General features: G+C 38.1%; 3 protein-coding genes and 1 pseudogene across 4 annotated transcripts; 2 read left to right on the top strand and 2 right to left on the bottom strand.

Moving 5' to 3' along the window:
• Positions 1–24,785: 24,785 nt before the first annotated feature.
• On the top strand, positions 24,786–25,340 carry LOC147497697 (uncharacterized). The gene has a single exon (XM_086562980.1). The coding sequence runs from the start codon at positions 24,786–24,788 to the stop codon at positions 25,338–25,340; it is 555 nt and encodes a 184-aa protein (XP_086419106.1).
• Positions 25,341–26,959: 1,619 nt separating this feature from the next.
• Positions 26,960–28,142, top strand: LOC147497698 (uncharacterized). Its single transcript, XM_086562981.1, has 2 exons — positions 26,960–27,448; positions 27,705–28,142. Exons 1-2 carry the CDS (start codon positions 26,960–26,962, stop codon positions 28,140–28,142), a joined length of 927 nt encoding a protein of 308 aa, XP_086419107.1.
• A 32,440-nt stretch (positions 28,143–60,582) lies between these two features.
• Positions 60,583–62,292, bottom strand: LOC147497699 (G-type lectin S-receptor-like serine/threonine-protein kinase At5g35370 pseudogene; annotated as a pseudogene). The gene has a single exon (XR_015195215.1). The product of XR_015195215.1 is annotated as a G-type lectin S-receptor-like serine/threonine-protein kinase At5g35370 pseudogene (transcript).
• A 5,062-nt stretch (positions 62,293–67,354) lies between these two features.
• Positions 67,355–70,481, bottom strand: LOC147497700 (protein CORTICAL MICROTUBULE DISORDERING 4-like). Its single transcript, XM_086560047.1, has 5 exons — positions 70,290–70,481; positions 69,351–70,152; positions 68,769–68,951; positions 68,585–68,676; positions 67,355–68,467 (listed from the first exon to the last, which is right to left on the bottom strand). The coding sequence occupies exons 2-5, from the start codon at positions 70,134–70,136 to the stop codon at positions 67,741–67,743; spliced, it is 1,788 nt and encodes a 595-aa protein (XP_086416173.1). The 5' UTR covers positions 70,137–70,152; positions 70,290–70,481; the 3' UTR covers positions 67,355–67,740.
• Positions 70,482–72,089: the final 1,608 nt, after the last annotated feature.

Genomic DNA, 72,089 nt, shown 5'->3' on the forward strand with positions numbered 1-72,089 from the left:
CATATCAAAATTACGCTCGAATAGTTGCAAAACGATCCGGCACAACGCTAAAAACTGGAATTTTTCTGGTCCAGAAGTCGTATGGCGCCTGGCCAACTAGAAGGCACGGGCGCTTCTTTGTATTTTGAATTCTAGTAACTTAGCTGCTGGTCGCTGACCCATGGCGGCGCCTCGAGCAAATTTTTCGACAGAAGTGGTAGGCGCGAGTTGCCAACTAGGCGCTGGCCATTCGAAGAGTTTGATTTTGTGAAAATGGAGACAAAACGGGAATCGTGGGTGTGAAGGGTGAGTGATGGGGTTTAGGTGTAGTGTGAGTTGTGAGGGTAGATTGTATCAAGTTTATATAGGTTTAAAGTTGCTAGAATGGATCGGAAAGTTGCCAAAACTAATTACGGCAGTTTCGAAAATCCTAAAATTTCCAAACTCAAAACGGAAACAACTCATATCCCGGATTCTCGGGATTCAAACCCAAGATTCTTATTTGGATTTTATGATTGAATGTACCTATTTAATCTAGATTTCATCCTACAATGATTCTCAATCATAGATAGGCCTAAACTCCATATTTTCACCTTACTCCGCAAGAAATTCTAACACTAGGGTTTTATAAAAATACAGCTTGAAATGATAAAACCACCCCTTAAACAAGTTGGGAAGGTGGGATCAATATGAAACAAGCACACATAATGAAAATAACCCTTATATTATAATTTTCATTCGAGGTCCTTTCACTTACAAAATTCAAATTACGAGAATAAAATTACATTACAATAAAACAACAAAAATAAATAAAACAACAACTTATAAAACAAAAAATAACTACGACTATCACTCCTCATCCTTCTAAACACCTCGCCATTGGCGGCCGAGGGCACACGATCTCTAGTGGTGGCTTGGGCCCGAAGGTGGGCCAGCTAGCCGCCCTTCGGCCGACGACGCCATGTCTCATAGGTGTCCTCCTGAGGCGAGAGTCCCCGATGAGGTGGGAAGCGTGATAGCATATCCACTCTAAACCGGCGCCGGGCTTCCATCTCAGCCCGCTCGTTCCCATCTCTCATCCCTCTCTGGGTGCGGATCTCAAAGTTGTGATGAATAGTTGCCTGTCGAGTCCGGAGGTCTCAGGCAGATAGTGTTTAGTGAACGATGCCCCTATGAATCATAGCCATGCATTCCGCGATCGACCAACACCTCCGGAAGGCATCTCGTGATCAAAGCAAGTCACGCCCTCCTCATCCTCCTCATTCTTCATTCCCAGCCCCACCATCCATTCTTCTTCTTCCTCTCTATCCTCCCAGCCCTCCTCCAAACTTGTTGGACACACTCCCTTATAGATCTGGCGGGTTCCGTGTAGGGTAATGTATGTCCTATCTCGCCCGGAGTCGCTTTCATCTTCAAAGATGATCTTGGTGATTAACACAGGAAGAGGTGCCAAAGACCTACCGATCCCCTAATCATGCTCAAAAAACTCCAAGATGCGAAATCATACTTCTGCTCCTAGAGTATCCATAAGATGTGGAGGCAGTTCAGCCGATGTCGCCGACCTTGTCCTTCCCAGACATTCCGACCAATCCAATCGAAAGTAGCCAGTTGGTTGGTCCGAGGATGCTCGGCGAACACAATGGGAGTTTGATTATAGTTCCCATCTATAACTGCCACGCTTCATCAATGGCTCTACCCCATTAAATTGGGATCTCCTATAAAGTGGCATCAGATGGATTCTAGGCGAATGCCTAGAATCTCAGCCAACAACCCAAGAGTCAACTCCTTCCTCTTCTTCTTCACCAACACAAAATCCTAATCCCTTCCAACTCCCTGGTGTCAGAAACGTCCGACTAAGTCTTCGTGGTAATAGGCTTCGGTCGAAAGTACCAGACTATTCCAGCCTTTACTAGCCATTTCGTCACCGTGAAAACGGCGAAATGGTCCGCCTAGGAAAAGCTTGCTCGTAAAATTCAGCGTTGTTGAGCCATTAGAAGTTTGAAATGGTTTGTGGGTTAAATATGATGGTGGTGGTGGTTTAGAGGGACACCTCACTAAAAGGAACGATGGTGGTGGTGGTGTGGTGGCGCGGCAGCACCAAAATATTTTATTTTTTTTATTTTTGGTGGTTTTTGTTGGGTTAAATTGGTGGAGTTTGTTTTGATTGGTGTTTGAAGTCGATTGGGGTTGGGATTTGATTTTGGCGGGGTTGTTTTAGTTTTTTTTTTTTTTTTTTTAGGTTTTAGGAAGCTTTGTTAATGGTGTTAATGGCAGTGGAAGATGAAAATGAACATGAACTGTTGAAGGGAGAATGTAAGAGCTGGCGAAAGCTCTCCATGGGCACGGGTATTGGTTGGGCCCAAGCCCAAAATCGAAATTTTGAATTTTTTATTTTTTCGTGAATTTCAAATCAAAATTGCCGCTTTATTTACCGGGTCCGATTTTTGCGAATGAGATATGAAAATGATCAGGAGAGAATTTCCAATCCAATGATCCATAAAACACTCTATTCGACATATAAGATAGATAGTGGAAAACGCCTCGAAGCGCGTGCATGACGAAGTTATGCTTAACGACTAAAATCTAAATTCATAGATTATGTCAATCCAAATCGAATATAATTAAACGGCCTAAGCAATTCTAATGGGACATAAAACATTTTAGGACAGAAACATTTAACACCCCACCCCCAAATAAATTTTTACAACGGCTTTTAGAAAATTTGTTTTAGCAAATGGGTCTTTTTAAAGTCGATTTCGAGACTTCCTAGTTTACTATGTTTATTTTTATTTAATACTTTTTATTTATTTTATAAGGAAAAACAATAAGCAATAAAGACATAATTCACCCCATAGAGAAACATGACTCAAAAATTCGAGAAAACATGCAAGAGTGGAAAACGTGAATTATGTTAAACGTGGACATAGGATCCGTACTTATAGCCACACACTCCATAGGAGGGCCCGGTTACCTTAATGGTGCACTCACCAATATATGAAAATGAAAGGAAATGCACCAAACACAAAAGTTGAGTCGCTTTATAGTCGATACTCAAGACTTTATCTAAAACATATGTATGAACATGCAGTTTATCATATATCAACAACCTAAATAGTTTGGATCATTCCATAAATAAATATCACAGAAAACATATCCAAACACAATCAAACACCAAGATTCCCATATATGACTCAACCTAGTAAAATGAAAGGGAAGTCGGATAACCCTATTACTTAACCTAGCATGCACCTTCTTTTTCATTTTTGAACGAGAGGGTGTCCTAGTGAATAAGTGTGGAAAAGTGAATGGTTGTGGAGAATATGGTGGATATGGATAAGTAAGAGAAAGAAAAAACATGGAAAAATTCGAGGATGTGGTTTTAGCACAAAACTCATTCATAGTGTAGGTAGGATTTGCTCAATTTTGAAAATGAAGGTGTCAAGTAGTTTGTCTTCTCAAGTATTTGTTTACTAGGTAGATTTAAAAACTTATGAAGCACAGAAGAAACAAAAGGATCGAGTGCAAACTCGAGATTCCTTTGAAAGGGTGGAAGGAGGGAAGTCGAGGTGGATGTTGTGGAAAGTAGTTCTTGATAGGGTGAATTATCACCTGCTCTAAGAAACTCATCGAATTGCTCATCTAGATTGGTCATATCCCTCGTTACTATGATAGTCCTCTACATCTTTGAGAAAGTCATATATCTCATCCTCATCCGTAATATGTGTATTGACTAGAGTAGGGATGGAAATATTGGAGTCTGAACTTCCAAATGAAAGAAATTTGGGCATATGATTATTAGGGAACATGTTGTTGAAATAATCTCGAGCAAAGCTCTCGATCATGCTAACCTCTCCATCCATATCTAATCGGGTAATCGCGGTGTCTTTATTTTAAAACATTGACTTCAACAGCAAGATGGCCAAAAGACATGGACATTGAACCATCGCGGCAATTAATGAGCGCATTGGCAGTTGCCAGGAAAGGACACCCTAAGGTGATCGGGACAGAGTCGTTAACGACTTCTATATCGAGGATGACAAAATCATCCAGATAGTAAAAATCCTGAACTTTTACCAGAACATTTTGATGACTCCCTTAGGATACTTAATAGACCGATCAGCTAATTGCAACGTCATTTTAGTGGGTTGCATCTCGTCTAGACCTATTTGTCTATACAAATAAAACGGGAGTAAGTTAACACTAGCCCCCAAGTCTAATAATAACGGTCGTCGTCAGATAAGAATCTCCTAAGGTGCATCAGACAAGAGGGTCGACTGTGGTCCTTGTACTTAACAATTCCATTATGTTCAGATAGAGTTGGGAATTGTTTCTAAAAAAGTCTTTTGGTATATTGGTCTTACGCCTAGTAGTACACAATTCCTTAAGAAACTTAGCATGGTGTGGTAGCTTTTAATAGCTTCGAGGAAAGGAAGGTTTATAGTTAGATTCTTGAAAACGCCCCTAATCTCCTCATAATTAGTATCCCTAGTTAACACGGCTAATTTTTGTGGAAACGGTGGTTTCGTTTATATTTAGCAATGGTATCACCCGGATGTTTAACCGTGGCTTTATGTTTCTTAGGTTGTGTTGTAACCGGTACCTCTACAACGCTGGTAGGCTCTTCAGTTTCTATTTCAAGATCTAGTAAAATAGCAGGTGTAGGGCTATGGGTGGGGTAACTATAGGCATAGTTACTTTGTTATCAACCACTCTGCCAGAACGGAGAGTGCTGATGGCCTTTAGCTCACCTACATTTTCATATTCATTACTAGTATTATCGGTTACCTCAAAGGCTCTATTTGTTGTTTTAGGATTAGGTATTTCGTGACTTAGAAACACACCTTTGGGTTGGGCTTTATCTTGAGCCAACTGTTGGGTTAAATTATTAACGGATTATAGAAGTTGTTGGTTAGATTGAGCCATGGTTTGGAAAAGTTTTTGGCTCACTTGTATGAAGGTGTCAAGACGATCCGGTTGTGTGGGTGTAGTAGTCACGGGTGGTGTGGATGGAACTATTTCGTGCGGAATTATTTATGGGTGGATTTTGATAGTTATTATTTACCGGAACGATACCTCTATTAGCATTATAATTATTATAAATACCTTGACTTTGTGCTTGACCTTGTCGAGGTTGCATTTGGTTGTTATAATTATTAAAATTACCGACGACCTCGCCCTTGTCGTGGTGGAGCTTGGTTAAAACTTTGTGTTGGCCTAACATATTGATTATTGTACCCTGGAGGTGTGACGTGTTGGTTATTTCTCCAACCGAAGTTGGGATTTTGTCTCCAAGGGGCGTTAGGTTCACTATTAATGGAACAAGCCTGTTCATAGGCAATAGGACAATTGGGAGTCGATGCTCGTGGCTCCAACAGAAACTACATGGATTTGAATTTACATTCATGACGGGGATAGGCTTTTGTTGAACAGAAATGGCCTCTACCTTTTTAGTGAGTGATTCGATTAGAGTTTTAAGCTCGGGTCGGTTTAATTTCAAACATACCACCGGCCTTAACTATATTAGAAGAACTAGCGAGCGTGGATATCATCACTAGCCCCCAATTGTTATTTCGCTTAGTTTGATCCTCTAAAATATATAAGCCTCCGAGGCTCCTTTGCTTAAGAAACTACCCCATTCATTATGTCTAGGACTTCTTTATGGTGGTGTAGAAGTCCTTTGAAAAAGGCACCTAACTAACGCGGTCTTTCGGTAAGTTATGATGCGGACACTCTATAAGGAGATCGGTGGAACGATTCCAAGCCTCTGAAAATGTTTCATGAGGATTTTGTCGAAAAGAAATGAATCTTGGAAAGCATCTCATCCGTCTTTAGGGGTGGGTAAAATGTTCCATAAACAGTGAACAAGTTTAGCCCACGAAGTCCACAAAATTAGGCGTTTGGGCAGTTAACCAAGACGCCGCCTTATCGGCTAAGGTGAAAGGGAATACCCTGAGTTTAATTTGTTCCGCACCAACCGTAGGATGGTGGAATGTTGTTAGGACTTGTTCAATCCTACGATCTGTTGATAAGGTTTTTCATGGTCTAATCCATGAAAAACGGTAACAAATTAAAATATTTGGGGATTCGAAATCCCCCATCGGGTCTACTAGAACGATGCAAGATTTGGGGCTATCGCCAAGGCTTTGTAGAAGTCGAGAGAGAGGAGTCTCTTCTTCCCCGGGCATTGGTCGTGATGTGTGTGAAATAGTAGCTAGAGGTGTAGTGGGTGGTATACTAGATAGACTTGTTTGTTGACGTTGTTGGGTAATTACGCTCGTGTTTTTGTTCGCCGCACTTTAATCTCATACAAGGCTAAAACCAAACTTAGCTAAAGACGTCAACACTCCAAACAATTCTGATATACTAGTATAAACCTCTAACAGGAGATGCGAGGTGTGGAAAAAAGGAATACCTGTTTGCGTCCTTGCTTCGCTTATGAATAGCGTCTTGTTTACGCGTGTTCAGTGTATATAACAAGTTAGAACACTGAAAAACTTGAAAAATCAAAGTTCGAGTCAAAACTGTTGAATTCCGGAAAAATTAGCAAAGGGCGCGGGTGCGCTCTTATAGGGCGCAATCCCGCTCCGTGTAATTTTCAAATTACAGTGTTTTTAGGGCGGGTCACGCTCCACATGGGGGCGGGTCGCGCTCGTGTTCCAGGCTATAGGGCGCAAGTGCGCTCCTTATAGGCGCGGTCGCGCTCAGTGTATTTTTGTCCGGAACTTTTCAACGATGAATCGGAAAACCACAGTATGAATCAAACCAGGGTGCGTGGGTGAAAATGGGACTTTAAGAAAAGTACTTACACTACGAAAACAATGCGAAAGTGAAACTAAGATGGCAGCGGCGCCATTTGATAAACGTAAAAAGAATAATTTTACTAATGAATAAAGAGATGAAACTCTAAACGTAAGTAAAACTAAACGATAGTTTACATGCCTAATTTATCAAAGATTCTACTCTCAATCCTATGAGATATAGTGGAGTTGGAAGTTCGTTCCACTCCTAGTCATTCTGCATGCTGTGTTTTCTACGTATAAGTACTCTTAACTCTTAGTCTAATGAGAGATTTACTTAAGTGGCAACTAGACTACGATGCAACTACCCACAAGATGCAACTAGTCGGTTATCAAAATAACTATGGGAATGCTACGTTGATTCGATTATAAGGAGTTAGAGGGGATTGATTCCACCTTAACTCAACTTAATCCTATTAACCATCTTAATCTTCAGTAATCAGAATTGAATGGCTTCAGCAGAACAATTGGTTCTTCCTAATCCCTAATTACACATGGCATTCCTACCAATTCATATCAGCATGTGAACGATTAAACCCATTCTCATGGTGAACTAATCGTTTCTAGAGTGGAAAGGAAATTACGGCGACTTCCACGATAATCGAATTAAGCTTTCATCAAGGCTTCTCAACCCCTCTAATGGAGGTTTAGCCGAGAATCATTATACAATCATTTCTGATTAAATTTAAACTAAACATGATATAAAGAATTGAAATTTACTAATCTAAATTAAACAATAATTAAAATCTAATTAATAACTAAGAATTGAATAACAAGTAATAAATGAAATCAGATCTAACACAAATGTAAATGACAAGAATCGAAATTAACAAACTAGCTATTTTATTAATCAATCTAATTAAGAATAATGATTCTAGAGTTTAATCTAAAACAAGAATTGGATTTGAACTAAACTTAACATAAAGAATTAAATCTAGATCTAGAAGCTATTCTAATGGCTACTTTCTATTCTAAGCTACTTTCTATCTACCATTCTCTACTAAAAAATCTACCCTTAACAAAGAGCTAAGCTTTGGTTTTTATACTTTCAGATCCAAAAATCGTGCATGGGCTTGGAGCCATGTTTTTGGGAGAATCGTGCCCAAAACCCAATTCTTTCAGTCCAAAAAGGACTCTTCAGCTGCAGTTAGCTTCAACAGACTTTTCATCCACTTCTGCTCATCTGATTGGATCAAGGCTTAGACCATTGGAAAGATCTTTCCGAGCCGGTCGTTTTGACATAAGGTAGGCCCCATTCCGAGGTCTGAGTCCAAAGATATGGCCTTCAGAAGTTCTGTTAACTTTGTGTGCTGTTTCTGCCCACGTCGACTTTTCAGCTTTTGACCGGGCTTTAGAAAGGCTTTGTCTTCTTGAATCTTGGCCTTTAATCACGGAAATCCTTAGTAACCGACCTTTGCTCCTTTATTTCGCTAAAGTGGCACATTTCTGCACATAATGAACTTTGAAACCTGAAATGCATAAAAACACGTAATCAGTGTTAACTCTTAATTATTACTCACATAATTGGTCTAATAGTATGACTGTTACAGGGTTAAAACTACAGTTTTGGGCTCTTATCATGGAGCGCCACCTGTGCCCTAAGCTTGTCAGAGAAATTCTACCGAGCGACCGCGCCTCTCTCCAAAATTTCAAACCTCGAAAGCCACCTACCTCGCAAAACTCTTGAAATTTAGTTTTCATCCGAGCGAACCGCCCATCCCAAAGCTAAAAGTGAGCGCACCCTACGCCCAAGTGCCTGGAACTCGAAATTCAATAGAGCGCAACCCGCGCCCATCTCAGGCATACCTTGAGTGCACCCTGCGCCCTGACCCCTGTGGGCACCAAAAATTTCCAGTTTTCTGAGGATTGTTCCAGGATCCTTCATAGCTATTCCACCAAGTTTATTGGGGATGACTTTCCCTCGTCTCATACCAAAACAGTCTTTTGAAGACTTATTCCAAAGTGAAGCCTATGGTGCGTGGTTTCGCGAAGTGATCATTCTAGCAGGATGGGAGCCACTATTAGTAAGTCCTGATGAACTTTATTCTCCCACAGTTACATCTTATTTTTATGATAATTGTAAGTTCTTTGATAGACCAGATGGAGAACAAGTGTTCTCTATCACCATCGGGGATGAACCAATGGAAATTTCCAGGTTCTTGATAGGCTTTGTGCTTGGACTTGCTATGCCGGCCGAAATACAAGACTCATGGGCCTATTTGGTAGATAATATGTACATGTATAACTATGATGATTTGCATGAGCATTACGGGGCAGGAATCTTTAGGATAGATGACCAAGGGGATTATAATGTCGCCCTTGGTAGCCTGTCTATGAACGTGGCCACTGTTATGTTTTGGATTATGCTAAACATTATAGGGGAATGGCGTTATTCTTCTGTGAATGACAAAACTTGTGATATTTTCCTTGTTTTAGCTGGGGGACGTATACTCTATGATATTCCCCAGACCTTAATGTCTAGTTTAGCCCGAGCCCATGCCAAGAGCATGAGTACCTTCTTATGCCTGTTTTAATTTGTCGTATAATGCTATGTTTCTTTCTCGTTTTTTGTGCCCATTTCACGGATTGGGTTGAGGTCGACATTGTGAGACCCACCAATTGTATTATACGATCGTTCCATGCAATGACTTGGCAAGGGTGGAGGATACAACCTCATCAGGTTGCGCCTTACACCCCATCCGACCAAGTGGCGCTTGATAGGTTAGCTATAGTAAACGATAAGTGGCGTGAAGCATGGCATGGCAGGGTGCGAAGGAACCTCATTTCTTCATTAAGGATGAGGAGGACAATGTTTAAATGGGAGTGCAGGTAAGTGTTAGTTTCAATTAGTGTCTGCTTATGTCCCAAGCAAATTTGTTTCTCATTAACCCCATAACGGGTGGAACTCTTATAGAGTTGCATCAGTTTTTCTTTTCTATATTAGTATATTTAACCTTATTTTGCAGATGCTCCATAATTTCCGCGTTTTCAATGGTATTTTCTACCCTAGTTATTTAAATACTTTGAGGACAAAGCATCTTTTTTTCATTTGGGGGCATAAAACACGTGTAATTAAGGCATCTGTTAGGATATAGATATGTATAATATGCACTTGTTTTCTAGCTAAAAAATTCAAAAAATTTAAAAATATAAATAAAAAGTATGCGATACACATAGGAATATTGGTATTGTTTTCTTTCTCTATGCTCTCAATAATCTAGAAGTCTCACGTAGCTGTTGCATTAGAATAGTTTTTAGAAACTTAGGCTAATATGTAGGTAATAATCCTTGCATCTATCTATAAATATGTTACATGAGTATCTATGATTGTTGGCAGTAAGTTTCTGAAATCTAGGCTAGAGTACTTATTCTACAAATCTTGTGAGAATATAGCCTAAAGCCTTATATGAGTGAACATTTGAGAAATGACACAAAGGAGAAGTAAAATCCGGATAGAGAAATCACACGTCCACTTGCTTGATTACTATACCATATCCTAAGTGAGAATTTAGGCCCTCTTTGGATCGATATAGCCAGAAATTCAAACCTATGAATTATTTTCAGCTAGTTACCCCTCTGAGCCTTTCTTTAGCCTTTCATAAACCACAAATCCTTTACCCTGTTATAAAACAAAACAAAATAAAAAAATCAACATACCCAATTCTTTGAATAAGTCTGAGAATAGAGATGAAGAATAGAAAAGAGAAGAACCTTTGAAATCAAGAATTCGTTAGTCGCTTCAGAAAAGAAAAGTAAGTTTCCATCCAAATAAAATAAAAAATAAAATAAAATAAAATAAACCGAAATAAAGAGTTAGAACTCCAAAAATATAATCAAGGAGTCAAAAGCCAAAGAAAAAAAATATATGGCTAAGGATGGAAACAAAGTGTAGAACCAAAAGTAAAGAATAAGGTTTTCTCTAGTTACATAATATGAAGACTCTTTTATCTCAGACTTGTTCTTCTTGAATATCCAATTCCTTCCTTCTTAAACCATCTCCTAATCCCCGCAACACCTAATAAAGACCTCTAGCTCAATTAGGAATAGGTTAGTGTGATAGTAAGTGGCAAATGTGTCTGATCGACTCCGGCTTCCTTGTGTGTCATTGAGTTTGTATGGTGAAGTGTGCCCACTGCACACTGGAGTAGTGAAACTTGAGTGGAAAAATCAGAGTGGTTTTTGTCTTGACATTTATGTGAGGACCTACTTAAAAACGCTATTCCGAGTTTTCAGAAACGGACCTGCTAGTTCATCTCATAGTATTACTCATTCTAAATATGGTTATTCGTAGATGATAGATTATTATGCATATATTAGCTTAGGTTTCGACTTGATTATTCTGTATTCATTTGCTAAGTGAGATATATAGATAATTGAGACATAGATAAGGAAACAATAGTTATTTCTGAGTCGTTGTAGTATAGATGAAGTTTGTGAGTACCTTCACTGGAAAACTCTCACGAGGCTATAACTCGTCCACTAAGGAATTCCTAGTGGTTTAAGGCCTTGTTACATATGGTCAATGCAATCGCACTCGGCAAAACCAGATTAGTTAGAACTCCATTTTTGGTCACTTATGCTAATTTCTCATATTTGCTTGAAGACAAGCAAATTGTTGTTTGGGGGTGGTTTGATAAGAGCCCAAAACTGTAGTTTTAACCCCTTAATAATACTACTTTTACACCAATTATGCGAGTAATAAATAAGAGTTAATGCTAATTACGTGCTTTTATGTATTTCAGGCATGGAACTCAATTATGTGTAGAAATGTGCCACTTTGGCGATGTAAAGAAGCAAAGGGTTGGTTGCTAAGAAGTTATGTGATAAAGGCCAAGATTCAACGAGACAAGGCCTTTATGAAACCCGGTCAAAAGCTGAAAAGTCAACACGGGTAGAAACAGTGCACAAGTCAGCAGAACTTCCGAAGACCATATCTTTGGACTCAGGCCTCGGATTTAGGCCTACCTTACGTCAAAACGACTGGCTCAAAAAGAGCTTTCCAATGGTCAAAGACTTGATCCAATCAGAGGAGTAAAAGTGGACGAAAATTCTACTGAAGTCAAAGCTAGCTGAAACGGGCTCTGTGAACTGAAGAAAGTGGGCTTTGGGCTCGATTTTTCGGCCCAAAACATGGCTCTTCAGCCCATGCATAAAATTGTGGATTTGGTCTCCTCCTTTACATAAAACAAGACTTAGCTCTTAAGAAAGATATAGTTAGATAGCTTAGAATAGAAAGTAGCCACTAGAATAGCTTGTAAATCTAGTTTTTTAATTTGAATTAGTTAATTAATTAGTTTCATTCCTTGTTTTAGATTAATTATTTGAATCATTATCCTTCATTAGATAAATAAAATAGTTTATTCTTGATCATTTCGATTTTTTCATTTACATTTGTTTAGATCTCATTTCAATTCTTAGTTGTTATTCATTCCTTAGTTATTTAATTTCGAATTGAATTCTTGAGTAGTTAAATTAGTAAAGTTCAAATCTTTATATTATGTCTAGTTTTAATTCAATTGGAAATGATAGTTTGATGAATCAAGGCTAAACCTCCATTAGAGGGGTTTGATGAAAACGTGATTGTGTAGTATAAAATCGTTGTAAGAATCTATTCCACTCTAGAAGGTCGTTGATTCGCCATGAGAATGGGTGGACGACCTCACATGCTAGTTATGAATTGGTAGAAATGTCATGTATAATTAGGGATTAGAACGACCAATTCTTACCGTAAGAATTGGTAGAACGTAAGAATTGGTTTACAACAAATCTATGCTAGTGTATTAAGTTTGATTCAAGGTGGAATCAAATTCCCCTAATTCTTTATCTAGATTCAACTCTTAGCATTCTGTCATTTTGTTATTCGTATCGTGTTATTTGAATTCACATCGTAGTATAAATTCTCTAAAGAAAATCTCATTGACCTTGGATAGACCATCAATTATAGAAAACTTGAATGCTAAAGGACTAGGAGTGGAACGAATCTTCTATTCCAACTCTACGTTAATAGATTCGAGAGTAGAAAACAAATATCTTTGATAAGACTAGTATAAGAAATAGTTTATAGTTTTACTTTCGTTTAGAGTTTCATCGCTTTATTCATTAGTAAAACTATCTTTTGACGGGTTATCATGAACCATTAGAACGATTAGTATGACGAGCTCAATCCAATGCCATACTTTATAGAAAATCAACTGTCAGACCCACCGCTGGTCAGAGTATGTGGGCCCACTATGCTGGCCTACAAGAATTGGTTTTCTATTATAGATGAAGTCAAGCTCTCAAGTCAACCTTGATAATTGATGATTGAATACTTTTGTGCATATGTTATTAATTGCACTTTTGTCTTGATTAGGAAATGGATAAGAAAGAAATAATTAGGATGGATGGAAATTAAATGAAGATGGATGATTTCACGTGGGTGGAAAGAAAAACAATCCCTTGATATACTTATGGTGTTAACACTTCACTCCATATCTAGTTTTTGTTTGAACTTACTCCATAGCTAGTTGCTTTTAGTTTTTAATCAATTTTTGAGTTCTTCATATTTTTAAAGCAAAAACTTTCATGTTTCTAGTTTCCTAGTTTTCTTGTAAACTTAAGTTTTGCAACATCTTCAAGTATAAAATTCTAATAAAATCTTTCTTCTAATATAATTTAGGAATTCTCTTTTTCTTTTCTCCTACTTCTGATTTTATCTCTTTGATTAATAAGTTTAGAATCATGAGCTAAAACCCTCCCTAGTGATGCCCATGTGAAGATCAGGCTCCATTTTAGGAGACTAGCTTGAATCATTGCTTAGGTAAGCAAGTTCTATTTTACATCCTGTCACAAAATGACAGTGATCGACTAAGTTTGGAGTCTGGAACTCTGGACAAGGTCGCGTGCACGGCCCAGGTGACACTAGATCAAGTCGCGCGCACGAGCATTTGGTAAACTCAGACCTTAATATTTAGATGACTAGTGTATAGTAGAACTAGGAATTGAAATGGTATTTCAGAGATGAAATATCAGTTCAATTCTTCATGCTAGTAGGATGAACTTAGAGATACATTAATCTTGCTAGGGATCGACACTCGAGTCCATTTCGGGTTTGTCTAAGAACCCAAGACGGATTAGGGAGACAACAGTGATGAAGTCTTCTAATTTATTGAGCTAATTTTGCGTGAGTAGATTTAACTCTCCACCTCTCTTTCTCTTTATCTCTCTTTCATTAAAGTAATTTAGTAGTAATTAATCTTTTGGTATCTTGAAATTCAAGTAACTCAGTAAAATAGTTTAAATCTCCCATTAAAATCCTTCTCACAAGTTCCTTAGAGAATAAGTTCCAATGATCCAAGATCAGTGTTCAGGACTTTAGGTGTGGAACGATACCCTTGTTCGGATTATATATCAACGTGCATGTGAGTGAAGTATCCTTCAAAAGTTGTATTTTAGTGTGTGTGTGTGTGTGTGTGTGTGTGATCCAAAAATCTTACATATATATAAAAGTGCAACTATCAAGGTCTATGTTCCATCCAAGACTTTGGGTCTTGTGTGAAGATCAATATTCACTTACTAATGAGGTGTTTACAAAAACCCACACCTCTTATCTCATGAGGAGGTGGTTAAGTGCTCACAATGTTAGCGGTAGAGTGGGCTGGGTAGTCACTTTGATCCCATAAAAAAGTTTAATTTTTGTTAGAGCTTTTTCAATTATGGGACATCTCCTGAGGGCATCCAAAGGACTAAAGGATATGTCCCATAAGTAAATAAATTGTAATAGTATTTAATACACATTCCTGGAGACCGTAATTTCTAGGAACCTACTCGCTCAAAGTTCCAGAAGTGCTCACCCATCTATATCTCACACAACCATCCTAAATAATCATTACTTAAATATAACAACAAAATCGTTACTTGAAGACATGAACTTCGAACACATTTCTATTACCTTCTGTCAGTACCCTCCACTCTCAACCACTTGTGGCAGACCACGTGTCCAGACTACAAGCAGGTCGTGCATACGACCTAAGGTCAGGTCATCCAAACGACCTAGGAAATGTAACCGCTGGAAGCTAGTCAACAGCATCATTAATGACAGATCATTACTTTATAACGGAAGGAGTAAAAGCAATCATCAAGACAGCGCAAAAGGGGGATTTGCGCCTATAAAAGGAGGCGTCTTCTTCATTCTCAAGGGGGGCTCACATTCTCTCCATCTCCAACTCAATCACTCAAGATGAACTATGTCTGACTTGATTCCAGTTCATCAGAGAACTGGATACATAAGCAGCTCAGAACACCGACCTGAGTTCAGTCAAACATCTTATACAAACCCTATTCTCTGAAATTGTAAAGTCGTGACTAAAATGTGCCTCTATATTGGACCAGTCTATCGGGACATTTTCTTGAGAAAAAGCATTCACACCATTTTCTCAAGCCCAAGAAACTTGGTAAAACCACCATGGAAGAACGATCGGCATTCTTCCATTCAACTATCAATGGCGACAGTTTAAAAGTCAACGTTTTTAAGAGATAAGTCTATATTCAACTATCCTTCATTTATACTAATCTTTAATCTTTGGATCAATTCGGATAATCTATGTACACTTCTATGTTGCAAGATATACTTCTTACTTACAGATCACTTTGTCAATAATCCAAGACAATTCAAGGTCGCAACTACCACCATGTCACACGTTCCTTTACGATGAATTGGTGACAATAGAGATCTAGGAAGCCAGCTTATAGATCGCTCCTTACTAGGTCAACTAAGGTGTTGGTTCAACCAATCTCAAACATAAATTTAAAGCATGCTAATATCAATAAGGAGAAGCGCACACCAGCATAACTCATCATAGAGCTATATCAAAACCTCAGCCATATCTCATGCAAAGACCTCTGCCAGGTCATCCATCAGCCTTCCATCAGCCATGTCGTCATCAGTCATGTCATCCTCAGCCAGGTTGTCCTCCTCCAATTCATCCTCAGCCAGGTTATCCTCAGCTAGGTCATCCATCGATCGGTACAAGATCATCATTTCAGTCGGATCTAAAATAGAAAAGGTGAATTTGGAAGGGAAAGCAGTTGATTTTGACCTCGAAAATGACCACCATGGAGATCTTTCTAAATTGGGGTCGCACACGTGATTCTAACAACTGTAGCCAAAGTTATGTCCAAAATACCAAAACACATCCAAACTTACTCCAATTAGCTAAAGATCACGATTACTTGCGATCTTTGCACTGATCCGCCAACTCATGATACTTTAGTACCATCAATGTGCAATATGACAACTCAGCATCATCTGACTCAGATCCTCCTACATCACTCAGCCAAGTCGTCCTCAGCCGAGTTATCCATTAGATCAGTGCATCATCAAGTCAGGTCATCCTTAGCTCAGGTCATCCTCAAATCAGCTCACCCTTAGCTCAAGTCATCCTCAAGTCAGGTAGTCCTCAAGTTAGGTCATCCTTAGACTAGCTCATTCTCATATCAGCTCATCTTCTGATTAGGTCATCCTCAAGTCAGGTCTTCCTCAAGTCAGCTCATCCTCATATCAGCTCATCCTCAGCTTAGTTTATCCTCAAGTCAGGTCATCCTCAAGTCAGGTCATCCTCAGATCAGTTCATCCTCTAATCAGGTCATCCTCAGCTCAGGTCTTCCTCAGGTCAGATCATCCTTAGATCAAATTATCCTCAAGTCAGGTCAGAGCAGGTCAACAACCTAGAAGAAGTAATTAATATTCCAACTATCAATTCAACTCGAACACAATCACTATCAGTTCAGCTTGTACATAGGTTGTCATCAGTTCACTGGAGCTTGAACAAACATCAATATTCCAGGTTGTCCCAGACTGACCACACCGCAAAGCTCGCATCGATGATGTCAATCAATCTAAAAAAGCTCGCTTGTCATGGAGTTATACCACACACAAAAAGTTTCCAGCATATCCATCATCAATTGAAATAACAAATCAAAGGGAAGCAATACTTTGTCGAATCAAGGAATCAACAATTCCAAACCGAGAAGCATCTAAGTGTTCCCGAATTAGATATAACAATTCAAAGCACGCAGTTCCCTCCTCGACAGTTCGTATATACTACAAACCAGTGAGTCACTCGAATTGCAAAATGGAAACTCACTCCCTTGCAGTTTATTGCAAGCCAATCAAGCTGGGGGCTAGCCATAGCCATCTCCGAGCTGGGACAAGTTATTCCCATCTAAACATGTCAACCAAGCTCCAACACTGGGGCTAAACAACATTAACACCCACAAAAGGCTGCTTCTACTACGAACTAGGGGCTAGCGATAAGCACGCCAGCTCAAGGCTAACTATCAATCATAGTAATTCCCCGAAAAGGCTTACTATCATCTAACTAAATTGGCATCTACGATCATAGTAACACCCCCAAAAGGCTTACTAATCAACCAAATCAAATGGCAACTATGACAACAATAGCACCCCCAAAAGGCTAGCTATCAACCAATCATCTTGATGCCCTGCTAAGGATCAAGTTCGAACCACGCACTACGATGTCAGATCACAATCAAGGACGCTCAATGGAAAACAACCATAGTGACACCCCCAAAAGGCTAGCTATCAACCATAGTGATGCCCCCAAAATGCTAGCTATCAACCATAGTGACGCCCTCAAAAGGCATATGATAAAACATAAAAATGATAATTTACCTACGAAATGAACGATGAAACTCAAAACGTAAGTAAACTAAAACTATTTTACGTGCCTAAGATTTATCAAAGATTTCTACTCTCAATCCTATGAGATATAGTGGAGTAGATGATTCGTTCCACTCCTAGTCCCTCCGCATGCTGTGCTCTCTACGTATAATTACTCTTAACTAAAGTCTAATGAGAGATTTACGAAATGGCAACTAGACTATGATGCAACTACCTACAAGATGTAACTAGTCAACTATTAGAACAACTATGGGAATGTTACGTCGATTCTATGATAAGGAATTGAGGGGGATTGATTCCACCTTAACTCGACTTAATCCTACTAATCCATTTAATCATCGTAATCCGAATTGAATCGCTTCAGAACAACTGGGTTACTCATAATCCCTAATTACACATGGCATTTCTACCAATTCATAACTAGCATGTGAACGATTACACCCATTCTCATGGTGAACTAATCATTTCTAGAGTGGAAAGGAAATTACTTAACGGCGACTATAACGATGTCGGGATCAAGCTTTCATCAAGGCTTCTCAACCCCTCAAATGGAGGTTTAGCCGAGAATCATCACGCTATCATTCCCAATGGAATTCAAACAAGACATGATATAAAGATTTGAATTTTACTTGTTTAAACTCAATTCAAACTACTCATGCAATAATTGAATTAAACTAATACGGACAAATAATTGAATCTACGAATTGAAACTAAACAATTAATGGAAAATGAAACTAGATTATGGAGAACACTATTTTATTAATCTAATGAATAATAAACTATGATTCAAATACTAAATTAATAATCTAACTAATCTAGGTCTAGCTTTCTACGTAATAAGGGAATTTAGATCTAAACAATTGTAAATGACAAGAATCGAAATTTACAAACTAGCTATTTTATTTATCAAACTAATGAAGAACAATGATTCTAAAGATTAATCTAAAACAATAATTGAAATTAAACTAAACTTAATTTTATTAAATGAAAACTAGATCTAAACAATTGTAAATAACAAGAATCGAAATTGACAAACTAGCTATTTTATTTATCAAACTAATGAAGAACAATGATTCTAAAGATTAATCTAAAACAATAATTGAAATTAAACTAAACTTAATTTTATTAAATGAAAACTAGATCTAGAATTATCTATAGTTTTAGGTCTAACTAGCTACCATTAACTATCTACCCTATCTACCATTAACAAAGAGCTAAGCTTTTGTTTTTATACTTTTAGATCCAAAAATCATGCATGGGCTTGGAGCCATGTTTTGGGCAAGAGAATCTGGCCCAAAACCCAATTCTTTCAGTCCAAAAAGGCCTCTTCAGCTATATTTGGCTTCAACAGATTTTTCATTCACTTTTGCTCCTCTAATTGGATCAAGGCTTAGACTACTGGAAAGCTCTTTCCGAGCCGGTCGTTTTGATATAAGGTAGGCCCCATTCCGAGGTCTGAGTCCAAAGATATGGCCTTCGGAAGTTCTGCGTTGACTTTGTATGTTGTTTCTGCCCGCGTCGACTTTTCAGCTTTTGACCGGGCTTTTAGAAAGGCTTTGTCTTCTTGAATCTTGGCCTTTAATCATGGAACTCCTTAGTAACCGACCTTTGCTCCTTTATCTTGCTAAAGTGGCACATTTCTGCACATAATGGACTTTGAAGCCTGAAATGCATAAAAACACGTAATCAGTGTTAACTCTTAATTATTACTCACATAATTGGTCTAAAAGTATGACTGTTACAGGGTTAAAACTACAATTTTGGGCTCTTATCAGCATACAAATCAACTTAACACCAACGTCAGGGCTAAGCTTGATTTAATTGTAATTACCACTCAAATGCTAATTATCAGTCAAATCCAATCCACGTTATCCCCAAAAGGACCACAAATCAACTTAAGGCCTCTGATAGGTTTAAGCTTGATTTAAGTGTAATTACCACTCAAAGACTAATTATCAATCAAATCCAATCTATAAACTATGAGCTATGACATACGATTTACGATCTACACATTACGAGCTATGATATGTGCACTACGACGTTGGACCTACTGATAGGGTTATATACTAAAAACATTACTTTTGTATTAACTTTAATTCTTTATATTTTGAATGAGAATCATATGGGCAAATGTTATGCATATTATATATGTTATTAGTTATATACATGCGTCTAATACTTTATGTTGTAGATGATATGGTGTGTGGTGACATACAGAAGATCATATCATCAGTATCTTATAAATTATAAGTAAACGTTCACAACCTAGATGGATTTGAACAAACCATTGGTACGGTTGTAGTATAATCTAGTATTATTCTATCTTGACTACAGGATTACACTAGTACACTTTGTGTGTATTGAACAGGACCAAGTGAGGTTGTTTCTCTTTATACTGACTATATAAGATAACAAACACCTCTGTTATTATGGATGCTTGTCCTTTTAATCCGAATATAATAATGGGCACTTACGTGCATTGTACATTGCTTTAAATCATCAATGAGTGAGATTCATTTGTGAATCAACAAACTCAATGAATTGGGTAATGACATTGTATGTAAGGTGTGTTGTTGATTATAGAAGGAATCCGTGACCCGCAGGAAGTCGGGTTGATGATGTCTCCTTGAGGAGCTCATAAGGATTGTCATGTAAACCCTACAGGTGGATTTAATCCGACATGACAATGAGGTTGAGTGGTACTACTTAAGGACATAAGAAGTTGATTAATGTAGTTGTCAGTAACTTGACTTAATCAATGGGCATTCGATATCTTAAACACGGGGAGATCAATTAGCATATAATATGGAGCCCATAAACGTAATTTGGGATTAGGGTAGTAGTGCAACAATGGCCTTTAGTGGAATAAGCCATTTGTTGATGAACTTGGGCCGTGTGTTCTGGGTGAACATGGGAAGCCCAAGCCCGTCAGGAGGCCCAACCCTAATTTCTCCTCATGGTCCCTATTGTAGCCTATATAAAGAAACTTTTTCTTCTTGGCCGAATTTACTATTCACTTGATTGGAAAAAGGGAGGCAAAGAGAGAAAGAAAGGGTGGTATATCATTGCCCACACAATGGTCATTCTAAGAATAGGAATACAACAGAAGATCAAGAGGTTGCTGATTTCGTAGATCTTGGATTCTCAGAGATATCATAGCTGATCTAAAGGTATGAATTTCTAACCAAAATCGTGATAACCTTAATTCCGCTGCTCATGGTTTTCACAGTTTGTAAATCATTCGATGCAACCATAACGATTCCTACACCTACCACATCAACCCCTAATGATAAGAGCCTAAAACTCACAATCATACTTTTAGACCAATTATGTGAATAATAAGTAAGAGTTAATACTGATTACGTGTTTTTATGCATTTCAGGTTTCAAAGTCCATTATGTGTAGAAATGTGCCACTTTAGCGAGATAAAGGAGCAAAGGTCGGTTGCTAAGGAGTTCTATGATTAAAGGCCAATTTTCAAGAGGACAAAGCCTCTATAAAGCCTGGTCAAAAGATGAAAAGTCAAAGTCCACACGGGCAGAAACAGTGCACAAAGTCAGCAGAACTTCCGAAGACCATATCTTTGGACTCAGACCTCGGAATTGGGCCTACCTTACGTCAAAACGACCGGCTTGGAAAGATCTTTCCAATGGTCTAATCCTTGACCCAATCAGAAGAGTAGAAGTGGATGAAAAGTTTGTCAAAGCCAACTCCAGCTGAATAGGCCTTTTTGGACTGAAAGAATTGGGTTTTGGGCCTGATTCTCTGGCCCAAAACATGGCTCCAAGCCCATGCACGATTTTGGATCTGAAACATATAAAAACAAAGAAAAGTTTAGTTCTTAGGTATCTAATTTTATTTAGAAAACTAGTTCCTTGTAATGGTAGCTAGGGTTAGATTAGAATAATTTAGATCTAGATTTAGTTTTACATTAATTCATTAGTTAATTCTTGTTCAATTTCAGTATTACATTATTGTTATTCATTTGATTCGATTAATAAAATAGTTTATTATTATTCAATTCGTTTTTTGTCATTACATTTATAGATCTAGTTTAAATTCTTGTTGATATCATTTCTTAATTATTAATTAGATTTCAATTATTGTTTGTTAAATTAGTAAAGTTGGAAACTTGATATTATGTGTAGTTTAGATTCATATGGAAATGATTGCGGAATGATTCTCGGCTAAACCTCCATTAGAGGGGGTTGCGTAGCCTTGATGAAAGCTTGATTTGTGTTAACGTAGAATAGTCGTAATTCCTTTCCACACTAGAAATGATTAGTCACCATGAGAATGGGTTTAATCGTTCACATGTGAGATAACTTAAGTCTTGGGTTTAATCGTTCACATCTTGCAATAAAGTTTTTCAAAAATGGGGACCAAAAAATGGGCGAACGTATGTGAGATAACTTAAGTCTCGCTTATGATCCAGTGCTCAAATATTTTGCCGCTTATAGTAAAAACAAAGTCAGGAGGAAAACATCTTATCGTCTCAACCTTCTCTTCCCTTCCTTTTCAGGTAAAATCCTTTGCTGCCTCACAGTGTAAGTTCTGAAAAGGTAAAGGAACTCTTCTCTTCCGGTGAAATCCTCCACTGAGAACAGTGTTGAGTTCGGAATAGAAGTTCTTATATATTTCTCCATTCTCCTTGTCTTTGTTTCTTCCGGGTAAAATCCTCATCGCCAACGGTTTGAGTTCCAAAGCCAAGAAACATCAAAAGAATGGACCTTTATGAATTTGAGTGTCCCCCCAAGGGTAACACGATAGGCCAAGATAATCCACACTCTATTCAGGAGACGACCAGGGAAATGGAACCAAATGCTACAAACATAACCCGACAAAAACTACAAAGAAGAAAATCTCTTACGCTAATAAAGACGTCGGCCCATACAACAACGGTTGGAAGTGCATGAGCTTCCAACCCCAGAGAAAATGGGTGCCTATTACAATACCGTGAGAAAGTGATGAGAAAGGTTTGCAACATTGTAAATTCTCATGCGGTGGGTCATTATTGATTTGCAGAAAGTACCTATTGAGAAAGTGCGTGAGATCGCAAAGAGAATCTGGAAGCCTAAGGGGGAGTGGCTGATAACGCCCCATTGGCAAAGGATATTTGTTCTTACGTTTCTCCAATGCTAACGATTTAAAAGGGGTGTGGGCAAAAGGAGCTTGGGACTTTGACAAAAGTCCCATGAGAATTAGCCCTGATGGACCGAACTTTTGTCCGGATAGCCGAGAGCATCTCATGCTCTAGTGTGGTTTCGATTTCGTGGATGGGACAAGAATGCGGGAACCGAAACTCTCATGTCCATTGCACGAGGGATTGGATATCCAATGCAGATTGATGAAAATACGCTTAACCGGGAATACGGGTATTATGCCAAAATTTGGTGGATGTGGATTTATCGGCCCCATACCCGATCGATATATGTCAAAACCAAGACGGTGAAATTTTGGCAATCGGTGGAAATGGGAAGTCGCCAAAGATGTGCACACACCGCAAGATTATCGGACATCCGGTTCTTGAATGTAGGAAACTCAAAGGAGATATGCAAACTACTAGAGGGAAGGAAAACAAAGAGAAGGAAGTCATGATAGATTTAACACCGTGGTTGATCATCCGGAGAGAAACCAAGAAGGAAAAGAGGTAAAAAAAAACAGCACCCAATTTGGATCTAGTAAACGTGGGGAGGCTTTGTGGCGCCAAAACCCACCGAGCTTAATGGCGGAGACTCTAACTCATAATAGATTTGAGAATCTAGAGGTGGAGGAAGTCCATATCTTGGAGGAGCAGGAGCATGGTATAGAGAAGGGTCTGGGAATCTCTTGGTGATACAAACAAAGATGGAGATCTTGCCAGCAAAGCAGAGAAAGTCCAGAGAACTTCTTCGCTGGTCCAGGAGATATGTGAAACACCTGTGAGGGAGGAGGATAACTTGTCTTTGGAGAAAACCCCAGAGGGTAATTGTAAGGCTCCTACAATCACTATCGGAGGCAGTGGTTCACCCTCTCGAGGGAGTGATATATTTCCAGAGACTACACCTGCGAGGGAGGAAGAAATCATGACTTTGGAGATAATCCCAGAGGGTACTAGTACGGTTCCTACCATCTCTATTGAAGGCAGTGGTTCACCTTTTCGAGGGATTGATATACCTCTAGAGAATAGTTCGGATGGGACTGCAGTCGAGCCAAGAGAGCATTTGAGTCCCACAGCCCACAATAGCAGCCTAAACACTTTGAACCGGAAAATTCTCCGGAAAGATGCTTGCGCACTCGAAGCTGAAAAATTCTAAAATACATAGGGTTTTGAACTCCCAAGAGGAAGAGAAACCTCCGGACACGTAAACATCAACACCTTCCCCGATGGGCAGATTTGATAGAGGAAGGGAGATAGAGGAACCATTTCATATCGATGATAACTCAAGGTCGGATTCAAGGGGAAGGACAAGGCCTCTTTACCAACAGTGGAGTGAAACCACGTGGCAACTACAACATCCGACACCCCTCCACCAGGTCGAGGTCAAGGATTGGAAAGAGGATGAACTAAAAGGGATATCTCTAGTTAGTCAATAAAGCTCCAATTTTCGCGATGAGGTGCATCTTTTGGAATATTAGAGGAATCGGAAACGATAAATCACACAGAATCGTTAAGCGAAGTTAATCAATAAATGGGAGCCGATATTTTGGGCATAGCGTAACCGAAGATCAATCCTCGGGATATGCCTATGTCTTTTCTCCAATCATATGGGATGAGTACAACTTTTCATTATAACTTCGGATCTAAGTCGAGATTCCAAATCTTTTGGCTGTTTTGGAAGTCATCTATCAACCCTCCTAATCTTATGCACCGCTTGTTCACGGCAACATCTCACGGTGGAGGTGGAGGGTCCATTATCACTATTATCCACGCCATTGTATCAAGAAACAGAGGAGACTACTGGGTGAACTTCAAAGACATCAAGTACTACTAATCTACCATGGCTCTTAATGGGGACTTCAATGCCTACTTGAGCTGCTCACGAAAAACAAGGAGGTAATGAGACCATCGCGAGGGGGCAATGCACGATTTCTGTGAATGTGTGAGTAATTCTCAGCTTATGGAAGTTCCGAGCAATGGGTTTCACCACACTTGGTGGAATAAGCAGGTGGGCCGATTTAAAATAGTGGGAAAGCTGGACAGAATGTTTTGTAATGCTATATGGAGCTCCAAATTCCCAGGATGGAACTATAAAGTGTGCAATAGAGTTTGTTCGGACCACTCTCCCTTAGTGGGGCGCAGCATCGAGATTCCGAGGCCCAAGAACGTCCCTTTCAAATTCTTTAATATGTGGTGCTCTCACCCATCCTTTAGAGAGGTGGTACAACAGAGTTGGGAAGTTCCTATCCTAGGACACTCGATTTTTGCTTTAACCCAAAAATTGAAGAGGCTAAAAGGAGTTTTGAAGCAGTGGAACAGGGAAGTCTATGGAAACATCAAAACTAAGGTGGAATTGGAGTCAAGGATTCTAGAGCGGATGCAGGAACAGTTTGACCAAGGAAGTATGTCCGAGAGTTTCACTATGCAAATGCTTGATCAAGAAAACAAAGTGGAGGGAACATTAGAGCAAGAACAAAGTTTTTGGAGGCAGAAATCGAGATTGAAATGGGATAATGACTTTGATAGAAGTACCAAATACTTTCATGCACAAGCCAATCTCAAAAGAAGCAAATCAGTGATCACCGAGATGAGGAATAATGAAGGGATCAATATGGATTCTCAAGATGAGATTGGAGATTTCTTGATCAGGCACTATTCGGAGAAATTCAAAAGAGTCGAGCATGACATTGATCGGGATCTTATTCACTCTATGCCCCATATTATCTCGAAGCAGATAATGTAGCTCGACAAGACTACCAACAGCCCAAGAAATAAAGGCGCAGTTTTTCTTCCGAATGCGGATAGTTCTCCGTACGATGGTTTCACTGGTTTTTCTTCCCTTCTTTGGGACATAGTGGAATATGATGTAGTAAGGGCGATAAGCTATTTCTTCAGAGGTCTAGTTTGCCCTTTGGTTTTAATTCTAACTTCATAGTCTTAATTCCAAAGGAAAGAAATGCAAATCAGGTGAGCAAATCTGAACCGATATGCCTCTCAAATTTCGCCTACAAGGTGATCACTTAAGATTCGCTTCTCGATTAAGTCCTCTAGCTGAACGGATCATCAGCAAGGAGCAGTATGGATTCATCCCGAATAGAAACTCACAGCAAGCCATTGGTTTAGCCTCGGAGTTAATCAATGAGCTGAAAGCACCCAGACGTGGAGGAAGCATAGCCATAAAGATTGATATTTCTCAAGCTTTCGACACTATGGACTGGGAATTCTTATGGGCTGTACTCCAGCAACTGGGATTCAGTGGATTAAAGGTGCTTTCACAACCAATTCTCTATCTATCATGCTAAATGGAGGCCCCCAAGGTCACTTTACAGCACAACGAGGTCTCAAGCAAGGTGACCCCCTCTCTCCCTTGTTATTTGCGCTGGCTGAGGACTGCCTGAGCAGAAATATCAGCCATATGGTCAGGGAAAAGAAGATTCTACCGATGGTGGTGCATGCGAAATACTCTAGTCCGTCTCACCTTATGTTTGCGGATGATGTGTTCATTTTCAGCAATGCTAACTCAAGAAGCATCAAGAATCTCGTTCAGATTTTGAACAGGTATCAGGAGTCCTCGGGGCAGCTCGTAAACAAGGACAAATGCAAGATCTTTCTCAGTCCTATGAACAATAGAAGAAAGAACCTTATCAAGGGGAATCTGAACATGAATGAAGGTACCCTTCCAGAAAAATATCTAGGGGTTCCTCTCATCAGTGGGAAAGTAACCAAGGCGGCTCTAACTCCTTTGATTGACAAAATCAGAACAAGAGCCTCAGGGTGGGCAGGGAAGATGCTATCATTCCAAGGAAGGGTAGTGCTAGCTAAGCATGTCCTTAACAGTATCCCTGTCCACAACATGGCCATGTACAAATGGCCAAAAGCGGTGGTAAAGGAATGTGAAACAATTATCAGGAACTTTATCTGGAGTGGCAACCCAGCGGAGAGGAAGGCTATCACCGTATCTTGGGAGAAATCATGCAAACCAACAGAGGAAGGCGGACTAGGAATAAGGAGGCTCAAAGATATCAATCTTTCCATGCTTATGAAACAAGCTTGGATTTTATTGACTGAAGAAGGAGATTGGCCAGAATTCATGAGGGGTAAATACACTAACCGAACTGGAGGTTGGTCCAACTTCAAAACTTCAACAGTTTGGACGGGTATTAAATGGGCGCTCAATGAAATGGCACCTCTACATGGCTGGAATGTTGGGAATGGAGAGACAATAAATATCTGGAGGGAGAATTGGCTGCTGCAAAAACCCATATGCGATTTTTTTCAGGAGGAAAGAACAGAGATTCTAAAGTATCGAGGCTAGACTTAGTGAATTCATTCGAGGGGGATCGATGGGCTTTCTCCATTGAAATGTCACAAGTTCTTCATCACTTGGGAATTGATACTTCTAGGCTGCCACGTGACCCGGATAGTTCAAAAGAGGACTCAAGAGTTTGGATGGCTTCTACAACTGGGAAGTTTACAGTGGCGTCGGCACATGAGGCTATCAGAACAAAGGCACCGCAGCCGGCATGGAGTGAATTTATTTGGAGATCCAAAGTACTTCCGAGAACACAAGGTATTGTGTGGAAACTAGCGCATGGGGCGGCAAGAACTGATGATCAGCTACAGAAAAGGAAGACCCACCTCGCATCTCGATGCTGTCTATGCAGAAATCAGGAGGAAACGCTAGATCATGTTCTCTTTCACTGCCCATTCGCCAAGAGGGTTTGGAGCTATGCACGGCAGATTTTTCACATTCAGCGAGAGGTGGAATCATTTTCAGATGTGCGACAGCAGAGCAAACATTACAGCTCACTCATCCTGGACATGTGGAAAGCGTGCTCATTGACGATCATGGTAAGTTTGTGGAAAAATAGAAACAAAGTCATGTACGATAACAGAGTTTCAAGCTATCCACAAGTGTGCTTCCTCGTCGGGAGAGCGATCATAAGAGCTCATCATAAGTCCTCGGGACATATGGAAAATTCAGTACATGATCTCCGATTCTCGGACATTTCAAGCTCCAAAGACAAACTTGAAGAGTCCCAAAATCTTGAATGCTTTTGCTCTTCTTTAAGGGTATTCTCAAGATAAATAATGATGGGTGCTCAAGGGGAAACCAGACGATCGGGATGGGGGTTTGTGTTCCGCAACTACAAAGGAGAATTCACGGGAGGAGCAGCCTACTGGAGGAATGGGTAGATGCCCACAAACTACATGGCGAAACAATGGCAATTGTGCAGCCGTAAAGCAAGCGCTCGAATTGGGATGGAGATATATTTGGGTGGAATGCGACTCCTCATCTGTTGTTCACGCTTTCCAGAATAACAAAATGCATTGGAGAGTGAAGGAAATATGGAAATCTCTTATGGGACAGGCAGAATGGATAAATGTCACTCCATCTTGGAGAGAGACTAATTTGGGAGCAGACAGCTGTGCCAAACAGGGGGCTGCTCTATCTCAGGGAGATAGTATATGGTGGGCATCTAGACCCTCTTTCATGAAAAAATTGGAGAACCACTATACTACATATTATCGTTTTGTTAACTAGATAAACATAATCTAGTAATGACCTTGTATTCCTTTTTCTTTTTCTGTCTTGTCACTTTCGATTCCATGTAACCATTATTCTTTTATTAATCAATTACCTTTAGCAAAAAAAATAATCGTTCACATGCTAGTTATAATTAGTAGAAATTCCATGTGTAATTAGGGATTAGGAAGAACCAATTGTTTTTGGGAAGCGATTCGATTCGGATTCTGACGATTAAATCGTTAGCAAGTTAAGTTGAGTTAAGGTGGAATCAAATCCCCCCTAATTCCTTATCATAGAATCAACGTAGTATTTCTGTAGTTGAATTATCGTATCTTGTTAGTATAAATTGAATCCATAGTATAATCGTAGAATAGAAATTTCACATAACACATTACTCTCACCATTGTTCTTTGTGTTTGTTCAATTGAATTTGTTTAAGTCTTGAGAGTTAAGAGTGGAACGAATCCTGACTCTATATATATTGCATGAATCTATATGTGAGAGTAGGAAATAAAATATTGATACCGTAAGAATAAGGTTAGAGTAATCTAATTGAGTTTTTACGGGTTATCAAATGGTGCCGCTGCCCGTTTCACAGACTGGGTTGGGGTTGTCATTGTAAGACCCACCAATTCTATTATTCGATCTTTCCGTGCAATGACTTGGCATGGGTGCAGGATACAACCTCATCAGGTTGCACCTTACACCCCATCCGACCAAGTGGCGCTTAACAGGTTAGCATCCGTAGATGATAAATGGCGGCAAGCTTGGCAAATTATAATGGCATGGCAGGATCTTGAAGGAACCTCACTTCTTTATAGAAAAGGAGGATGACAAATGCTTATTTGGAGTGGAGGTAAGTTTTTAGTTTAGATTTAAGTATGCGCTTATGTCCCAAGCAATTTAATGCATTAACCCCATAATGGGTGGAACTCTTATAGAGTCAAGCGTTAGTTTTTATTTCCTATATTAGTATGTTCTAACCTTGTTTTACAGATGTTTAAATTTCACGCGTTTCCATGGTATTTTTCTACCCTTTTTATTTAAATGCTTTTGAGGACAAAGCATGCTTCTTGTTTGGGGGCATAGAAAACGTGTAATTAAGGCATCTGTTAGGATATAGATATGTATAATATGCATTTGCTTTCAAGTTAAAAATTTCAAAAATATAAATAAATAAGTTTATGCTATACACTTATGAATATTGGTATTGTTTTCTTTCTCTATGCTTTTAACAATCTAGAAGTCTCACGTAGCTTTTGCATCAGAATAATTGTTAGAAACTTACGTTAATATGTAGGTAATAATCTTTGCATCTATCTATAAATATATTACATGAGTATCTATGATTGTTAGCATTAAGTTTTTGAAATCTAGGCTAGAGTACTTATTCTACAAATCCTGTGAGAATATAGTTTAAAGCCTTATATGAGCGAAACATTTGAGAAATGACACAAGGGAGAAGTAAAATCCGGATAGAGAAATCACACGTCCACTTGCTTGATCACTATGCCATATCCTAAGCGAGAATTTAGGCCCTCTTTGGATCGATATAGCCAGAAATTCAACCCTTATGAAATTATTTTCCGCTAGTCGCCCCTCTGAGCCTTTCCTTAACCTTCCATAAACCGCAAATCCTTTACCCTATTACAAAAACAAAACAAAATAAAAAATTCAACTTACCCAATCTAGAATAAGTCTGAGAATAGAATGAGTGAAGAAAGAAGAAGAGAAAAACCTGTGTAAACAAAAATTAGTTAGTTGCTTCAAGAAAAGAAAAGAAGTTCCATCCAAGGAAAAGAAAAAGAAAAATAGAAATAAATAAAAACTCCAAAAATAGAATAAAAGGGAGTCAAAAGCCAAAGAAAAGAAAAAGAAAAATATGGCTAAGGATGGAAACAAAGTGTAGAAGCAAAAGTAAATAACAAGGTTTTCTCTAATTACATAATATGAAGACTCTATTATCTCAGACTTGTCCTTTTTGAATATCCATTTCCTTCCTTCTTAAACTATCTCCTAATCCCCGCAACACCTAATAAAGACCTCTAGCTCAATTGGGAATAGGTTAGTGTGATAGTAAGTGGCAGATGTGTTTGATCGACTCCGGTTTCCTTGTTTGTCATTGAGATTGTAAGGTAATGTGTGCCCACTACACACTGGAGTAGCGAAACTTGAGCGGGAAAATAAGAGTGTTTGTATCTTGACTTATATGTGAGAACCTACTTAAGGTCGCTATTCCGAGTTTTCATAAACGGACCTGCTATTGCATTTCATAGTATTACTTATTGTATATATGTTTATTGTAGATGATTGATTATTATACATATATTAGCTTAGGTTTTGACTTGATTATTCTATATTCATTGCTAGTGAAATGTATAGTTAATTTAGAGCATGAATAAGGAAACGATAGTTTTATTTCTTAGTCGTTATAGTATAGATGAAGTTTGTGAGTACCTTCACTGGAAAACTCTCACGAGGCTATAACTCGTCTACTAGGGAATTCCTAGTGGTTTGAGGCCTTATTGCATATGGTCAATGCAATCGCACTTAGCGAAACGAGATTAGTTAGAACTCCATTTTTGGTCACTTATTCTAATTTCTCATATTTGCTTGAGGACAAGCAAAATGTTGTTTGGGGGTGGTTTGATAAGAGCCCAAAACTGTAGTTTTAACCCCTTAATAATCATAATTTTAGACCAATTATGTGAGTAATAAATAAAAGTTAACACTGATTACGTGTTTTTTATGTATTTCAGGCTGTAAAGTCAATTATGTGCAGAATTGTGCTACTTTGGCGAGATAAAGGAGCAAGGATTGGTTACTAAGAATTTCTATGAGAAAGGCCAAGATTCAAGGAGACAAAGCCTTTCTAAAGCCCGGTAAAAGCTAAGAAGTCAAAGTCAATGCGGGCAGAAACAACACAAAAAGTCAGCAGAACTTCCGTAGGACTCAGACCTCGGAATCGGGTCTACCCTATGTCAAAACGACCAGCTCCGAAAGAGCTTTCTAATGGTCCAAGTCTTGACCCAATCAGAGGAACAAAAGTGGACGAAAAGTCTGTTGAAGACAAATCTAACTGAAGAGCCCTTTTCGGACTAAAAGAATTGGGTTTTGGGCCCGATTTTCCGGCCCAAAACATGGCTCCAAGCCCATGCACGATTTTTGGATCTGGAGCATATAAAAATAAAAGCTTAACTCTTTGTTAATGGTAGCTAATTAGACATAAACTATAGATAATTCTAGATCTAGTTTTAATTATTTTTAATTAAGTTTAGTTTCAATTCAATTCTTGTTTTAGATTAAACTCTTAAATCATTGTTCTTCATCGATTAGATAAATAAAATAGTAGATTTTTGTTCATTTCGATTTTGTCATTTACAATTGTTTAGATCTAAATTCCTTTATTACTTGTTATTCATTTCCCAGTTATTACCTAAGATTTCAATTATTGTTTAGACAAATTGCATAAAGATAGAATTTTTATATGATGTCTAGTTTTAATTCAATGGGAAATGATAGTTGTATGAATCAAGGCTAAACCTCCATTAGAGGGGTTGAAGAAGCCTTGATGAAGCTTGATCTTTATTAAACTTAGAAATCGTCGTGATAGTTATTCCACTGTAGAAACGCTTAATTCACCATGAGAATGGGTTTAATCGCTCACATGCTAGTTATGAATTGGTAGAAATGTCATGTATAATTAGGGATTAGAATTACTATTTTGATATGCGAAGCATTCAATTTGGATCACGACGAGTCTTTGTTAGTAGGATTAAGTCGAGTTAAGGTGGATTCAATTCCCTTTAATTCTTTATCTAGATTCAAACCCTTAGCATTCTATCATTTTAGTTATTAAGTAACTTGTTAATTGAATTCACCTCGTAGTATAGAATTCCCTAAAGTAAATCTCTCACTAGACTTATGATTGATTAGTTGACGAAACCATCGCATGCTAAAGAACTAGGAGTGGAACGAACTTCCTACTCCATTATATCTTAATTTGATTGAGAGTAGAAAACTTTGATAAATTAGGCATATAATCTCGTTTAGTTTTACTTACGTTTTGAGTTTTATCGTTCATTTCGTAGGTAAAACTAGCATTTTTACGGTTATTAAATGGCGCCGCTGCCATCTTAGTTTCACTTTCGCATTGTTTTCGTAGTATAAGTACTCTTCTTAAAGTCCCATTTCACCAACCCACCAAGGTTCGATTCTAACTGTGGTTGTCTTTTACAGCATTAAACTTCCTCGCAAAAATTGCACGGAGTGCACCTGCGCCTCAAAGAGCGCGACCTGCGCTAAAGTTACTGGAAGTTTAGCGCGACCCGTGCCCTAACAGAGCGCGACCCGCGCTCAAAACGCTGTAATTTGAAGTTTACACCTGCACCCAAAGTGAGCGCACCTGCGCCCTCAGCTGATTCTTTCCAGATTTCCACAGGTTTGTTTCGAACTTCGATTTCTCAAGTTTTTCAGTGTTCTAACTTGTTATATACACTGAACATGCGTAAACAAGACGCTATTCATAACCGAAGCAAGGACGCAATCAGGTATTCCTTTCTTCCACACCTCGCATCTTCTGTTAGAGGTTTATACTAGAATATCAGGATTGTTTGGAGGTTGTCGTGTTTAGTTAAGTTTGGTCTTAACCTTGTATAAGATTAAGGTCTGGTCGAACAAAAACACCTAACGTAATTACACGGCAATGTCAACAAGCACGCCTATCTAGTATACCACTCATTGCACCTCTAGCTACTATTCCACATACTCTACCTGACACAATGCCCGATGAAGGAGAGACTCCTCTCTCGGACTTTTATAAAGCCTTGGCGATAGCCCCAAATCTTGCATCGTTCTTGCGGACCCGGTGGGGATTTCCAAATCCCCAAAATATTTTAATTTGTTACCCGTTTTCCATGGTTTAGACCATGAAAAACCTTATCGGACACATCGTAGGATTGAACAAGTTCTTATAACATTCCACCATCCTACGGTGAGTGTTGAACAAATTAAACTCGGGTATTTCCCTTCACTTTAGCCGATAAAAGGCGTCTTGATTAACTGCCAAAGCCTAATTCGTGGACTCGTGGGCTAAACTTGTTCAAATTTGTTTATGGAATATTTTTACCCACCCATAAAGACGGATGAGATGCTTTCCAAGATTCATTTCTTTTCGACAAAATCCTCATGAATCATTTTGGAGGCTTGGAATCGTTTCACCGATCTCCTTATAGAGTGTCCACATCATAACCTAGCTTAAAGATAACGTTAGTTCATGCCTTTTCAAAGGACTTCTACATCACCATAAAGAAGTCCTTGACATAATGAATGGGGGTAGTTTCCTAAGTAAAGGAGCCTCGGAGGCTTATAAATTTTTAGAGGATCAAACTAAGCGAAATAACAACTGGGGGGTAGTGACGATATCCACCGCTCTGCTAGTTCTTCTAATACGGTTAAGGCCGCCGGTATGTTTGAGATAAAACACGATCCTGAGCTTAAAACTCTAATCGAATCACTCACTAAAAAGGTAGAGGCCATTTCTGTGCAACAAAAGCCTATCCCCGTCATGAATGTAAATTCCAATCCATGTAGTTTCTGTTGGAGTCCTGAGCATCCCGACTCCCACTGTCCTATGGCCTATGAACATGCTTGTTCCATTAATAGTGAACCTAACGCCCCTTGGAGACAAAATCCCAACTTCAGTTGGAGAAATAACCAACAAGTCACACCTCCAGGGTACAATAATCAATATGTTAGGCCAACACACAGTTATAACCAAGCTCCACCACGACAAGGTCAGGGTCAGGGTAATTATAATAATTATAGCAACCAAGCGCAACCTCGACAAGGTCAAGCACAAGGTCAAGGTAGTTATAATAATTATAATGCTAATAGAGGTATCATTCCAGTAAATAATAACTATCACAATCCGCCCATAAATAATCAACGCGAGATAGTTCCAGTCACACCACCCATGACCACTACACCCACCCAACCGGATCGTCTTGACACCTTCATACAGGTGAGCCAACAACTTTTCCAAACCATGGCTCAATCTAACCAACAGCTTCTACAATCCGTTAATAATTTAAGCCAACAGTTGGCCCAAGATAAAGCCCAACCCAAAGGTGTGTTTCCAGGTCACGCGATACCTAATCCTAAAATAACAAACACGACCTTTGAGGTAACCGGTAATACTAGTAATGAAAATGAAAACATAGGTGAGCTAAATGTCATCACCACTCTCCGTTCTGGCAGAGTGGTTGATAACAAAGTAACTATGCCTATAGTTACCCCACCAGTAGCCCCTACACCTGCTACTTTACTAGATACCAAAATAGAAACTGAAGAGCCTACCACGGTAGAGGTACCACTTACAACACAACCTAAGAAACAGAAAGCCAAGGTTAAACATCCAAGTGATACATATGCTAAATATAGAGAGAAACCACCGTTTCCACAAAAATTAGCCATGTTAACTAGGGATACAAATTATAAGGAGATTAGGGACGTTTTCAAGAATCTAACTATAAACCTTTCCTTCCTCGAAGCTATTAAAAAGCTACCACACCATGCTAAGTTTTTAAGGAGTCAGGTACTACTAGGCGTAAGACCAATATACCAAAAAAGACGCCTTTTACCGTAACAATTCCCAACTCTATCTGAACATAACAGAATTGTGGAAGTACAAGGACCCCCGGTCGCCCCATCTTGCATAATGCACCTTAGGAGATTCCTATACGACGACCGCATTATTATTAGACACGGGGGCTAGTGTTAACTTACTCCCGTTTTATTTGTATAGACAAATAGGTCTAGAGGAGATGCAACCCACTAAAATGACGTTGTAATTAGTCGATCGGTCTATTAAGTATCTTAAGGGGGTGTGGTTGAAACGCGTCTTTGGTAAAGGTTCGTGGATTTCTACTATCCGGCTAATTTCGTCATCCTCGATACAGAAGTCGCTAACGACTCTGTCCCAATCATCTTAGGGCGTCCTTTCCTGGCAACTGCCAATGCGCTCATAAATTGCCGCGATGGTTCGATGTCCATGTCTTTTGGCCATCTTTCTGTTGAAGTAAATGTGTTTAAACCAAAGACACAGTTACCCGATTTGTCTATGGATGGAGATGTTAGCATGATCGAGAGCTTCGCTCGAGATTATTTCAACAACACGTTCCCTGATAATCAGATGCCCAAATTTCTTTCCTTTGAAAGTTCAGACTCCAACATTTTCATCCCAACACTAGTCAATACACATAGTATGGATGAGGACGAGATAGATGACTTTCTCAAAGATATAGAAGAATACCATAGTAATGTGGATATGACCAAGCTAGATGAGGAATTCGATGAGTTTCTTAGAGCAGGTAATGAGTCACCCTATCAAGAACTATTTTGCACAACATCCGCCTCGACTCCCCTCCTTCCACCCTTTCAAAGGAATCTCGAGTTTGTACTCGATCCTTTTGTTTCTCCTGTGCTTCATAATTTTTTAAATCCTCCTAGCAAACAAATACTTCAGAATGACAAACCATTTGACACCTTCATTTTTAGAATTGAGACAGTCCCTACCTACACCATGAATGATTTTTGTGCTAAACCCACATTCTCATTTTTTCCATGCTTTCCTTCTACAACTCATCCATATCCACCATATCTTCCACAACCATTCACTTTTCCACACTTATTCACTAGGACACCCTCTCGTTCAAAGATGAAAAAGAAGGTGCATGCTAGGTTATGTTATAGGTTTATCCGACTTCGCTTTCATTTCACTAGGTTGCGTCATAGGAAATCTTGGTGCTTGATTGTGTTTGGGTATGTTTTTTGTGATATTTATTTATGGAATGATCCACAACTATTTTGGTTGTTGATATATGATAAACTGCATGTTCATACATATGTTTAGATCTGATCTCTAGTATCTGACTATAAACGACTCAATTTTTGTGTTTGGTGCATTTCCTTTCATTTCCAGATATTGGTGAGTGCACCATTAAGGTAACCGGGCCCTCCCTATGGAGTGTGTGGCTGTAAGTACTGGATTCTAAGTCCACGTTTAACATAATTCACGTTTTAAACTCATGCATATTTTCTCGGTTTTTGAGTCATGTTTCTCTATGGGGTGAATTATGTCCTTATTGCTTATTGTTTTTCTATATATTAATCCGTATTATATATATATATATATAACATAGTAATTTAGGAAGTCTCGGGAATCTAACTTTAAAAGACCCACTTTTAAAAAAAAAAAACAAATTTTCTAAACTCTATTGTAAAAAATTTGTTTGGGGGTGGGGTGTTCGTGTTTTCATCCTAGAATGTTTTATGTCCCATTAGAGTTGCTTAGGCCATTTAATTGTATTCCGATTCGGGTTGACATAATCTATGAATTTAGAGTTCATTCGTTCGCATAACTTACGTCATGCACGCACTTCGAGGCATTTTCCACTATCTTATTTGTCATCCACGGTCAGAATAGAGTGTTTTATAGATGATTGGATTGGTAATTCTCTCCTGATCATTTCCATATCTCATTCGCAAAAATCGGACCGGTAACGAAGCGGCAATGTTAGTTTGAAGTCGCGCTAAAAATCGACAAAAATTCGAAAAATTCGAATTGGGCTTGGGCCCAACTCACGCCAAGACCGCGGCAGCGACTCGCCTTTTTTTTCCACCAACAAATGTGAGTTTTCAATTCTAAACCGCCATTGACAAACATCCAAGCTTCAAACCCTAAACCAAAAATTAAAATTAAAAAGAAAACTAACTACACCCACGCCAAACATCCAAACCCACTCCAAATCTTCTCAAAACCGTCCCACCACCACCTCCATCAATTTACAAAACCAAAAACCACCAAAAAATCCAAATATTGGAGCTGCCGCGCCACCACACCACCACCACCATTGTTTTTTTAGTGAGGTTGTCCCTCATTGCTTCCCCCTACCTTATTAAAACCCCCTAACCTTATCAAAACTTCCAATAGCTCAACAACGCCGAATTTTGCCAGAGCAAATCTTTACTGGTGACCACTTCGCACCGTTTTACAGTGACGAAATGGTTAGTAAAGATTGGAATAGCTTGTGGTACTCGACCGATGCCTTTTACCATGAAGAGTTAGTCCGACGGTTTTACAACACGAGGGAGTTGGAGGGGAATAGAATTTTTGTTACGGTGGCAAAGAGGAGGAAAGAAGTGTCTGTTGGGTTGTTGGCTTAGATTCTAGGCATTCCGCCTAGAATCCATCTTGATGCCACGTTACAGGAGTCCCAATATACTGGGATCGAGCCGTTGATGAACGCGACTGTTACCGAAGGGAACTACAATGTGAGCTCGCATTGTGTTCGCCAGCATCCTCGAAACCAAACCATTTTTGCATTTCGGTGGATTTGTAGGAATGTCATAGGGAAGGAGAAGGTCAACGACATCGGTCTGAACTGCCTTCACATTCTATGGATACTCTAGGAGCAGAAGTATGAGTTCTGTATCTTGGAGTTTTTGCTTAACATGATTAGGGGTGGGGGAAGTCTATTGCACCTCTCCCTGTTTGATAACCAAGATCATCTTTGAAGTTGAGGCGACTCGACGCCGTCGATAGGATTTGCCTCACCCTACACCGAAATCCTCGGATTTATAAGGAGTGTATCCACCAAGTTTGGAGGTTGCTTGAGGATAGGGTAGTCGACGAGGAGGATGTCGAAAATGAGAATGACTCGAAAGATGAGGAGGACTTGACATGTTTTGATGTTGATGCCTTGGAGAGGTGTTGGTCAGATGCAGAACGCATGGCTGTGATTTATCGTGGCATGCGTTCACTCAATACTATCTGCGAAGACCTCCGGACTCGACAGGCTACTATGCACCATAACTTCGAGATTCGTACCCAGCGAGAGGATGAGCGGTGGGAACAAATGAGTGCTGAGCTAGAATCTCAGCGCCAGTTCCGAGCCGATATGCTTGCACACTTTCCACCTCACGGGGATTCTCCTTCTGAGGATACATCATCGAGGCACGAGCGTCGTCGCCGAAAGACGAATGGAGCTGGCCCATCGGGAGCTCAGGAGCCATCTCCTGAGCGTGTGCCCTCCGCTACCAGTACCGACGTGTTTAAGGATAGTATAGCTTGATGATTTTTATTTGTAGTTTTATTATTGTTAGTTATTTTAATGTAAGTTTTAATTCGGTAATTTGAATTTTGTAGTGAAATGTTCTTTGAATGAAAAATTTAATATAATGCGGTTATTTTTATTGTGCGTGGTTGTTTAATATTGATCCCACCTTCCCAAATTGTTTGGGGGTGGTATTATCTATTCCAGCATGATTTTTATATGACCCTCATTTTTAGAAGTTATTTCGGAGTTAGGGTGAGAATATTGCCGATCTGGGCATATCTATGAATAAATATTGGTTAGGATGAAATCTCGATAAGTTAGGTAGTTTTATCCTAAATTCAACCTAAAAGATACTAGGGTTGTTTTAGAATCAAGAATATGAGTTGTTTCCGTTTCGGGTTTGAAAATTTTAGTATTTCCGGAAATTGCCGTAAAAGCTTTTTTGGCAACTTCCCGATTCGTTTTAGCAACTTAAAACCTATAAAAACTTCATTCATTCTACACTCACAACCCACACTACACCTAAATTCCATCTCTCACCTTTCACTCCCACGTTTCCCATTGTTCTTCACCATTTTCCCAAATCAGCACCTCAGAGCGCACCTGTGCCCTAAGCCATTGCCAGAAATTTTACACTGAGCGCACTTGCACCCAAGAGGAGCGCACCTGCACCCAAGACACTGTAAATCCAAAAGCACCCGCTTTGCACTGCTTCTTAAGCCGAAGCCACTGCATACGACCTCCGTAGACCATAAATTTCCAGTTTTTGCGGGTTGTTCCTGATCGATTCGCAGCTATTCCGGAGGGTCGTTTTGAGATGACATCTCCTACACAATATCTTTGGAACAGTCTTTCAAAGATTTGTTCCACAAAGCACTACTTATGGTGCTTGGTTTGTGAGGGTGATCACATACGTATTTTGGGAACCGCTTATGGTAAGACGATGAACTTTATTCTCCAAAGACTTGCATCTTATTTTTATGATAATTGTATTTTCTTTGAGAGACCGAATGGAGAACAAGTGTTCTCCATCAACATTAATGATGAACCAATGGAAATTACCAGGTTCTTGCTAGCATTTGTTCTTGGACTTGCTATGCCCGCTGAAATACAAGACCCATGGTGCTATTGGGTAGATAATATGCATGTCTACACTTATGAGTTTTTGCATGAGTCGTATGGGGTAGGCATTTTCCGTATCGAGGACTAAGGGGAATATAACGTCGCCTTTGGTAGCCTGTCCATGAACATAAGAACTGTTATGTTTTGGATCATGCTAAACATTTTAGGGGAATGGCGTTTTTCTTCTGTGAATGATGCCACTTGCAGCGTCTTCCTTGCTTTAGCCACGGGACATATGTGCCATGACCTTCCCAGAACCATGATGTCTAGTTTAGCTCGAGCCCATAGCATGAGGCATAAGTACCTTCTTATGCCTGTTCTAATTTCCCGTATTATGCTATGTTTCTTTCCTGTTTTTTGTACACGTTTCACGGATTGGATTACGGTCGACACTGTGCGACCCACCAATAGTAGTATTCGATCTTTCCGTGCAATGACTTAGCAAGGGTGGAGGATACAACCTCATCAGGTTGCACCCTACACCCCGTCAGACCAAGTGGCGCTTAATAGGTTAGCAATAATAGATGATAAATGGCGGGAAGCCTGGCAAATTATCATGGCATGGCAGGACGCGAAGGAACCTCACTTCTTTATAGAAGAAGAGGATGAGGAGGATGAAGAATAAAAGTGAGAGATAAGGTCAGTTTTTAATTCCAGTTAGTGTCTGCTTATGTCCCAAGCAATTTTATTCTGTTAATCCCATAATGGGTGGAACTCTTATAGAGTTGCGTCAGTTTTTTTTATTTCCTATATTAGTATGTTCTAACCTTGTTTTGCAGATGTTCTAGAATTTCACGCGTTTCCATGGTATTTTTCCTACCCTATTTATTTAAATGTTTTGAGGACAAAGCATATTTCTTGTTTGGGGGTGGGCATAGAAACACGTGTAATTAAGGCATCTGTTAGGATATAGATATGTATAATATGCACTTGTTTTCTAGTAAAATTTCAAAAAAAAATTCAAAAATATAAATAAAAAAAAAGTTTATGCTATACACTTAGGAATATCGATATTGTTCTTTCTCTATGCTCTTAATAATCTAGAAGTCTCATGTAGTGTTGCATTAGAATAGTCTTTAAAAACTTAGGTTAATATGTAGGTAATAATTCTTGCATCTATCTATAAATATATTACATGAGTATCTATGATTGTTAACAGTAACTTTCTGAACTCTAGGCTAGAGTACTTATTCTACAAATCCTGTGAGATATAGCCTAAAGCCTTATATGAGCGAAACAATAGAGAAATGACACAAGGGAGAAGTAAAATCCGGATAGAGAAATCACACGTCCACTTGCTTGATCACTAAACCATATCCTAAGCGAGAATTTAGGCCCTCTTTGGATCGATATAGCCAGAAATTCAAACCTATGAATTATTAAACGCTAATTAAGCCCTCTCGAGCCTTTCTTTAGCCTTCCATAAACCACAATTCCTTTACCCTATTACAAAAACAAACCAAAATAAAAAATTCAACTTACCCAATCTAGAATAAGTCTGAGAATAGAATGAGTGAAGAAAGAAGAAGAGAAAAACCTGTGTAAACAAAAATTAGTTAGTTGCTTCAGAAAAAAGAAAAGAAGTTTCCATCCAAGGAAAAGAAAAAGAAAAATAGAAATAAATAAAAACTCCAAAAATAGAAAAAAAAAAAAAAAAAAAAGGAGTCAAAAACCAAAGAAAAGAAAAAGAAAAATATGGCTAAGGATGGAAACAAATTATAGAAGCAAAAGGAAATAACAAGGTTTCTCTAACTTACATAATATAAAGACTCTATTATCTCAGACTTGTCCTTTTGAATATCCATTTCCTTCCTTCTTAAACCATCTCTTAATCCCCGCAACACCTAATAAAGACCTCTAGCTCAATTAGGAATAGGTTAGTGTGATAGTAAGTGGCAGATGTGTTTTGATCGACTCCGGCTTCCTTGTTTGTCATTGAGATTGTAAGGTAAAGTGTGCCCACTACGCACTGGAGTAATGAAACTTGAGTGGAAAAATCAGAGTGTTGTATCTTGACTATTATTGTGAGAACCTAGTTAAGGACGCTATTCCGAGTTTCAGAAACGGACCTGTTAATGCACTTCATAGTATTACTCATTGTATATATGTTTATTCGTAGATGATCGATTATTATGCATATATTAACTTAGGTTTCGACTTGATTATTCTATATGCATTGCTAGTGAGATGTATAGTTAATTTAGAGCATGAATAAGGAAACAATAGTTTTATTTCTTAGTCGTTGTAGTATAGATGAAGTTTGTGAGTACCTTCACTGGAAAACTCCCACGAGGTTATAACTTGTCCACTAGGGAATTCCTAGTGGTTTAAGGCCTTGTTGCATATGGTCAATGCAATCGCACTCAGCGAAATGAGAGTAGTTAGAACTCCATTTTTGGTCACTTATTCTAATTTCTCATATTTGCTTGAGGACAAGCAAAATGCTGTTTGGGGGTGGTTTGATAAGAGCCCAAAAAACTGTAGTTTTAACCCTTAACAATCGTACTTTTAGACCAATTATGTGAATAATAAGTAAGAGTTAATACTGATTACGTGTTTTTATGCATTTCAAGCTTCAAAGTCCATTATGTGCAGAAATGTGCCACTTTAGCGAGATAAAAGAGCAAAGGTCGGTTGCTAAGGAGTTCTATGATTAAAGGCCAATTTTCAAGAGGACAAAGCCTCTGTAAAGCCTGGTCAAAAGATGAAAAGTCAAAGTCCTGGCGTAAAAAACAAGTGCACAAAGTCAGCAGAACTTCCGAAGACCATATCTTTGGACTCAGACCTCGGAATTGGGCCTACCTTACGTCAAAACGACCGCCTCCAATGGTCTAAGCCTTGACCCAATCAGAGGAGTAAAAGTGGACAAAAAGTTTGTCAAAGCCAACTCCAACTGAAGAGGCCTTTTTGGACTGAAAGAATTGGGTTTTGGGCCTGATTCTCTGGCCCAAAACATGGCTCCAAGCCCATGCACGATTTTGGATCTGAAACATATAAAAACAAAGAAAAGTTTAGTTCTTAGGTATCTAGTTTTACTTAGAAAACTAGTTCCTTGTAATGGTAGCTAGGGTTAGATTAGAATAATTTAGATCTAGATTTAGTTTTACATTAATTCATTAGTTAATTCTTGTTCAATTTCAGTATTACATTATTGTTATTCATTTGATTAGATTAATAAAATAGTTTATTATTATTCAATTCGTTTTTTGTCATTACATTTATAGATCTAGTTTAAATTCTTGTTGATATCATTTCTTAATTATTAATTAGATTTCAATTATTGTTTGTTAAATTAGTAAAGTTGGAATCTTGATATTATGTTTAGTTTAGATTCATATGGAAATGATTGCGGAATGATTCTCGGCTAAACCTCCATTAGAGGGGGTTGCGAAGCCTTGATGAAAGCTTGATTTGTGTTAGCGTAGAATAGTCGTAATTCCTTTCCACTCTAGAAATGATTAGTCACCATGAGAATGGGTTTAATCGTTCACATGCTAGTTATAATTGGTAGAAATGCCATGTGTAATTAGGGATTAGGAAGAACCAATTGTTCTGCGAAGCAGTTCAATTCGGATTACGACGATTCGTCGTTAGCAAGTTAAGTTGAGTTAAGGTGGAATCAAATCCCCCCTAATTCCTTATCATAGAATCAACGTAGTATTTCTGTAGTTGAATTATCATATCTTGTTAGTATAAATTGAATCCATAGTATAATCGTAGAATAGAAATTTCACATAACACATTACTCTCACAATTGTTCTTTGTGTTTGTTCAATTGAATTTGTTTAAGTCTTGAGAGTTAAGAATGGAACGAATCCTGACTCTATATATATTGCATGAATCTATATGTGAGAGTAGGAAATAAAATATTGATACCGTAAGAATAAGGTTAGAGTAATCTAATTGAGTTTTTACGGGTTATCACCTAACAAAGCTCTAAGATACAAACGACATCCAGCCTACAAACACAGAAATTTCAATTCACAACAATCTCTATTTTCAACCAAGTAAGACACGTGGTCTCCTTTATTATCTTTCTTTACACCACTATTCTACAAACAGTGATATAAAGAAATGGGCTATGTCAGTACCCTTCACTCTCAACCACTCGTGGCAGACCACGTGTCCAGACTACAAGCAGATCGTGCATACGACCTAAGGTCAGGTCATCCAAATGACCTAGGAAACGTAACCGTTGCAAGCTAGTCAACAACATCATTAATGACAAATCATTACTTCGTAATGGAAGGAGTAAAAGCAATCATCAAGACAGTGCAAAAGGGGGATCTACACCTATAAAAGGAGGCGTCTTCTCCATTCTCTCCATCTCCAACTCAATCACTCAAGATGAACTATGTCTGACTTGATTCCAATTCATCAGAGAACTATATACGTAGGCAGCTAAGAACACCGACTTGAGTTCAGTCAAATATCTTATACAAACCCTATTCTTCGAGATTGTAAGGTCGTGACTAAAATATATCTCTACACCTTCAAGTCTAACTTTGGCCAATGGCCGATATCTCAATTCAAAATGTATGAATTCTAGTAAGATAAATAATGCACAAAGGCTTTTATCGTCACGCCTGATAAAAGTCAGTTTTACGTATTCAAACTATCTATGCGTAAACACAAATAATCAAATTACGTAAATACGTGTTTATATCAATATTCCTACTCTCAATAATGAAGTAATATCAGAGAGTCAGGATTCGTTCCACTCTCAATCTATCAAGACTAAATAGAATTCAACTAATCAAACCAAAAGGAACAATGGTGAGAGTGATGTGTTTGGTGTGAAATTTCTATACTACCATTCCCAACACAAGAACAATAATAACAATAAGACATAATTAAATTAAACTGAAATTAAAACTTTATAAATCTAAATTTAACAATAGTCTAAGATTCAAAATGAAGACAACCTAATTTATGAATTTAATGAACAATAATCCAACCCAACATCAATAACTACGAAATGACTAACAACCAAGAAATGAAATTAGATCTAAGCAATAGATAAATGACAAAATTGAATTTGATCAATAATAAACTACTTTATTTATCTAATGAAGCAAGAACAATATTTTAATACTTTAAATTAAAACAAGGGAAATGAAAACTAATTAAAATAGAGATTTAATTCTAGATCTAAAAATTATTCTAACCCTAAACTCCATTAACATTAGCTTCCTAACCTAACTACTTTTGCTACCTAACCTAATTGCCATTAACAAAGAGTCAAGCTTTTGTTTTATACTTCCAGATCCAAAAATCGTGCATGGGCTTGGAGCCATGTTTTGGGCCGGAAAATCGGGCCCAAAACCCAATTTCTTTAGTCCAAAATGGGCTCTTCAGCTACAGTTGCCTTCGACAGATGTTTCGTCCACTTTTGCTCCTTTGATTGGGCCAAGGCTTGGACCATTGGAAAGCTCTTTTCGAGCCGGTCGTTTTGACATAAGCTACTCCCAATTCCGAGATTTGAGTCCAAAGATATGGCCTTCGGAAGTTCTCACGACTTTGTGTCTTTGTTTTACGCCCCGCGTTGACCTTGATTTTTCAGCTTTTGACCGAGCTTTACAAAGGCTTTGTCTCCTTGAATCTTGGCCTTTATCACAGAACTTCTTAGCAACCACCCCTTGCTCCTTTATCTCATCAAAGTGGCACATTTCTGCACATAATTGACTTTGAAGCCTGAAATGCATAAAAACACGTAATCAGTATTAACTCTTACTTATTACTCACATAATTGGTCTAAAAGTATGATTGTTAAGGAGTTAAAACTACAGTTTTGGGCTCTTATCAAACCACCCCCAAACAGCATTTTACTTGTCCTCAAGCAAATATGAGAAATTAGAATAAGTGACCAAAAATGGAGTTCTAACTACTCTCGTTTCGCTGAGTGCGATTGCATTTACCATATGCAATAAGGCCTTAAACCACTAGGAATTCCCTAGTGGACGAGTTATAGCCTCGTGAGAGTTTTCTAGTGAAGGTACTCACAAACTTCATCTATACTACAACGACTAAGAAATAAAACTATTGTTTCCTTATTTATGTCTCAATTATCTATACATCTCACTAGCAATGAATGAATCTGAGAATAGTCATGTCGAAACCTAAGCTAATATATGCATAATAATCAATCATCTACTTAATAACATATATACAATGAGTAATGCTATGAAATGCTTAGCAGGTCCGTTTCTGAAAACTTCGAATAAGCGTCTTTAAGTAGGTCCTCACATAAAAGTCAAGACAAAAATCACTCGATTTTTCCGCTCAAGTTTCATAGCTACTCGATTGTGCGGGCACACTTTACCTTACAATCTCAATGACACACAAGGAAGTTCGAGTCGATCAAACACATCTGCCACTTACTATCACACTAACCTATTCCTAATTGAGCTAGAGGTCTTTATTAGGTGTTGCGGGGATTAGGAGATGGTTTAAGAAGGAAGGAAATGGATATTCAAAAGGACAAGTCTGAGATAATAGAGTCTTCATATTATGTAACTTAGAGAAAACCTTGTTATTTTCTTTTGCTTCTTTACTTTGTTTCCATCCTTAGCCATATTTTTCTTTTTCTTTTCTTTGGTTTTTGACTCCCTTTTATTCTATTTTTGGAGTTTTTATTTATTTCTATATTTTTTTTTTTTTTTTTTTTTTTTTTTTTTTTTTTTTTTGAATGGAAACTTCTTTTCTTTTTCTGAAGCAACTAACTAATTTTTGTTTACACAGGTTTTTCTCTTCTTCTTTCTTCACTCGTTCTATTCTCAGACTTATTCTAGATTGGGTAAGTTGAATTTTTTTTATTTTGTTTTGTTTTTGTAACAGGGTAAAGGAATTGTGGTTTATGGAAGGCTAAAGAAAGGCTCGAGGGGGCTTAATTAGCGGAAAATAATTCATAGGTTTGAATTTTTGGCTATATCGATCCAAAGAGGGCCTAAATTCTCGCTTAGGATATGGCATAGTGATCAAGCAAGTGGACGTGTGATTTCTCTATCCGGATTTTACTTCTCCCTTCGTCATTTCTCAAATGTTTATTTCATATAAGGCTTTTTAGGCTATATTCTCACAGGATTTGTAGAATAAGTACTCTAGCCTAGATTTGAAACTTACTACTAACAATCATAGATACTCATGTAATATATTTATAGATAGATGCAAAGATTATTACCTACATATTAACCTAAGTTTCTAACAATTATTCTCGATGCAAAAGCTCATTGAGACTTCTAGATTGTTAAGAGCATGAGAAAGAAAACAATACCAATATTCCTAAGTGTATAGCATAAACTTATTTATTTATATTTTTGAAATTTTTAACTTGAAAACAAATGCATATTATACATATCTATATCCTAACAGATGCCTTAATTACACGTGTTTCTATGCCCCCCCCAAACAAGAAACATGCTTTGTCCTCAAAGTATTTAAATAGAGAGGGTAGGAAAAATACCATGGAAACGCGTGAAATTCTGGAACATCTGCAAAACAAGGTTATAACATACTAATATAGAAAAGTAAACTGACGCAACTCTATAAGAGTTCCACCCATTATGGGGTTAACAGAATTAAATTGCTTGGGACATAAGCAGACACTAACTGAAACTAAAAACTTACCTCCACTCCAGCGTTTACGCCATCCTCCTCTTCTATCAAGAAGTGAGGTTCCGGCGATCTGCCATGCCATGATAATTTGCCATGCTTCACGCCATTTATCATCTATGATTGCTAACCTATTAAGCCACTTGGTGGGATGGGGTGTAAGGTGCAACCTGATGAGGTTGTATCCTCCATCCTTTGCCAAGTCATTGCACGGAAAGATCGATAATATAATTGGTGGGTCTCACAAATGTCGAACCCAACCCAATCGCGTGAAACGGGCACAAAAAAAGGGAAAGAAACATAGCATAATACGGAAACTAATATAGGCATAAGAAGATACTTATGCCTCATGCTATGGGCTCGTGCTAAACTAGACATTAAAGTCTTAGGAAGGTCATATAGCAGCGTTCCTCAGCTAAAACAAGGAAAACATCGCCAAAGTGGCATCATTAGCTAAGAAAAATGCCACTCCCCTAATATGTTTAGCATGATAAAGAACATTACCGTATCACATTAAAGGGACAAGCTACCAAGGGCTACGTTATATGTCCCTTTGGTCCTCTACACACGGAAAATGCCGGACCCATAAGCCTCATGCAAAAGTCATAAGTGTAGACATGCATATTATCTACCCAATAGCATCATGGGTCTTGTATTTCAATGGGCATGGCAATTCCAAGAACAAATGCTAGCAAGAACCATAAGCGGTTCCCGCCTTCGTGTGTGATCACCTCATGAAACCAAGCACCATAAGTAGTGCTTTGAAACAAATCTTTGAAAGACTGTTCCGTATTATTATAGGAGATGTCATCTCGAACTACGCTGGAACAGCTGCGAATGAACCGGGAACAACCCGCGGAAAACTGGAATTTTTCTGGTCGAAGGAAGTCGGCGAAGCGCCAAACTAGGGCGCGCGGTGGTCGCTGCGGTATTTGGAATTCCAGTGTTTGAGCGAAGTCGCGCTGACCTTGAAGCTGGTATCTCGAACAAAATTTTCGACAAAAAAGTGTATGAGCGCCGCTTACTCGCAGCGCTTGGGCGCCCGAGGTGTTGATTCGTGAAAATGCTAATTTTAAACGTGGGAAACGTGGGAGTGAAAGGTGAGAAATGGAAGTTAGGTGTAGTGTGGGTTGTGAGTGTAGAATGAATGAAGTTTTTATAGGTTTTGAATTGTTAAAACGAATCGGTAAGTTGCCAAAAAGCTTTAAGGCAATTTCCGGAAACAATAAAATTTTCGAACCCAAAAACGGAAACAACTCATATTCTTGATTCTATAACAACCCTAATATCTTTTATACTGGATTTAAACTAGTAACTTCTAAACTCTCTTAGATTTCATCATACCACCACATCTAATCATAGGTATGCCAATTATGACAATATTCTCAACCTTCACTCCAAAACAAACTCTAAAATGGAGGATCTTCTACAAATCATGATAGAATAAATAATACCACCCCCAAACAATTCGGGAAGGTGGGATTAACAATAAAACCATGCACAATTTGAAAAGAACAACATTATATTAAAATTGAAATTCAAACAACATTTAACTACCAAATTCAAAGTTAACTACTGAATTTAACAACGTAACATCCTATCTACTAAAAAAATAATAAAAGACAACATCAAAACAACAAACAAAGAGAAATCTAGCTACTCTTAAAGGGAGCGAGGGGGATAAGAATAGGAAGTTTAGTGATCAAGCATGGAAAAACCAAACACCCACCCCAAACAAATTTTTGAAAACAGGTTTGTAAAAATTTGTTTTAAAACGTCTGGTCTTTTAAAGTCGATTCCCTAGACTTAAAGTGATATATATGTATTTACATGCAGTTTCCCATATATCAATAATCTAAACAATTGTGGATCTTTCCATAAATAGTTAACATGGAATGCACCACCAAACGTAATCAAGCTCCAAAACTTTCTCTGACGCGAACTTCGTTGAATAAGAAGGAGTCCAAGTGAATGATCGTGAGTAAATGAATGGTTTTGGAAAATACTTGGAATGTGGATAAGTGTTAGAAGAAAAGGGTGGGAAGAATGATTGGATTTTATGAGGGATTAACTCAGGTGGATGGTGGTAGGGTGGTGCTCTAGGTAGTGCTTGAGAAGGTGGATCATCACAGGCTCTTAGAAACTCGTCGAATTCCTCATCTAGGTTGTTCACATCCATATAATTATGGTATTCATCTCCATCTTTGAGAAATTCTTCTATCTCGTCTATTGTGAGGTTTAGTCCATCTCTTCTATGGTCAAAAGGCAGGGTTGAAAATTCTTTCTCTAGTTCAGTTATGTTCAAAGAGTCAAAATTGTGATCTTTGTCTTCTTCCATAAGAGGGATATGTACTAGAGTAGGGACGACATCGTCGGAAGCACTAATGTGATATACAAAACTCTCAATAGACTTAACTTCACCTTCTATAGGAAAATCTAGTTGTTCATACGGTGTTTTATCCCTATACCTAATATGAGGGGGACATATTTGTTAACCGTTGCTTTATCTTTTATCACTTTCCAACTAGGTTTCCATATTGGAACCTCTACAGTGTGGTCTTCAATTTCTATATGACAAGTATTTGGTATGGTATCATTTATAGTTTCTTGGGTGATCTTTAGGCATAGTCACTTGGTTATCAACTACTCTCCCCGAACGAAGGGTAGTGGATGCTGTGTAGGTCCCCTTGGTTTATATTACCATTACATCAATACTTTTTATTTTCGGCGGTGTTTGTTGACTTAGGATTAGGCCTTGCTTGACTTGGAAACACACCGATTTGGTTATTATTTTGGTTAGAAGACATGTCAATAACCTTTTGGCACAAAGACTGCATCATTTGCATCATTTGTTTCATCATATTAGAGTTTTGATCATGCTGATCTTTCATCAAGTTGGAGTTTTGTTGCATAATTTGATTTTGTTTCTCCAACAAGGTCACTACTACTTTGTCTGTAGATGGTTGTATTGGAATTAAAGCTTGTTGAGCGTTCATGTCTTGATGTTTATAGTTACGGGTTATGGGTACTAAACCTCTATTCGGTCACCTAAGTTCCCTTGTCCTTGATGTTGAGTTAACTGGTTGAAGTGTGGTGGTTGTGGTGGTGTTTGTGCATAGACAAGAGAACAATAGAAGTCGGAATGCTCAAGACTACAAATGCGGACATTACAACGAAAGTAGAGTTAATGTTCATGACTGGAGTGGGTTGTTGTTGAACAGAGATGGCATCTACCTTTTTAGTGAGGGCATCGATAAGAGTTTTAAGCTTCGGGATCATGTTTAACCTCAAGAGAAGAAGGAGAGGAGCGGGAGGAATCATTACCTCCCCCAATTGTTGTTCCTCTTAGATTGATCTTCTAAGAATGTATAAGCCTCCAAGGCTCCTTTACTAAGAAAACTACCCCCAGTCATGATGATATCTAGAACCTCCTTATGATAATGTGAAAGCCCCTTGAAGAAAGCACGAACAAAGCGTGTCTTTTGCAAGATTATGATGCGGGCATTCAATGAGAAGATCGCTGAAACGATTCGAGGGCCTCCGAAAAGGATTCATGAGGATTATGGTGGAAGAAATGAATCTTGTGAAGCATTTCATGTCTTCAATGGTGGGTAAAACTGTTCCATGAACAATTGAACAAGTTGAACCCATGAGTCCACGAGTTTGGCGTTAGGGCAGTTTAACCAAGACGCCGCTTTGTCGGCTAGGGTGAAAGGAAACACCCTAAGTTTAACTTGTTCGACTTACGCTAGGATGATGGAATGTAGTGAGAACTTGGTCTATCCCACGATATGCTGGTAAGGCTTCTCGTGGTCTAAACCATGAAAACCGGTAACAAGTTAAATATATTAGGGGATTCAAAATCCCCACTAGGGTCTGCAAGAACGATGCGACTTAGGGCCATCGTTTAGGGCTTTATAAAAATCGAGAGAGAGGAGTCTCTTGTTCTTTAGCCATTGATGCAAGTGTAGTGTGTGAAATTCTAGATAAGTGTTGTATTTATTTCTAGGAAAAACAAGCCTGATTATACTAGAATTAAAACTCCTCCGACGAGAAAAGGCGAGGAGTGGAAGAAGGAGTACCGAATGTCTCCTTGCTACAGCGTTTGAATAGCGTCTTGTATACGCTGATTCAGTGTGTATTTAACAAGTTAGAAACACTTTATAACTTTAAGGAATAGAAATTTGAACTTTCCTGTGAAAATCGGGCTGTTCACGATGAATTTTCCTTGTAGGGCGCGGGTTGGGCGCGAGTGGGTGCGAGTGCCCCTCGCTTTGTCGAATGTCCGGTGTTTTGGGCGCGGTCGCGCTCGGTTTGGGGGCGGGTCGCGCTCCAGGGTTTTCAAGTTTTAGGCCTTTTATTGTTCTCCAAAAAATCTGAAATTTTTACAGTACTTTGCTAAGACGTCTATCAAGTAGCCTGTAAAATTTCAGATCAATCGGAGCTGTGAAAGTCCCTCTACAGCCCTTCAAAGTTTGCGAAACGGTTTTTCGGACACAATACAAACAACCGAATGGTTAACCCATCAAAACAAATCTAAAAATTGCCAAATTTTTACTGGAGACTCCTGACAGATCCTAATTGTTCCTGTAAAAAATTTAGAGCAATTGGAGTCCTACAACCTCTCCTTATTGGCTGGTGTTCCAGATATTAAGTGTTTGCAACACTGCAGAAACACACTAGAAACACTCTACTATTTAGGAGGTCAAAACAAATCAAAAACTTGTCAAATTTTTACTAAAAACTTCTGACTTAGGATAGATGCTCCTGTAAAAATTATAGAATTTTTATAACTCCCTAAGTAACCTTATTCGTCTGTTTTTCAAGAACATACGGTGTGAAAACTGAAATGCAGCACTGTAAAGATCGTATTTGTTTCACAAGGTAAACCAACTTTGAAAAATCTGAAAATATTCCAGTAAATCAACAACACATTCAATAATATGTATGAAAATTTTCAAAATTTTCGAAAATTTAGAAATACCTTCACCGCAGTGTTTTTCTCAGTGAATCCGCAGCCCCTATGCCTGAAACAAAATTGAAGCGAGACCGAAAATCAAGAAATAAGAATGAAAAATTAAAAGGGTGGGTGGGTAGAGAATGGGAGATTGCCCCTTGGATTCAAGCAATTGAATTCTTGTCTTGAACGAGATTAAGATGGCAGCGCCATTTGATAAAAGATTTTTTACGTGATTCAAACTATCTATCGTAAACACAAATAATCAAATTACGTAAATACGTGTTTATATCAATATTCCTACTCTCAATAATGAAGTAATATCGAGAGTGGGGATTCGTTCCACTCTCAATCTATCAAGACTAAATAGAATTCAACTAATCAAACCAAAAGGAACAATGGTGAGAGTGATGTGTTTGGTGTGAAATTTCTATACTACCATTCCCAACACAAGAACAATAATAACAATAAGACATAATTAAATTAAACTGAAATTAAAACTTTATAAATCTAAATTTAACAATAGTCTAAGAATCAAAATGAAGACAACCTAATTTATGAATTTAATGAACAATAATCCAACCCAACATCAATAACTACGAAATGACTAACAACCAAGAAATGAAATTAGATCTAAGCAATAGATAAATGACAAAATTGAATTTGATCAATAATAAACTACTTTATTTATCTAATGAAGCAAGAACAATATTTTAATACTTTAAATTAAAACAAGGGAAATGAAAACTAATTAAAATAGAGATTTAATTCTAGATCTAAAAATTATTCTAACCCTAAACTCCATTAACATTAGCTTCCTAACCTAACTACTTTTGCTACCTAACCTAATTGCCATTAACAAAGAGTCAAGCTTTTGTTTTTATACTTCCAGATCCAAAAATCGTGCATGGGCTTGGAGCCATGTTTTGGGCCGGAAAATCGGGCCCAAAACCCAATTTCTTTAGTCCAAAATGGGCTCTTCAGCTACAGTTGCCTTCGACAGATGTTTCGTCCACTTCTGCTCCTCTGATTGGGCCAAGGCTTGGACCATTGGAAAGCTCTTTTCGAGCCGGTCGTTTTGACATAAGCTACTCCCAATTCCGAGATTTGAGTCCAAAGATATGGCCTTCGAAAGTTCTGCTGACTTTGTGTGATGTTTCTGCCCGCGTTGACCTTGATTTTTCAGCTTTTGACCGAGCTTTACAAAGGCTTTGTCTCCTTGAATCTTGGCCTTTATCACAGAACTTCTTAGCAACCACCCCTTGCTCCTTTATCTCATCAAAGTGGCACATTTCTGCACATAATTGACTTTGAAGCCTGAAATGCATAAAACACGTGAATCGATTAACTCTTACTTATTACTCACATAATTGGTCTAAAAGTATGATTGTTAAGGAGTTAAAACTACAGTTTTGGGCTCTTATCAACGCCTTACATATATAACCTGAATGTGAGCTTGTTATCCGTGAGCGTAGCGAACTCTTGAGGTCGTTTTTCTTAAATCACCCAAAAAACCACTTGCTACGTGTCACTCTCTCCCCGTGGTTCCGTCCAGGTACCCCAAATAACCCTTCGTTTGTGTGTTCCGACCGCCCCTCCCTATTTTCTCATTTTCTTTTGTCTTCGCCTCCAATCTCCCAATCTCTCCTCCATCATGCCTGTTCTCACAGTCTATCTTGAAAAAACGCCCATAATTCAAGTGGGTTTTCCTTCAAACCGAACCAATTGAAATCTTTTAAATCACACATACTATATTTTGTTATTTTGTTAAGATATTTCTTGCTCTCAGATTATTATATTTCTCTCTCTCGGATTCGCTACTTCAAAGTACAAATACAATAGATTCATTTCATCAGGAAATGAAGCATTGGAAGATTTCAAAACATTGGTTACAGTTGATTATGATAGAAAAGTGATTATTTCATGTCGTAGGTCATCACTTGCGTTTTTAGGTGAAACTTTACTTTGGGGTTTTGTAATTGTTATTGTTTTTAGAGCTTTAGTGAAATTAGGGTATTGGGTTTTTGGTCTTGGTGGTGGTGGTTATGAAGTGGGGTTTTTTTTCGGAGGAGGGATGTGAGTCTTCTTTGGAAGAGAAGTGGTGGTTGAGAAAAGGAAGTTTAAGGAGAGGGAAGGGAAGAAGACCGACCTTGTATCTGTTTGTTTTGCGTGCGGTTAAATCTTGGTGAACACGGGTAAGTCAAAGACACTTGATATCTGACTATCCTTTATTCCGCTTGAGTAGTTATAACTTTAATTTGTGGTCAGTATTATAAATCCATGGTTTTTCCGAGGATCAAAAACAGAATGTGGCTTTTTATGCACCGAAAGTGCTACACATTTCTCTCTCTACAAGTGAAGTGCGCGTCTTCAAAAGTTTGAAACTTAAGGGGTTGGATACCCCGAAACTGAATCACAATTTCACCTTGGTTTAGCTAAAATCGGACATTAAGATTCGCATGATTGATCAAGTATGTTTAATAAAAAAAAAATCTTAAAATAGGGATTGGTTTGTGTCACCTTTGCTGCTTAGTCAATGATGTCTAGTGGATTTTGATGACATTGGGCTAGTTTTAAGAGGAGTTTACCATCATTCAAACACATTGGTCTTGTTGGTCGGGTTCAATTGAGTCAATATTGGTCTCGAACTCAAGTTTCTTAAAGAAACTGGATTTGGCTCAAAAATAGTTTGGAGATTTTATTTTATTTTTTGTTGATTGAGGTGGTATAATCTCGGATAAAGATCAAATTGCATGGGAACAAAGCTCCCTATTACTTCTCTTCTTTTTAGGGCGATAAAATTGTCGTACTCACTTTTGTGTTAATTTTGCAAATCTGATAATGCCTATTATGTAGTTTGAAAATTCCTCTTTTATTCTCGCTAATAGTCACTAGGGTATATGGAAATACTTTCCTTTAATCTCGTGTGTTACTTCCCACTATTACTTTTCAAAATATTATATGGATAAAAATTACAAAGTGTATATCTTCCGGAATCGATGGTCTTTGCGTCGGGATCCTCATAAGACGATTTCAGTTCACCAACAATAGTTTTTGTTGTTGCTACACACGAGGATATTTGTTTTGATAATATGTCTCAATTCGTTGGAGTTGATTTGCAGAAAAAGGGGTAACACCGGTTGGGTACAAAAATGTCGGGTTTCCACAGGGTGATCAAGGATTTTATGATACTGGTGGTGACTTTTAAAGGTTGGTATCTCTTATCAATCTTCAAACGTTGTGGACTTCGGTTTTATCATCTAGGACTTTGTTAAGGTTTCAGACCTACTTTCTACATCATCTTCCTCACACAGAGGCGGTTAGATGATGTAGGAGGTAGGAGTGCCTAAAATTGGATGATTTTTTTTGTTTGAGAATCTTTCCACCAAACCTTTCAAGGTTATATTTGCCACAATTTTATAACGTCACTCTCATATTTGTTCTTGACTCTATTTGACAATGTTGTTAATGTTTGAGCGATGGTAGTGGGTGTGTATCCATATATGGAAGTAAGTTCGATGATGAAAATTTCATTCGCGAAGCATACTTGGTCCTGGCTTGTTATCGATGGTAAGAGTTGTTGCTCAAATTAAACTTCAAGTATCTCGGTGTATATTTTTTTCTTTTCATTCGGTCTATTGTAAACTATTTTAGTTTCTGTTCAAGTTAGTCTAACTTATACTTCCAAACTTAATGCATCCTTTTGTTGTTCATTTGTTTGGTTGCGTGCAAATAGCGGACCGAACACCAATGGATGCCGTGTACTATTTCGTTATTGTTATTTGTTACTTTGATCTAATCTAAGTCTACATGTTCAATTTGAGACTTGTTTTTCCCCTCAAGTCCTGGTCCAAATTATCCCTTAGTATTTAAGGTGTAAACTGGATTTCTGCACATTCAGAGGCTAATATTCTACATTATGTGAAAAAAGCAAGAGTTGTGAAACTTTGATTGCAAATATCGGTGAGTAAATCCATAGCCCAGTTCTTGAGTACTACAGTTTTCAGATTGCACATGGCTTTAAAGTAGAGAATTGTTTAAGTGAGTTTCTTGAGATATTGCATATGCTCAAGATTTGAACTTGAGCCTTCAACTTGAACCAAGCCTTTATTCTAGGTGAAAAATCGTTAGGCAAGCGGTAGTTGCTTGAATTTGGTCCGCTTCTTGAACAACGTTCCCTCGGATCCCAAAAAGAGAAGAAGGAAAACGAATCGATAACCTATTTAAGGCCAAAATGCAATATTCACAATGTTCCAATGTTTGAGTACAAAGTCATACCAGTTTTTTTGTAAACTGCACATGACTTTTGAACATAGACCTGATTGGCTATTTATTACAACAGAGGTTTCCTCAAATTTTTCTTTGTTTTACTTGGGATGTTTCTAATCTTTTAGATGAAATAGTTCAAGTAGTCTCTTATTCATCTTCACGATCTCTTTTTGCACCGCAGTTCTTCATAACGTGCTCAAAATTTGATTGGCTCGACAATAAGCATGTCGTCTTTGGGGTAAGTTCATTTTTTAGTGGAAACCACCTTTTGATTTATCAGTCCTTGTTGGAAAACTGTTGATAACTTTTCCTCCTAACGTGTTTGTTTCTTCTCTTATTTTATCGAGGGTGCTTGGAGATGGTCTTTTGGTTGTGAGGAAGATTGAGAATGTAGCTCTTGGACCTAACAACCGCCCTAAACTTTCCCTGTGTTATTTTGAATGCGGGAAATGTAGAAACTCGTATTTTTTTGAGCTAGAAGTGTACAACTTTGAGGATGATATCTGAGAGGCATTTTTTTTCCGTGTCATTTGTATTGGATCATTATTAACCCTAACGTTATCGATTCGAAGTTTTATTATTTGGCAATGATGACCTTGAATCCTCCATTACATACGCGAGCATTTCGCCTCATCACATTAAACAAGAAAACAACATATTAAACTATTAAAGTCTTGTAGATATTTACTTACGCCAAACAAATGTATCGATTGTAACAAATCTTAACCGGCCCCTATAAAGAAAAACGATATAAAGATGAAGTTGTTATGGAAATAATCAAGTGAGTCAGTAGCGATCGTTTTTGAGTTGGGTTTGGAAAGTTGGGCAAAATGTTGTTTATCTTCTCGTGTACCTACCCCCCTCCTCTCTTCTTCTCTTCACAACTCCACTCTCTCTCTCCCAACTTTTCCCCGGCCGACCTCTCCTCCACCCACTATTTTCCGTTCACATGGCTGCTCCCCCTCACTTGCGATTTGATTATTTTCTTCTCTCAAATTGCCGGCAAAACCCATCTCTCCCTCTCTCTCCTTTCTCACCAATACCTATCTCTTCTCCACTCCTACTCCGCTCACGCTCCACTGCAATGAATGGGTGTGAACATACAGACGCTTATCATACAACGTCATTATCCTACAGGGCTGTAATACTAGTGGTGTAACCAGAAGCATAGATAGATAGATTGTTTGTTAATAATACATGGCTCAACATATGCTAGATGGAGATATACGGTACTATGTAGGGCAGGATCAGATCATTCCCCACTTTGTGTATACACAGTAATGGTCCCTATACACACAAATAGTCCCTTCCATTTAACAAATTATGGTTGCCACATACAACTTCCACTAAGGTGTTTCAGACTTTGAGATAATGGTCTACTTTTTCACATTTACCGCATACGTAGTTATTGATAGATAGAAGAATCATATTATATATTTCTGTGTACGTGCAAAAGTGTTACACATGTTAATACACGACTGATGGTTCAAGTATGCAATAAAATAACCGTAGCAAAAAGATTCAATTAATATTGTTACACAATATTGTTACACTTGATAAACTAGACAATGATATAGTCTATTTTCCTTAGTTTATCTGTCTAATTATCAAAAAATTAATTAAGTCGTGAAAAAAAAAAAAAAAAAAAAAAAAAAAAAAAAAAAAAAACAATAAAATAAATCAAATAAATAATATGCTACTACGCTCACGCCCCACTGCAATGCAGTATACTAGTACTTATTTACTTTTATAAATAAAGCAACATATGATTGCGATACTGCTAGTATACTCTGGAAAGTGGAAATGCACCTAGTCTAGAAGGATGAAGGTTGAGCCAGGAGATTAGCCCCACATTGGTTAAGATCGGTCGGAGACATGAGGTTCTTATGTGAAAGTGATCCTACTTAGAATCTTAGAAACCTTGACACCTCTCATGGAAACGTAATTTTTGGTTGGATTGATTATTGTCGTAGTCAGTAGGGTGGGTTGACAGGTCACAAAGTACTATCAGAGTCCAAAATGTCTAGCCCTAAAGTGTGTGTGTCTGTGTGTGTGTGTGTGTGTGTGTGTGGGGGGGGGGCTATGTTCCATCCAGGATATTGGTTCTTATGTGAAGATCAATCTTCAGTAACTAACAAGGTGTTTTGAGGAAACCCCACACCTACATGAGGAGGTGGTTAAGTGCTGACAGCGTTAGTGGTAGTGGGTGGGTTGGGTGGTCGCTATGATTCTGTAAAGATGTGGCATTTTTATGAAACCAAATTACGTTAGAATATGAAACCAAATTATTTACCGGTTCTTTTGAATACCACTTTAGACGACCTTTGTGATATCAATGTCTAGTGTATCAAGAATGTCACACTAACACTCTTCGAACACATTTAAAATACCAAGGCACCTCATAAAATGTGTCAAACACTTATAGGGAGAGTATGATAAATTTTTGAGTAAGGTTATAAATGAGGGATATTTAGCTTTCAGCCCTTGTAATAACAAGGCCTTATGGGAAAGTTCAATTGACATGAGAACAACATTGGGAGGACCAGGAGTTACAACTTGGAGTTCCCTCTTCAACACAACAAGTTCTAGCTCTAAGCATACAAGCAAATTGGTCAATAAGGGTAATTTGTCTACCTGCCGTGATATCACCGTTAGTTATAATTTTTAATTTCTCTATAAATATTTTAATTCAATTGTTTTTTGACACATCAATAAAAATTTCACCCACCTCAAGTTTCTTTTACAGGTCAGTTAAATTAAGCAGGCAGTGACTCTCGAGGACAAAACATAGGAAAACATCACTCTCAAAACCAATTTTTTTTCGTAATCACTCACAAAGATAGGAATGTATAAAGTTCAAGTTTACCCTTCGCCATCAAATTGGGTCACTCACTCCTTCGTGCACCCAAAAGTGAGAGCAATTCATAATCCTAACCTGTTTCAACAACTTGTCCATTTGACGACGATAATTACATAGGTTACGATCCACGTCTCCCATGACTTATCATTTACAAAATTTCACTGATACTGAATCAATTAAAGATGGTGGGTTCATTCCTGATACCCCATCTCCAAATTTGGTTTTATACTAGTGGGGGGTTTCAATCTTACTCACCTCAATTAAATGGAATTGATGAACGCTTTGATATAGAATCTGAATAAGGTTGATATAGAATCTGAATAAGGTTTTGCACTTAGAAAATGGAGGGCAAAAGAAATTTGAAGTATTTCATCTTGGTTTTAGTAGGACTTTATTTTTTATGTTTGATTTATAGGCAGAATGTGATGAGATTGGAGGGTAAAGTATTATTGAATCAGATTATGAATGAGGCGGATGAGTTCAAGATTGAGTTTTATAGGGAGAGGACGGCTAATGTCGAGACGAACAAATAAATCTAGTAATAGGGAATGATTCCCTGACTTAGAATTTGCCATGAACATGGAACTGAACTTGTTCTGCTTGTTGTGGTTGTGTTGAAGAATTCATTAGCATTATTACCATGACCTTTCGAAGTTGTAAGTTAAAATGCATACAAAAAGTTACACTCGTTTTACTTGATTTGCTATTTAGTTTGTGTTGTTGACTCTTGTTGTTGTGATTGTGCGAGCAAATAATAGAGAAGGAAGTCAAGTAAAGTTTTATTCATACCTCAATGGAATGATCAGTGAGAACACATATTGGACTATGAACACTCATTGTTCATACCCATATTCGACTATGAACAATGATTTTTCATACCTCAACAACATGAAGAATGGTCAGTGAGAATTGTTCATACCAATATTCGACTATGAACAATGATTTTTCATACCTCAACAACATGAAGAATGGTCAGTGAGAACACCTGACTATGAACAAACATTGTTCATACTTAATAATAATTGTTCACACTCCTATTCGACTATGAACACTCATTGTTCATACCCATATTCAACTGTGAACAATGATTGTTCATGCCTCAACAACACGAGGAATGATCAGTGAGAACACCTGACTATGAACAAATCATTGTTCATACTGAACAATGATTGTTCACACCCCTATTAGACTATGAACACTCATTGTTCATACCTCAACAACATGAGGAATGATCAGTGAGAACACCTGACTATGAACAAATATTGTTTATACTGAACAATCATTGTTCACACCCCTAATGGACTATGAACACTCATTGTTCATACTCCTATTCGACTATGAACACTCATTGTTCATACCTCAACAACATGAGGAATGATCAGTGAGAACACTATTGTACTATGAACAATGATTGTTCATACCCATATTGGACTATGAACAAATCATCGTAGCTACTAAAATTTTATTCTGTGTGTTGCTTGGACAGGGTTAATTATTTGTCAGACCATGGGTCACTCATTTCACAACACAAATCTTTAGTATGGTACATACATAAATATTAAATTTACAACAAGGTTCAAGGAACTCCTAAAAAACAAAATTCAAGGTATAATATTCACTCGGATGCTACGCGCTACTAATTTGCCTTTGCTATCTTGAACCAGAGATCTGCTATGAAGATATGTAGGAAAGGGAGCTGTATGAGCCAGTTGTGTTGCTGCTTTGAGATGCATCTGCGTCTGGAAACAACATGAGCATATTCACCATATTAGATCCTGCAATGGTTGAAGCTTCAGTGAATCTCCGCCCATAGAACCGCAAGAAGTTCAATCCTTCCACTCTTGGTACACCCAGAGGAATCTTCCCTTCCAACATGCTCACCACATTTGCCATGTTTGGTCTCAATATTGGATTCTCATGTAGGAAACACAAGGCCACTCGCACAAGTTTCTCTATCTCCTCGCTCGTCACCCTCCTTTCGAGCTTTATGTTAGCGAGCTCCATATACTTCCTTTGTTCATGCATTTCCAAAGCATAGAGAGGAAAGTAAACAGGTACTGCAACTGTAGATGGTGATGAATTACCACCACTATCATTGTCAATGCCAGTACTAAGGCTTTGGGTTTTCAAAGAGCAGTTATTTCTTCCACTAACAATTTCAAGTAGCACCATCCCAAAGTTATAAATATCGGTCTTGTCTGAGATTGCAGAGCTAGTTAACCACTTTGGTGCTAGATATCCGTGTGTCCCTCTCATTGTGGTAAAGTGACTAGGTTGCTCAGGGCTCAAAAGCTTCGAAAGTCCAAAATCCGAGATCTTAACTTGGAAATGATCATTCAAGAGTATGTTCTCAGGCTTTACATAGCAATGAATGATATTTTGTTCACATCCACTATGCAAGTACGCAAGTCCACGAGTTATTCCCATTGCTATGTCGAACCTTTCTTGCCATTCTAAAACTGGTCCTGCGCCAAAGAGTGTTCTGTCCAGGGATCCACGATTCATGTACTCATACACAAGCAGACGTTTTCGTCCTTGAGCACAAAATCCTCTCAATCTAACCAAGTTAACATGATGAGTGTTGCCAATTATTGCAATCTCAGTACAAAATTCTTCCTTCCCTTGGTTGCTCATATTGCTTATTTTCTTCACTGCCACAATAGTCTTATCAGGAAGAGTTCCCTTATAGATATCACCAAACCCGCCAGAGCCAATCTTAGACTGAAACTTATTAGTCACCACATCAAGCTCTTCGTACTCAACTCTCACTGGTAAACCTGGAATGGAGAAATCATCAATTTCAGTTGAAGAATGAGAGCTTATCCGGCCTAGCTTTACCTTTTTCATTTTGGAATGCATTACTTTTCTCCATCTAATGAACCCAATAAGTACAAGTGATATCAACAAAAACACTTTAGACGAAGGAATAAGCACCAATGCAACTAGTGGAAGACTTCTTCTCTTTTGTCCACCAACGACACTAATAGACTCTTGGATCCTACCCCAATAAAGAGATATGAGTTGTGTCACTCCCACAAGCCAACCCTGCCTCAACAGGATCCATAAGTCCATTTACTCCGGCTGAAGCAATGGCATCCAAATTGGGTGTCTTGGCAACTTGCAGAGGAGTATGATACCCAAATCTCAGCAACGACACATCGCCCAAGCCATCAATCAGCCCGAACACTACTCGTTCCTTGGGATGCTCGCCGGTTCCCTCTCTCTCACTCACTCTGAAGAAAAGAAGACGAAGGGTTATTTTAAAAACTTTTGATTACTTATAAAACAGAAGGAAGGGTAAAAGTGGTATTTTAAAAAAAGAAAAAATACGGGCCAAGTTATTTTGTCATTAAGGTTATTAAAATAGAAAAACTGGATTAGTAAGTTGTTTCTACGATGTAAATGATTTTGAGAGTGATTATCAAAAAATCCTGCCTCTAGAGTTGTTTTGATAAGAAATGAGGCTCAGCCCTTTGGTTCTAACTCGGTTAAGTATAAACTCCCTCCCATCGACCCATATCACATAACCTCCCTATTATTTAGGTCTCGTTAAATAACCTCTCTGTTTTCCAAAAAAGAGATAAAATCTAGTCTGTTTTTATTTTCCATTTTATCTTATTTCCTTTTTTACCCTTTTGGGATTGAAAATTTCCCGAACATATGTAAATGTATTTTTATATAGTCATTGGAGCTATAAAAACTTAAATTTACATAGTAACTTTTGGGATTAAAAATTTCCCGACACCTGACAGAATATATGTAAATTTATTTTTACATAGTCATATATATGTAAAACTATATTTATAGTCATTGGAGCTATGTAAACTTAAATTTACATAGTAACTTTTGGGATTGAAAATTTTCTGACGACACCTGACAGAATATAAATTTAAATTTTCCTATGAAAAAAAATTTCATATGAAAATTTAAATTTAAATTTAAATAGGTTAAGAAGACTGTGTAATTTTATATTGTCATATGTAAATACAAATTTACAGAGGATGACGTCAGCCCGATTTTCTTTAAATTCGAAATATAAATTTAGAGTTCATAAGGGTATTTTGGTCTGTTTTGGCTTTGATGTTATGTTTTAAATAATATGGAGGTTTTATGCATTTGTTCGGCTTCGGGGCTTTTTTGTACAACCATTTAATTACCAAAGAGATTAAACCCCCGTTGTCTGGTTATTTTGAATCGGGCCCAATTTCTTGTAAATTAAGACATCTCAGATACCAGACAATGGGTTTAATCTCCCTGGTACTTAAATGGTTGCACAAAAACCCCCTATGTTTAACAAATGCATAAAACCTCCCTATTATTTAAAAACATAACATCAAAGCCAAAGCACTCTTGATAAAAAAAATACCCCCCTGAGGAAAATCGGGCCGACGCCATCAATCTTTACTTATAATTTCAGCTTTAAGGACAAACCGGATCGACGTCATCCCATGTAAATTTGTATTTACATATGACAATATAAAATTACAGCCTTCTTAACCTATTTAAATTTAAATTTTCATATGAAATTTTTTTTCATAGGAAAATTTAAATTTAAATTATGTCTGGTGTCATCGAAAAATTTTCAATCCCAAAAGTTACTATGTAAATTTAAGTTTTCATAACTCCAATGACTATATAAATATAGTTTTACATATATATGACTATATAAAAATACATTTACATATATTCTGTCAGGTGTCGGAAAATTTTCAATCCCAAAAGTTACTATGTAAATTTAAGTTTTTATAGCTCTAATGATTATGCAAATATAGTTTTACATATATATATGACTATGTAAAAATACATTTACATATAGTCAGGAAATTTTCAATTCCAAAAAGATAAAAAAAAAAAAAAAAAAAAAAGATAAAATGGGAAATAAAAACAGACCAAATTTTATTTCTTTTTGGAAAAACGGAGAGATTATTTAACGAGACCTATGTGAGATGGGTCGATGGGAGGGAGTTTATACTCAACCATGTTAGAACAAGGGGCCTCATTTCTTGTTTCAGATGCATACTTGGATATCTTAACCAGAATAACTTATGGCAAAACCAGAATAGGTGCATTAGATTCCAAAAAGTACAAAATTGGAATGACTTTAGAATTGAGTTTAGAATTGAGTCGAATCATCTTCTTCCCCAACACGGCAACACCCAATTTCTAACAGTAAGTAAACAAGAAGAAAATAAGAGTTTAATGAGACCCTTGATTTCACCATAGCAATTAAACACACTGATAATCGTAGACACGTTAACCTATCAACCATATGAATTCCAACGGGTAAAACAGTACAAATTCCGGCACCAATCAGCACCAAATCAACAAACCATGCGTCGAATTTAAAACTTTAACAGTCCTATACACACCCTCTCTAGCAATTATACCATCACCATAGCAATTTTTTTTTTCAAGAGAGATGGGTCATTGATCATTAATCACGATTAAAACTTAACATTAAAGAGAAAAGTCAAGACGGGTTCTTTAATTGTCGCAATCAATAATGACAAAGAAGCAGGAACACTGGATGCAGCATTAGGGGTTCCTATGCCACACTTAATTGATTGGAGGGAAATAATGGCGAAGATGGGTTGTTCATTATTCATAGGGAAATAATGGTGAAGATGAGTTCTTCGACGCGTGCTTGGTTTCTCACGTGCGAACAAAAGAATGAGGGTTTATTTTGCTCACGTGCGACAAGATAACACATATTAACCCGATTGACCAATTTACTAATTTGGTTACCCCAATTGACAAGAAAAAAAATACATTACCCAAATTGAATTTTTGGAGAAAGTATGTTATGCAATTTGGCTAATTTTTCTTTACTTAAGGAGTAACCCACACATCAATTTAGAAACCAAAATTCTATAAAAATTTTGACTTGTTGACTACTTTGTGGAGAATATGATATAGTTGGACTATTATATCATATATCACATCTTCCTCTCTTCTATATTGTCTAGGAGTATAAATTTTCTTGGATCCTTCAATATATGTGGGTTTTTGTTCGGTACTTGAACTTTCAAATTTCTAGGATCTAGCTTCAACGTAAATCAATAAGAAATTGTACTTGGAAAGTTTTCTCAAAGCTACCAGTATTATATCCTGTTCGAGTAGGCTGATTCATTCTTCCTGATTTAGAATTTTTAGTGCATAGAAGAGCAAAGATGAATTTGGCAATCCCCGCTATTCCCATGGTTATTCGAGCAAAGAAGGCATTCGAGGCAATTTGTGTTTGTTGCTTTATTAAGGGCCCCCCATTGAAGAAGAAGACGAGAGCTGAGACTACTATATGTCATGCTAAATGCAGTGTTTCCCTCAGTTGGGCAATCTGAAATAGATAGGATTGTTCGTGAAAAAGCAAACAGAGTAGTTAAAGGTAGTGAGGAAGACAGTGTCCCAGAGCCAAAGCCGTTATCAAAAGAAGTTGTGCAATTACAAATGAAAGACCTTCAGTTCTTAAAACAGAATAGTGAAACCTAAGAAGTCACATCTTTCTCTTTGTTGTTGTAAGTAGGCACTTTTGATCTATATGTTGAAGAAGATTGTATGAACCCAGTTCATACCCTTTATTCTTATAGGTCTCGACTCGTCGGTTTGATGCTGAAGACGAGAAATACTCATGATTTGAATTCATCAGCTGAACCTATTTAGGTTGCCTACGTACAACCTTACTGGGGGATCAAGTTGCGCCGTAGTTCTCCCCTCTCTCCTCCTTCTTCTGTCTCTCTCCTAGAGTCGCTTTCTCTCTCTCTCTCTCTCTCTCTCCTCTCTGAATGTCTCCTCCTCTGGTCGTCTCCTCCCTATCCTCTAGTCGTTTCCTCACTCTCTTCTCTCTAGTCGCCTCCTCTCTCTCTTTCCTCTCTGGATGTCTCCTCCTCTGGTCGTCTCCTCACTCTCTTCTCTCTAGTCACCTCCACTCTCTCTCCTCTCTTTCCTCTCTGGATGTCTCTTCCTCTGGTCGTCTCCCCTCACTCTAGACCTCCCTTTCTCCTCCACCTCTCTTGTGCATCCATTCTCTTCTTTTATATCTCCCCCTCATCAATCTTAGCCCTCCCTCTCTCTTAAGGTTTACTGGCCCAATACATACTGTTGAATTCTGTGTTAGTGGTGATGCTAGGAGAGTTGTGACATTGATATATTAGAGACACCAAGAAGAAGACCAAAGAAGACTAGAGATTGATTAGGGTTAAAGAGTTCTTAGGTTGAGAGACTGTTCTCTACCTAGAGTTACATACTTATATTAAACTAAAACATGATAATAGAAACTACTAGATATATATAGATGTCCACACTTATAGAAACGTGGGACTTTCCATATTGGACATATGCTAATACTAACATATTCTAATATTGATATATTCTAACACTCCCCCTCAAGCTGTAATTACGCAAACTATACAAATTACAGATTGGATTACAAAAAAAAACAAATGATAAGAATATTGCTCCCTCTTTCGCATAGAACTGTTTTTAGTTGAAGAACTCGAACAACTGTTGAGACGTTCTGGAGGTGAAACTGTCGGTGTGTAGCAATGGCCTAACTCGGATCTTGAAGGTGTACCACGATACAAACTGAAAACCATAACACCGGTTTGATGGCGCACTACTTGGCTGCTACTCACTTCATTCGTTGCTATGACTTTCATAATCTAAATTGCAAAGGATAACACTGATTTGATGTGCGCTTCTTGGCTGCTACTATTAATATCACTGTTGAAGTCAACAAAATACTATTATGGGTACTCGAATCAAGATCCGTAGGTTTAGGCTTGATCGCTAATCAAAACATACTTGCGAGTTGATGCTTGATCAAGCACTGAATCATACTTGCAGTTGAGGCTTGATTGCTACCTGAATACTGAAGACTGCAGTTTAAGCTTGACTGCTACATGAAACATACTTGCAGTTGAGGCTTGACTGCTACTTGAATATTGAAGACTAAATAAGGGATATGCCTTGTCATGAAGAGTTCGTCAAGGCATGCTGGAATATGGAGACATGAGTACTCTTTCTCATACATCTCTATATTCTCTTTCCCTTATATACTACTGAATGTCTTCATATCTCCCTATTCCCCCTCTCAAGTTGGAATATACAAGGCTGAGTAGGAACATACAAAGACTTGTCTATTCCGACTTGAACTTGAAACAGAGAAAACCAAATACAAACTTATACAACCAACCAATGCCCACTTCAAAAAACAATACTTCAGATCCTACAGTGATTCAATTTCAATGGTTATTTTTCTTTTTTTTAGTGGATTGCCAAGCGACAACAACAAAAATGATACCAAACACCTTCCACACTGGTTTTGAGTTGTTTATACATCTACAGACTTGTTTATACATCATATTGTATATGGACAATCTAATGCAGATTAAGAAAGCACCAGAAGCTGGTCTCTACCATGCACTGTCAAGAATGAATATTATCGAACTTTAAGACTAAACTTTGCTTACTGAACCATGCACTGTCAATAACCCCTGTAAGACTAAACTTTGCTTGCTGAAAGCTCATTCTCACTGAGGGACCTCTCATTTTGATCTCCTGAAAGAATACTACGAAACTATTACATGTATACAAGGCAGCAAACACACCACAAACAATGGAGTACAAATTGTATCAAATCCACCAAACTTCCCTCCAATCCCCACTCAAGCCAGTCCCTCCTCAAGGATTCTTTACTTTGATTCTCAATTTTCTGGCTACTTGTGTTGCTCTTGGATGGACTGGCCTTTTACTGGCATCAGTCTGCTCCACCTCTACCCAGTTGATAACTCTGAAAAGGAGAGACTGGGGGATTTTTCGAGTATCCTTCGTTGTGGTTCCTCTAGGTTTTTTCATACCCTTTTCTAAAGCTTCCTCCAAAAAGTCCATAAACCAGTTTCCAGCTTCTGTTTCTATCTGCTTGCCCAATTTGATAGTGTTGCTGAAGTGGTTTGAGGCCGGCTTCCTGTTCTCATCATTCTCTGAGACAGTATCTAGAGAAAACTTTCCAATCAGGGTTAATGCTCCTTTTCTATCCGAAGCCTTCGGAGTCGTACTAGACCTTGAAATCTTCCCAATGTTCGACTTCAGGTCGTTTCTTTCATGGGTAGCAACTGAAACTGACTTGTATAATGCAGATCTTCTTTTGGAGGAACTCAATTCTGAGTCGCAGTTTTGATCCATCGAATTATGTTCATGTAAGATGTAAGCATCATCCTCGGGATGTCTTTTCAACCCTTCTTGCCGTTTCCTAAGTGGTGTTTGAGGTATCTCGTTACTTGCAGTAGCTGCTTGTATAGACTCCATGTCACTAACTGCTTGTACAATCTGGTTATGGAATTCCAGAAACTGATCTAAGCAGGCAGTTGGGGCATCGGGTTTTGCAGATTTACTCAAGTCTGAGAGCATCCTGCAAAAATAACACGAGTTTTCATTCATTAAGTTCATGATAACTTACAACTTCAACAGCTCTTTTTGATGTAGATTGCACGAAGCAAGAAACATGGTTCTTGTCAGGTCTGCATACTTGAGAGTTCGAACTAAAGTTTCTGTTGCGGACGCATCTCTCAGAGCTTGAAGTGCTACCTTCTGAGTTGTTTCCCTGTTATGTATGGCTTCCTGCAGCAAGCCAAATCAAACTTACATCAGACAAGACGTCATAGGCAAAGGCGATATGTAGTAAAGAAAAATCATGAAAGAAATATGATTACCTTCCCAAGAATGCTTAGTTTTCCGGGCAACAACATGCCTATGTTGTTACTTTGTTTGGAGGCACACTGTTGTTTGACCCCCAGTACAGAATGCGAAGAGTTTTGTGCGTCTCCCGTCACTGCGATGGAGGGTGCTACTGTTATGTTCTTCTTTATTGGTGGGGGAGTCATACTCCTCTTTTCCTACAACAAACCCAAATAGCGCATACACGAGTATATATTTAGTTCCATTTTTCATATCTATTCAATTAGGCAGCTAACAATAAAAGCTACTGATTTTTAAGTTAATTTGTATGGGTGCAAGAGCAACAGACAATTTAGCTGCAACTCCTTAAGAGACTAGCATTTAAAATGTCAGATGTTAATCATACCAATTGAAATGCACAAGGCAGTTATAAAGTTGCATTCTTTTCTTAGGACAATCCAATATAACAGATAACATATTCATTCATCACATATATACATTTCCATTAAAAACAACGCAATTTATAGTACTATTGAATGGGCGGTACCTTCTCCACAGAAATTTCAATTAAAATGTACATTAGAAAATATAACATTAGCAAAGCAAAATGTACCTACAGTGGGATTAAATGGAGTCCATGGAATCCTAGGCTCTCGATCACACACGCTCCTGCTCCTAGGAAGCTTTGACACAGAAGGAGTCATACAGCTCTTCCTTACACATCCAGGACTTTCTCCCTTATCAACCATCTTAGCAAAGAGCCCAACACTCATTGAAGCTCTACAAACACTGCTCGCATTTCCATCCTTCTCCATTCTTCCTCCTTTAATTATAGGTGAAACCGAAAAATTGGCCCCCATTCTCATCGAACTAGACCTCTCTTTCCTTGGTGTGCATTGATCAAGATCCAAATTTACCGGCTTCATCACCAAAGGCGAAGAAACACCATTACCCGGCACATTCTGCTCCCAGGAACTTCTTCTATGAACAGACTGTCTCAAATTATAACTTCTCTCATTATCCTCCCCAATTTTCTTCATCGCCATTATTGGTTCCGGTGTTCCAACTAATGGATGCCTTCCAGGTATGGTTTTCGTCCCTTTAATAACTGGAACAGGCGATCCGGGTTCTAATCTATCAACATAAATAAACTGTCCAAGCTGCATTTTGTTACTAAGTACAAGGTCTTCTTGTTCATCAGGTAAACTAACATATACCGAATGCGAAGAATCAGAAACTTTAATGTAGAATCCATGTTGTGGCCATAGATTCTTTTCATCAAGATCCACTGGAACTATATCAGTTACCTGTAAAAGTGAACTTCTATGTTCCCCAGTCGCTCTAGTTCCACTATTCATGCTGTTTATTAGCTTTAACAGAATCCCAGGTGCCAATGTGGCCATTATTACTAAAGATTTGCTGCAAGAACCAAAACCCTTATTTAGAATCTATGTAATACTATGAAACCTATGAATATACTCGAAACATATACAAGAAAATATGTATATAGTGAAATTTATGAAGAAAGAAACAAAAGGAAAGTTAAGATAGTTCACCTGAAATTGTCAATGAAAAACAATCAAGATTTTTCTCTGAAATGGGGCTGGGCCTTATCTGTTCTTGGTTTTTAGATGAAGTGACTGTGAAGAGAAGAAGATGGTGATGGTGTTGGAGAATTGAGGGTGATGATAACGGTTGGTAAAGAGGAGCTAATATGTTTTTCAAATTTGGACCTTTTTTTGGTAACGTTGGAGGAGCAACGGTCGAATTTGGTGAAATAACTGAAACGCGTTGGTCCTTTCAGTTTTATTACAAATATGTCCTGGAGAATGAGCAGCCTGTGGGAGCTGGTAATTGGGCCGGGACGGCTCTAATTTCGGCCTTCTCATTTTGTAAAATTGGGCCCGGACAACTTAAAGGCCCAGCCCAAGTGTTCACGCACACAACTTCACTCAAACGAGTATCTTTTTTTTTGGTTTCTTTTCGGTGTTTTTTTTCCCAAGAAATTGGCCCCAAGGCTCAATTTTGGGGAAAATGAAGTCTAGAGGATACAATTTTTTGTGATTAACTCACAAGAACAAATTTTGGGGAAAAGTAACTCACGAACCCACTATTTCAAAATTAGTAATCCTTAAGGACAAAATAAGTTGGCCCCGCCTTTTTACATTTTTTAAAATGCCAGTTATACCCTTCCGTGAAAATAATCCTTAAGAACAAATGACCCGGATTTAAAATAAATATTTTTCGATTTTACCCTTTCTGTCATTTTACTATGAACAATGAGTGTTCATGCCTTCTACTGGTGTATGAACAATGATTGTTCATATCCAAATAGGTGAACGTACCTTATACAATATATTGATGTATGAACATTCAATGTTCATACCCAAAGACTATGAACATTGAATGTTCATACCTAAATGACCAAGTACTATGAACATCGAATGTTCATACCCAAAGGACTATGAACATTGAATGCTCATATCCAATCAATGTTCATATCCAAGGACTATCTATGAACATTGAATGTTCATATCCAAGGACTATCTATGAAAATGGAATGTTCATACCCAATGACTATGAACATTGAATGTTCATACCCAAGGACTATAAACATTGAATGTTCATGTATGGACATTGAATGTTCATGTTCATACCCAAAGGACTATAAACATTGAATGTTCATACCCAAGGACTATGAACATTGAACATTGAATGTCATTGAACATTGAATGTTCATACTAAATACACCTGGTCGTTTCGTCTGGGCCGGGACGTTAATTATTTTGCGTTAGGGGTATACTTGACATTTCATCTACCCGATCTGATTTTTATTTTACGTCAAGGGTATACTTGACCTTTCATCTACCCGGTCCTTGTGAGTTACAAAAATAAAAAGGTGTCCTTGAAAGTTACTTTTTCGGCATTTTTGTCCTTGAGAGTCACTCCCTATTTTTTTTCAGTCAACATCCCATGACCAAACTAGCCAATAGTCAACCACACTACCAACAGATCAATGGGTAGTAGTTTATTACAAACAACATAAAATTGTATACGAAGTATCCGTTTTGTTTTTAGCCTTGGAATTTCTTGACGAATTTGTGTGTTGTTTTTTTTATCTACTGTAATTTAAATAACAGAAAGACAGCCGCTTAAACATCAAAAAGTGACTCTCAAGGACAAATAAGACAAAGAAATCACTCTCAAAACCATTACGACAAAAAAATCACTCTCAAAACCATTTTTTTTTAACAGAGAGTAACTCTCAAGGATAAAAGAAAAAAGAAAAAATCACTCTCAAACCCATATTTTTTTTAAAAATATTCACTCACGTACAAGGATCGGGTAGATTTTAG

Source organism: Coptis chinensis, chromosome 5 (genome assembly GCF_015680905.1).
Source record: "Coptis chinensis isolate HL-2020 chromosome 5, ASM1568090v1, whole genome shotgun sequence".
Taxonomy (NCBI): domain Eukaryota; kingdom Viridiplantae; phylum Streptophyta; class Magnoliopsida; order Ranunculales; family Ranunculaceae; genus Coptis; species Coptis chinensis.

Coding starts and splice junctions, on each gene's coding strand:
- LOC147497697 (XM_086562980.1), top strand. CDS start 24,786: ATGTGGTGCTCTCACCCATCCTTTAGAGAGGTGGTACAACAGAGTTGG.
- LOC147497698 (XM_086562981.1), top strand. CDS start 26,960: ATGTCACAAGTTCTTCATCACTTGGGAATTGATACTTCTAGGCTGCCA. Junction 27,449..27,704: donor CGTGCTCATTGACGATCATG/GTAAGTTTGTGG, acceptor TGGGTGCTCAAG/GGGAAACCAGACGATCGGGA.
- LOC147497700 (XM_086560047.1), bottom strand. CDS start 70,136: ATGGCCACATTGGCACCTGGGATTCTGTTAAAGCTAATAAACAGCATG. Junction 68,677..68,768: donor AACTAAGCATTCTTGGGAAG/GTAATCATATTT, acceptor GGCTTGCTGCAG/GAAGCCATACATAACAGGGA. Junction 68,468..68,584: donor ACTTTAGTTCGAACTCTCAA/GTATGCAGACCT, acceptor TTATTTTTGCAG/GATGCTCTCAGACTTGAGTA.